At 39.8% G+C, this 72,089-nt stretch overlaps 1 protein-coding gene across 2 annotated transcripts; it reads left to right on the top strand.

Annotated features, from left to right (window-relative positions):
• Positions 1-7,877: 7,877 nt before the first annotated feature.
• Positions 7,878-28,241, top strand: GORAB (golgin, RAB6 interacting). Of its 2 annotated transcripts, XM_030302589.1 has the most exons (5): positions 7,878-8,016; positions 13,791-14,148; positions 16,539-16,640; positions 19,272-19,412; positions 26,451-28,241. In XM_030302589.1, the coding sequence occupies exons 1-5, from the start codon at positions 7,956-7,958 to the stop codon at positions 26,905-26,907; spliced, it is 1,119 nt and encodes a 372-aa protein (XP_030158449.1). In that variant the 5' UTR covers positions 7,878-7,955; the 3' UTR covers positions 26,908-28,241. The 2 variants fall into 2 exon arrangements, with proteins under 2 accessions (XP_030158449.1, XP_030158450.1); XM_030302590.1 differs by lacking the exon at positions 7,878-8,016 and having other exon boundaries at positions 14,059-14,152.
• Positions 28,242-72,089: the final 43,848 nt, after the last annotated feature.

A 72,089-nucleotide genomic window follows, 5' to 3' on the forward strand; every position in this document is an offset into this window, starting at 1 on the left:
AAATTCGCTTTGATATACAAGTGCTTTGGATTACAAGCATATTTCTGGAACGAATTATGCTAGCAAGCCAAGGTTTTACTGTACAGTTTTCTTATACTATATGTTAAGTGTTATATTACCTGAATATCAACTGTGATGAATTAAAAATGTACACTATGATGCCAAATGACCACTAAAATAACAAAACAAAGAGTTACAACTAATAAGTTACCATAGGAAATAGAATCTTATAAAAAAAAAATCAATACAAAGACAATAGGGAAAGGGAACAATGTCCTAGACAAAGACAGAGCAAAGACTTGAATGTTTTGGTTTAAGGTTCAGCTTAGAGGCGTAAGACCTAAACATAATAATCACATTAAATGTATCAACACACCAATTAAAAGGCAGAGATTGTTAGATTAGATAGAAAAGCAAGACCCACTAGATGCCACGTAAAATAAAGGTACAAGTAGGTTAATAGTATAAAAAAAATAAGGAAAAAGAGATAAACCAAGCTAATATTAATCAAAGAATGCTAGAGTGGTAAATTAATACCAGACTAAGATTTTAGACTAACATTATCAGACAAAAGAAGGGCAGATTTTATAATAAGTGGGTCAAATAATCAACAAGACATACAATCCTAAATGTTTATGCACCTAATAGCAAAGCTCCAAGGCACATAAAACAAAACTCACAGAAATGCAAAAAGGACAAATCCACAATTCTAGTAGATTTCAATTACCATCTCTCAATAAATAACTGAATAAATAGAAGACCAGTAACGATATAGGAGACATAAAAATTATAGTCAACCAAAATTGACTTGATTGGTGCTGACAACGCTCCATCCAACAAGAGTAAAATACATGTTCATTTCATATGCACACAAAACATTTCCCAAGAGAGACTACATTCTGGGCCATAAACAAGTCTCATTAAGTATAAAAGGATTCAAATTACACAAACTACTTCTCTGACCACAATAGAATTAAAAAAAAAAAAACTTCTACACAGCAAACAGTCACCAAAACTTAAAGGCAATCGATGGAATAGGAGAAGATATTTGCAAATGACGTATCAGATAAAGGATTAGTATCCAAAACCTATAAAGAACTTATCAAACTCAACACCCCCCCCTGCAAAATAATCCAGTGAAGAAATGGGCAAAAGACATGAACAGACACTTTTCCAAAAAAGACACCCAGATGGCTAACATACACACAAAAAGATGCTCAATATCATTCATCATCAAATCAAACCCACAATGAGATACCACCTTACACCTGTCATGATGGCTAAAATTAACAACTCAGACAACAATAGATGGTGGCAAGGATGCAGAGAAAAGGGAACACTTTTGCAATGCTAGTGGGAATGCAAACTGGTACAGCCACTGTGGAGAACAGTACGGAGTTTCCTCAAAAAATTAAAAATAGAGCTACCCTACAACCTAGCAATTTTACTACTAGGTATTTATCCAAAGGACACAAATATGCTGATTCGAAGGGGTAAATGCACACCAATGTTTATGGCAGCAATATCGACAATAGCCAAAATATGGAAAAAGCCCAAATGTCCATCGACTGATAAACAGATAAAGAAGATGTGGTATATATATACAATGGAATATTACTCAGTGATCAAAAAGAATGAAATCTTGCTATTTGCAACAATGTGGATGGAACTAAAATGTATTGTGCTAAATGAAATAAGTCAGAGAAAGATAAATATATGATTTCGCTCATATGCGGAATTTAAGAAACAAAACAGATGAACATAGGGGAAGGGAAGAAAAAATAAGATAAAAACAGAGACAGAGATAATCCATTAGAGACTCTTAAATACAGAGAACAAACTGAGGGTTGCTGGAGGGGTGTTGGGGGAGTGGATGGATTAAATGGGTGATGGGCATTAAGGAAGGTACTTGTTGGGATGAGCATTGGGTGTTATATATAAGTGATGAATCACTAAATCTACTCCTGAAACCATTATTACACTATATGTTAACTAACTTGGATTTAAATTAAAAAAAAACAACAACAGAATAAATAAGAGAGGTCTCTAAAAATCTCCAAATAGTTGAAACTAAACAAAAGAATTCCAAATAATAATAAAATAAATGAGTAACTAAAAGATGAAATCAAAAGAAAAACTAAAAAACATTTTGAATTGAATGAAAAGAAAAACATATCAAAATTCATGAGAATCTGCTAAAGCAATGTGTAGGAGAAAATTTATAGTACTGAACATTTATTTAGAAAAGAAGAAAGGTTTTAAATCAATGATCTCAATTTCTATTTCAGGAAAAGAAGAGCAAACGAAACCCAAAGTAAGCATAAAAAATAAAATAATAAAGATTAGAGAAGAAATCAAAAAAGTAGAAAACTAATAAAGAGAAATTCAAAACCAAAAGCTGGTTAAGAAAAATAGAACTGTGGGGCACCTGATGGGCTCAGTCACTTAAGCATCGACTTCAGCTCAGGTCATAATCTCGTGGTTCATGAGTTCGAGCCCCTCACTGGGCTCTGTGCTGACAGCTCAGAGCCTGGAGTCTGCTTTGATTCTGTGTCTCCCTCTCTCTCTGCCCCTCCCCTGCTTATTCTCTCTCTCTCTCTCTCTCAAAAATAAACATTTTAAAAAATTAAAAAAAATAGAATTGATAAGCCTCTAAGGAAAGTGATCAAAAAAAAAAAAAAAAAAGAGAGACAAGATACAAACTACCAATATTAGGAATTAGAGAAGTGATCACTACCTAGTCATGAAAAGGATAATAGGTATTGGGGGTCCCCACACCACACTTAGTTTTGATAATTAGCACTAGAAAAAGTCAAAGCACTCAGAAAAACTGTTATACTCACAATTACCGTTTATTACAGTGAACAAATACAGATTAACATCAGTAAAGGCAAAATGCACCTAGTGAAGAGTCCAGAAGAAATCAGGTATAAATTTCCAGTGTCCTCTCCCTGTGTAGTTGTAAGGACCGCACTTAACTCTCCCAGCAACTACCTATGACAACACATACAAAGTACTGCCAACTAGGGAACCTCATCTAAAACTTGTTGTCTAGGGTTCTTATTGCATCAGTCATGCAGGCATGGAACACCCACATGACTGACCTTAGCTACCCAGTCTCCAGTCGTTCCAGAGATCAAACTGATAAAGCATGGGCTAGGAATTCGGGTAAACAAAAACAGGCCATTCACCATAAATCATATTGTTAGCAAAAGCCACATGATGAGCACAAAGGCCCTAGGTATTTAAAGACAATTTTATCACACAGGATATTCCAAGGGTTTAGAGGTTTTCTCCAAGGAGCCAGTCAATGGCCAGTCCTCTGTTTGGAATGTGCAGGGTTTGAGCATCACAAACCCTCTAAATGAACTCTTTACTGCACAATAAGAAAATATTATGAACAATTTTATGCCAATACAGTCAATAACATAAAAGAAACAAATATCTTGAAAGAAAAACTATGAAAAGTCACTCAAGAATAAATAATCTGAACAGCCCCTACATCAATCAAAGAAATTCAATTTGTGCTTACCTCACACGTGGAAATTTCAGATGGCTTCACTGGTAAATTCTACAAAGTAGAATTTATATCAAAGTAATGTAAGTCTTCCAGAAAATTAAAAAGAAAAAGTATTTCTCATTTGGTAAGACCAGCATTAACCTGATCTCTAAACAAGGCAGATACCACACAAAACAATTATACACTAGTATCCTTCATGAACATATGCAAAACTTCTAAACAAAATTTTAGCCAATCAAGTCCAAAAATATACAAACAGCATAATATATTATGTCCAAGTAAAGTTTATCCCAGGATGCAACAGGCCTGTGTAACACAGGCCAATCAATGCAACTCACCATACTAACAATCTAAAAACGAAAAATCCTATTATCACTTCAACAGACCCAGAAAAAGCATGCAAGAAAAACCATTACTGAATTCTGATAAAAGGCTTCAGCAAACTAGGACTAGAAAGGAATTTCATCAGCATGATAAAAGGCATCTAGCAAAAAACCTAAAGGTAACACAATATTTAGTGAAAAACTTTATGCTTTTCCCCTAAGATCAGAAACAAAACAGGGTATCCGATCTCATTTCTTCTATCCAACATTATACTGATGGGTCTTGGCCAGTGCAATATGACAAGAAAATAAATAAATGGCATGCAGATTGGAAAGAAAGAAATAAAATTGTGATTTGCAGACATGACCATCCATGTAGAAAATCCAAAGAAATCTACCTTAAAAAATGCTGCTGTAACTAATAAGTGTGTTTCTCATGATTGATCAACAAACAAATCAACTTTATTTCTATATAGGAGACACACACGCACACAAAATTGAATATCGATTTAAAAGTGCTATTTACAAAGGAGCATGCTATTAGCTACTTGGGGATAAATTTGACAGAAGATGTGCAAGACCCATTTACTGAGAACTGCAGAATACTGTTGAAATACTATTTTAAGGCTTTATTAAAAAATAAAAGGGCATATTGATTCTTCTCAACCTAATTTTAGTTTTTTATTTACTAATCAATGAGTCCATGGGTGCAACTAAGCAATAAGTAATAAATGGGGTTAATGTTATTCACCATCACAGAAATTCATACTAGAAAGGAATCTCAGAATACAGGATATGTGGGGATGTTTAATCTCAATACTTAACTTGGAAAGGGTTAGTCTTTCAGCATTTATCTGAAGGCTCAGTAGGCATCAAACATTCTGTAACACACTTGGTGAATAGAAGATGCATCCTCTGATCTTATGGAGCTGTTACCTAACAGAGGGAAATAGAAAATAAACAAGTAAACAAACAAATGCAAATTACTTAAGTCGTAATTAGTGCTATTAAAGTAATAAAGACCACAGGAATAGGAAAGTCACTGAAAGTCTAAGTGGACATTCAAGTCAAAACCTGAAGCAGGAAGAATCAGCCAGACAAGGGAAAGATTATTATGGCCAAATAGAACAGCCTTTGGGAAGGCCCTGGGTAGGACAGTAGGGGTTTGGGGAGAGCCTGGCATACTCCAAACCTCTAAAGAAAGTCAATTTGGCGGGAGTATAGGGACTGTGGAGTAAAGGGAAAGATAAGCCTAATGGTCACTTAGGAGAGGTAGACAGGTGTCAGATTGTGCAGGTGTATGTAAGAACTGGTATTTTATTCAAAGCGCAACAAGAAGCCATTTTATAGTTTTAACCAGGCACACACAGTAGATTTTCATTTTTTAAAATATCATCTCTAGTTGCTCTGCTAGAGAATCAATTGGAGGGAATATAGTGGTCTAGGTTATCACAGATGGCTTCCTCTGGCCATAAACAGATAAAACCGGTGAGTAACATATAACATGTTTTTATTTAAAAATATATATATATGTGTGTGTGTGTATATACATGTACATATATGTATACATATATATACATACACATACACGTGTATGTATACATATATACACATATATACATATACATATACATATACGTATATGTATATATATCCTAGAACTTAAAAGAAAGAAAAAAAGATGTAGAAAGCAAACCCCAGAGGGACTACCCGAGTATAAGTGCTGGGTGTTGGGATTCCTATACACATTTGAAGGCAAGATCACTGAAATAAGGGTTCAGAGCCTGGAAAGGATGATCCATGTGAAAACAAAGGATTAAAAAAACTCAGCCTACTGCTCTACAAAAGCAGTAGGAAGCCTGCTGTTAACTATATATGTAGTTACTATACAGAAGAAATATATACATGTATATTTTAAGGGCACCTACAAAAAACTGATACCTGACCCCTGGATCATACACAGGGGAAAAGATCCAAATTTACATCACAAGTTGAAAAAATTACTTTAAATTTGACTTAAAGCAACTGAAAGTCCTAGCACCCAGCAAAATCAATCTGCAAAAACAGTCTCTCAATCCAAGATACAGAGGACTTTCATAAAACAAAAAACTTCTTTGAGGCTAAGCTCCCAATTTACATAACATTTGAAGAAAACAGTCACCATGAGGGAAAGCCAAGAGAAATAACAAACAAGAGTTAGAACCTTGTAAACTGGAAACTGTAATTTTACAGAGATGTTATTTTTTACTATAATCTCACTCTCATTTTGGTTCTTATTCAGGGCTGACACAAACCTCTTGAAGTGCCATAATTTCCATCTCTATTAACGTTATTGAGAATTCTGGAAATTCACCCTCAGCTAAAAAAAAAAAAAAAAAAAAAAAAAAAAAGTTTATATATAAAAGCTAACAGGGGCCTACAAGGTGCTTTGTTTTTATTAGATGAAACTACATGGCTGATGCTTGTAAATGGGAAACTGAATTAATAACCATTGCTACTGATCCCCACCTGCTAGAAAATCTGTACCTTTCGGGGCGCCTGGGTGGCGCAGTCGGTTAAGCGTCCGACTTCAGCCAGGTCACGATCTCGCGGTCCGGGAGTTCGAGCCCCGCGTCAGGCTCTGGGCTGATGGCTCGGAGCCTGGAGCCTGTTTCCGATTCTGTGTCTCCCTCTCTCTCTGCCCCTCCCCCGTTCATGCTCTGTCTCTCTCTGTCCCAAAAATAAATAAACGTTGAAAATCTGTACCTTTCAAGTATGTAGTCTATGTTCCAAAACTTGATGATCTTTCTCGCCAATCCTTTTGAATGACACTTTAATTTTTAAATGTGAAGAAAAATGAGTTCACATTTAAAATGAAGGGTTTGTGCACTCTTAAATTTCAGAAATCATTTTTAAGTTTAAAAGTTCAAAGGTTACGAGAGGAATTCCAAATATCCTTCACTTTCTAACTATACCTATCTAAACCTGAAATACCGACTCCAACTCTTTTCTTGGTACGGTATTTTATTTTGTCTACTTCATTTGAATTTGCTTAAAAATATTGGCACACTAAAACCAAAATCACACTCGGGATTTTGCAATATAAGCCAAAATAATGCTTTTTAAAAAAAAAAAAAAACGCATTTTTAGTGATGAGAAACATGAAAAATGTAATAACTGATCCCTTTTAAATCGTCCCATTTCTATGTATTCTGACAATGCTTGCATCTTGGCGTTTGAAATCTTGCTTAAAATGAGAAACCAGAAGCCCAGAGAAGTGCTCAGGATAGAACCAGAACACTGAAATCAGGACTCCAAGCGAAAAAGGCCTAGTATTTCTCCATACCCCAGCGCCGATACTGTTTTACCATGGTCTCCTCTGAACTTAAAACTGATAAGGAACCATTTTTAAGGGGAAAGACTTAAGCATTCCTTAGATAGGCTACAGGTCTTCGAGAACCATTCACAACACATGGAAACAGCCCACAATCAATAGTTAATTGGGAGACAGCTACGCAGAGAAACCCCGCTGAACATGTCTGCTCCCTCCCCATTGTTATGTCCCGGCCCTATAAATGTTTCTTCACAGTTAGAAGCCTAAATCCGAACATTCTCTGGGGTCAGTTCGCAGGACAATTCCGGCACAGTTTTGAAAAGACCCCCCGGAACCCCGACTCGTACCCGGCCAGACCTAGCGGGTAAGGGGTACCGCCCCCGTGACTTCCCCGAGAACCCCGGAGGCAGGTGCGTCCGCCCTTTTCCGCCGCCGACTTGTAGCCACTTCCTAACTGCCTGTTTATCTCCACCCTCATCCGCGTCGCCAGTCCCTCCCTTATCTCTTGAAGCGATTAACCCAGCGAGAGCAGGAGACAGGGAGAGAGAGCAGACTCGGCTCGGAAGACAGGAATGTCGGAGCGGCCGAGCTTTCCCTAGGCCGGCTGTCCGGCACCGCCGGAGGCAGCTCCAAGGGAGCAGGACCCCGCAGCAAGCGACGGGGGCCTTGTAGCCAGAGCTCGACGCGCTGATTGGTCGGCCGGCCGCGGCCGGGAAGAACCCGGATGTGACTGGGTCGTCGTGTTGGCAGTCGGGGCTCTGAGGTGTGGGCGTTCTGGGGGCGCTGGCAGCCGAGGCGGATGGCGCGGGGTTGGGCCGGCTTCTCTGAGGAGGAGCTGAGGCGACTGAAGCAAACTAAAGGTAACGGGACATGCCTGCAGAGGTTTCATCCTTGGGTCTCTAGAGGGGAAGGGGCGGGGCTGCAGCTTTTGAGGGGGTAAGGGGCGGGAAAGAGGGTAATGTGTTGGTGTTTGGGGAAGGAGCTCTAACGGGAGGAGGGGATTGAGGGGTTCCAGAGGTGGGAGCCACAGCGGGAGGGGCGGGTCCAGGGGACTGGGATCTTGCAGGTAAGAAAGTTCAGGAATCCGCTTCAGGAATTTGACTTTTCCCGTGAAAGGGACGGGACTTGGGAGAGGAAGTGAGCCTACAGCCTCGGCGTCTCTTGTGGGAAGATTGCTGCCTTAAGTCCACGGCTGGAGGGTTGGGGTTGGGGTGAGAGAAGGGGGAGGGGCACACACCAGATTCGAATTGTGATGAATGTATGTATGTAAGTTGACAATGGTTGGGAACAAGGGAGTACAGGGATCTGAATAAACGCAAAACGACGATGCTTTTCTTAATACATCTGGAGTCTTGCATTCACTTCTGGTTGCCAGATGACTTTTGAAATTGTAACTCTTGAGAGTCAGAAAACCAAGACTTTTTGAAAGGTTAGATGTGAAATTATACCTGTTGACTGTTGTAAGCTACAATGTGCCTCCCCCGCTGGCTTTGTAGGGTAGTTATTGGACGGACTTGTACTATTTTGTTTTCTCTTAATGAAGGAATTAAGTTTACTGTTATTTGGTGAGAAACCCTTGGTGATATAAACTATGAATGTAATGTCATGAAGTTCTATACGGTGATCCTGGTATTGCACACTCCTTCTGTGAGTTTACATCCCTCTTAGTACCATAATTTATATACTTTGGAAGAAAATTCAGTAAGCCCTGGCATGGTTTTTGTTAGAGTTTGTGATCAAATTGGATGTTGTTCAGGTAAGTCTGCATCTTTAGCATAGATGTAAAAATAAGGCTAACAAGTGGAAAAGGAAGTAAAGTAGGAATACAGGACCAATGTAGATTATACAGATGGAGGAAGTTTTGACTGGTCCAGAGGCCTTTAAAAACTATATCATAAAAGTTATACTGCGGTGTGTAATTAACTATCAAACTTAATCTCAGTTTTTTGCTCTATGTTTTGAACATCCATTCCTATATTCGTATGTACAGAGTACAAGTATTCCTGTTTCAGGTCTGACCCAAAGTTAGAGGTATCAGCTTCTGTATTTTACATACTAAAGCTACATACATGCTACATACATAGTACATACTATGTAAGTACATCTACATACTAAGATGAACAAGGCATCATCCTTGTATTCAGAGAACTGATAGTCTACTGAGGAGACAAGCTGTAATATAATGTGATAATAGATAGTTTACAAGAGCTTGTTAACAGAGCTAGCAGGAACTTGACTCTGCTGGGGGTTGGGCAGAACTTGAGAACATTTCACAGACATTATGTGTTAGTAGAGGTGAGTTTGCCAAGGGAAAGAAGACTTAATATAGACTAAATTGTAACAATAGATTCATTATGTGGAAGTACATTTCTAAATATCTTTACAATTTGGGAGAGAGAGGGGCTGGAAAGACCTTAGCTTCAAGGCCTATAATTTCGTAGTGAGATGTTGAAGCATAGACACCAACCCCTAGTCTATGACCACCATGAGTAAGAGAACACATGTTAGCATCTTTGTACTCTCATAACCAGACACAGTGATTGGCATATAGATCTCCTAGCTCTGCCTCTAAATCTTTTTTGCCTTGGATTTCTCATGTGTGAAAGTAGAGGAGTTGGATTTTTCATTTTTAAGACTCCTTCCAGCTGTTCTCCAACCTTAAAAATAGAATTAATCCATGAAGGTAGAGTTGGTTGCCAGCAAAAATAAGGATGACCGTACTCTAGAGAAACCCCATGTGCACATTGGGAAAAATCAAGAATGTTCTTTGCATTCTTATTTATAATACTGAAAAGCTGGGAACAAACCAAGTGTTCATTAATAAAAGTGGATAAATAGGGGTGCCTGGGTGGCCCAGTTGGTTAAGTGTCCAACTTTGGCTCAGGTCATGATCTCACGGTTTGTGAGTTCAAGCTCCTGTGGGGCTCTGTGCTGACAGCTCGGAGCCTGGAGACTACTTGTGATTCTGTGTCTCCCTCTCTCTCTGCTCCTCCCCTGTTCATGCTCTCTTTCTCTCAAAAATAAATACACGTTAAAAAAATTTTTTTTTAAGTGGATAAATTGTGATACAGCCATTCAGTGGGCCAGTATAGAGCTAGTGGGAATATATGAACTATACCCACATACATTAACATGTATAAATTTCATAAATATAATGTGTGAAAAGAACAAGTTACAAAAATACATACAATGTGATATCATTTGTAGAAGGTCAAAATCGTACAAAGCAGGTATATTCTTCTGGGAATATAGGAAATCAAAATACCCAGTACTAGAAAGGGGGAATATGATCAGAAAGGGGCAAATACGTAGGAAATTTTAAAAGTATTGGTAATAATGAAATCAAGTTGAGACAAGTTATGCTACAGTTAACAAATAGCCCTAAGATATCAATTATTTAAAATAATAAAGATTTATTTTTCTTTATAGCTTCATGTCTAACATAGACTGGCAGGTGACTCTTCCACATAGTCACTCGTCATTGTGTTTTCATGTTGTCATATGGGAGTGCACCATGGCATGAGGAGAAAAAAGTTGAGACTCGAGCATTGGCAATTAAATGCTTCCATCAGTCAATGATAGATGTCATTCATACTTACATTTCATTTAATAAAAGCAAGTAATATGATTTGGAGGGCAATAAATACAATTATCTTGAGTGTTCCAAAAGAGGATAACATGCCTATCTTTAAATAGCAGTTGTGTCTACTTTAGCCATGTTTTATTTTTTTTAATGTGACTGTTTTTTTTAATAATCCATACAGGTTGGATGTGTGTCTGTAGCAAATACATGCATTTGATGTGTGATTTATAATAAAAAATAAATTTATTTCATAATAAAAAAATTGGAAATAGAAAAACAGTGCAACTACAATGCTGTCAATGTCTAAAGAAAATATTCATGAGTTCTTTATTTATTCTTGATACTAGTTCTTTTCCAGGTATATTATGAATATGTTCTCCGATAAATATCTTCTCCCAGCTTGTAACTTGTCTTTTAACTTTAATCTTATGATGAACAAAGTATTTAATTTTAATATGGTCAAATTTGTACACATGTTCTGTGTCTTCACTTAGTACCCTACCATGAGGTAGTAGTACCCTTCCATAAGATGTTAGTCCTTATATTCAATTAAGCATTTTTAAGAATCATTTTTGTTATAAGCTATATAGATTCAAAACACTGTATAAATCAATGTGTTTCTAATAAGAGTTTTAAAATGTTGATTTGACATTTGAATCCTTAATCCATTTGGAGAATGTTTTGTTTGTTTTTATATGGTGTGAAGTATGGATCTGATTTTACCTTTTCCATATAGCTGGGTTTTTTTTTTTCAAGTCGATTTATTGAATGATTCCACCTTTTGCTGTTGATAGGCCATGCTATCTTAGTCATATACCAGTGCTTCATACACGTATGAACCTGTTTCTGGGTTCTTTTGTTCTATTCCATTGGTCAGTTTGTCTATTATGCACCAATACCACACTATTTTAAAGCTTTATAATATTCCTATGGTCTCTATTCTGTTCCATTGGTCTATTTGTCTATTCTTTCACTAATGCCCACGGTCTTGATTACTGTAGTTTTATAGCCAAGTAATGCCAGTTCTCCAGTTTTGTTCTTTAATATTGTGTTAGCTATTCTGAGTCTTTGGCCTCTCCATATAAACTTTAGGATCATTGTGTCAGTATTTGCAAAATAAGACAGGATTGAATCTTCTTTTCATGAATATAGAATATCTCCCCATTTATTTCTTTGATTTCATTATCAGAGTTTGTGGTTTTCTTCACAGATCTGGTACTTTCTTTTCTTAGATTCATTCCTAAGTATTACTTTTTTTTTTTTTTTTTTTTTTTTAGTGCTAATGCAAATAGTATCATGTTTTTAATTTTAAACTCCACTTGTTCTGGGGTGCCTGGGTGGCTCAGTCGGTTAAGCGGCCGACTTCGGCTCAGGTCATGATCTCACGGTCCGTGAGTTCGAGCCCCGCGTCGGGCTCGGGGCTGACAGCTCAGAGCCTGGAGCCTGTTTCAGATTCTGTGTCTCCCTCTCTCTCTGACCCTCCCCCGTTCATTCTCTGTCTCTGTCTCAAAAATAAATAAACGTTAAAAAAAAAAAATTACAAAAAAAATAAACTCCACTTGTTCATTACTGGTACATAGGAAAACAGTTGACTTTTGTATATTAATCTTGAATTCTGCAACCTTGCTATAATGGCTTATTAGTTCCAGGAGTTTTTCTATTTATTGTTTCAGGCCTGATTTGTTTACTGTTTTGTTTATTATTTTATTGTAGCATTTTTAATCTCCTGTGCAGTTTCTGTGAAAAGCAAAAGAATAATTCAACTAGTGAGTGTAACCAGGAAGTAAGCTCAATGGCATTTTCTTATGGTGTACATAAAGATCAGTAGTCAAGAATAAGTTCCTGTCTCAAGATAGAGGAGGTTACTTTGTGTTCCTGGCTAAAGTCAACAGTAATAACATTTTACTTGCGATGGCACATCTATGTTTTAAAATATTTTACCTGTCTCATTTAATCCTTACAGTAACTTCATGAGTTAAGTAGAGCAGGTGAATTTTCAACCCATTTGACAGTTGGAAAAACTGGGTTATGGAATAATTAATTGACTTGTCTACGATTATTGAGCTGAACAAAAGCTGTGCCAGAACTGTGACTCCAGAGCTTTTAATTCTCCTTTGGGAGATTTAAATAATAGGCTTGTGTTGCTTCATGGATCAATATGCAGAATTTTTAAAGCCCTATTTGAGTTAATTAATAAGAACTTACACAATTTCACTTCCCAGGCATTTTATAAACAATACCATTTACAGTTCTTATTAAATATAATATGAATGTGAGTCAAATTCTCCAGTACTCTGCCTTACAAGGTTAACACTGGTTGGACAAACCAAGAAGTATAATAGGGGTATTATTTATTTTATAGTGCTTTTGTAAAAAAAAAAATTCTCCCTGTTTTCTCTTCCTCTATTGGTTTGTTCAGGCTGCTGTTAAAATTAGCTTGCATACATTGACTCATGGCTAGCTAACTTTGGGGAAGACAACCTTGCACTGCTCTGGAAGATGAAAGCTAACATTTGAGGGTTAACTAGCATTCTTAGAAATAAGAGACTTCATTCAGTTATACTTTATGTATAATATCTACCTATGTATCAAACTGGTTAAGATCTGTTATTTAAGAAGAGTGCAGCCCATTTGTAACCGCAACCACCATTTTATTTCAGGAGAGCAAATAGAATCATAAGTCAAATTTAAGACCTATTAGAGAATTCATTTGTCTACTTTGCTTGGTCAGATTAGTTAATTGCTTAGTCAGTTATCAATTCAAGTTGAAAAAGAAACCTTGCTTTTTATTCTGAGGCTTAACTCAACAGACAAATGGACTTCTTTTAAGCTCAATTTTGAGTTGGGATAATTTTTGTTAAATATTAAGAGTATGATTATAGAAGAACTGTCAAAAATACTACAGGAAGATGGCTGTTTTTCCCTGGGTTTTTATGGTAGAGAAGGGGGAGAAACCCTGTGGAATTATTATTAATGTTAATGCTTTATTTTCTTAGAGAAATTCTAATTATTTGTTGCTCACACAAAGGAATTCTCCTCTTTTTCACATAGATCCATTTGAACCACAGCGGCGTCTCCCTGTGAAGAAAAGTCGACAACAACTTCAGCGAGAAAAAGCCCTTCAAGAGCAAAGCCAAAAACTTGGACTTCAAGATGGATCAAGCTCAGTACCTCCAGAGCAGCTGCTTTCTGCACCCAAACCAAGATTTAATACTCAAAAACCACACTCTTCTTCCCCTGTTCCTCCTAATCCTCTTACACTCACTTCTCCTGTTGGTGATGGAAAACCACAGGGGATTGAAGGTCAACCAAGGGAACTGGGACTTGAGAATTCCCATGATAGTCACAAAAACACTGAGGTCCTACCTCCAAAGCCAGATTGCAAAATGGAAAAAAAGAAAGTGGAATTGTTAGTAAGTCTATATATCCCTGAGATTTTTTTCCATTTTACCTTTTTTTTTTCCCCTCCACTGGGCTTTGAAGAAATACAGTTTTAACGTTTTCTCTTTCATATTCTAACCTAGAAACATCATGAATAAACTATTGAAGAATAGCTACCACCTAAATATGTTGTAAGCCAGTCAGTGTTGGGCATTTTATATGTTTTATGCCATGTAGTCTTCATAGCAGCCTTATAATACACGTTCATTATTTTCACTTGACAGATGAGATTTCTTGGACTCAGAAAAGATGCTTTATTCCCAAAGCAAATACATAGCTTAATAAATGGCGGAGTTGAGGTTCACATACAAATCTTTCTGGATCCAAAGTGTCTGCCCTTGACCCTCACTAGAAGCAGTTCTTACATGCATAGTGCTCCCCCTCATCCCAGATCGAACCCCTTCTTCAGCTTCACTCCATCTCCACTGGCCTGGAAAAGGTTGTTTATGAAAAGATAGGAAGGGATGGTCAAAGAAGAGTGTGTAGGAAATTGAGAGGACTGATAAAACAATTCAGCTACATCATTAGATTTCTTTTTATTCTTTATTTAATGTGTTTATATTAGAAACCACCTCCAGAATTTAGTTTAGAAACAGTTTTGTGGAAATTGCTGTTCTATGTATGACTTACGAATTCTTCTCAGAATTTTTATCCTATACCTTTTGTTTTGATATCCACTCGTATTTGTTTCCTCCTGATTTATCAGGTTGCCATTTGTTTCTGTTTTCCATTTTCTGAGTCTTTCTATTTCGATGTAACTTACGATTTCTCTGATCCAGGTTCTGTACTATAAGTTTAAAGTGTTTCCTGGCCCACCAGGGGTTTACAACCGAGAAATCATTTTTACAGGAGATCTAAAGCCATGTAAATTATGAGAGCAACATTGAACAAGTGCATTTTTTAAAAAAGTTTTTAATGTTTATTTATTTTTTGAGAGAGAGAGATAGTGTGAGCAGGGGAGAGGCAGAGACAGAGGGAGACACAGAATCCAAAGCAGGCTCAGGCTCTGAGCTGTCAGCACAGAGCCCGACTTGGGGCTCGAAACCACAAGCTGTGAGATCATGACCTGAGCCTAAGTCAGACGCTTAACTGACTGAGCCACCCAGGCGCCCCAAACAAGTGCATGTATTTAAATGTCTTTAAGTGTAGTTTACCAGCAAAGGCCTGAGATAAGTAGGGGAGGGTGGGTTTAAATTGAGTTGGATAATTTAGATTGAACGTTGTTGGGAAAATAATTTTTTTTTTAGATGCTTGGGAAAATTTTCATAGACATGTAATCTCAGGAACTGTCATTGAAAAGGAGAAATTGGAGGTTGCAAGAAGGGGAAAGGAAAGCTGTATCCTAGAGAATGCTCAGAGATGACATCTCCCTTCTCTGGAAGAGGCAAGAGCTAAGCCAGAGAGTAGTAGAGAATTAGGGAAATGAAGAAGGATGTGGAAGCTGAGAATTCCTACCTAGCGAGTTCCCCCATGCAGTAGAATATCACCCAGGCCTCTGGAGGGGAGTTGCCCTTACCAAAACAATGGTTAGAGAAAACGCACATGTCAGGATTGCAGCCCATTTGGGGGAGGGTGCTGGCTGGGCTGGACTACTGCAGTAGTCAAAATGAGAGAGGACCAGTGCCTGTACCAAGATGGAGACTCTAGGAAGGGAAAGAAAATGATAAATGTGGAAGTGGTTAGTAGGTCTGGAAATAGAGATTTTTGACACAGTGGCCATAAGAAATGACAATAATAGGAATAAATAGCTTTGTCGTTACTTTGAGTTGACATCAAGTTCTTAAATTTCTGGGAAATTTTAATATACTTCTTTCAGAATTGGACAGATTGGAGTCCAGTATTCAAGTCTTAGCTCATAGTGTTTCACTCTGTTTAAAAATGTCTCAGAATGGAAAGAAGTGAGCAAATTGAAAAAAAAAAAAATGAAATAAACATTGGTTATTGTCTTAAGGGTGTTAAATGGTAGAGACTTTCATTATAGAAAACTAATAAAAGATATGACATTAGCTACATGCCAATTAATTTTCTCCGTTTTGCATATAATACATAATTAACTTACACAACTTTCTTTGTACTCCTAATAAATGCCACAGTACTCTGGCTTCCAGTTTGTGGCTTCCTAGATTATATACATATAATGGATTTCAAAGGGCCAATTTATGTAAGACTTCTTGACTTCAAATGATAATCTTTGTTCCTATTAGAACAAAATAATGGGTTGCAGATGGGTTCCTTTTAAGAGGGCTTTTGAAGGAAAATATACATAATGTGGTTGATTAAATTTTATACATAGAGGCCTGAGACTGGTAAGGTGTGGCATGGGGTTTCAGAAACTCATTTTTATACTCTGCTCCCTAGGCAAGAAAAATCTCGTTGGGAAGTCCTCCAAGAAGAACAACGGCTTATGGAAGAGAAAAATAAACGTAAGAAAGCTCTTTTGGCTAAAGCTATTGCAGAAAGGTGAGGCATCTGAACTAGGAGAGGTTGTTTGTAACCTGCAGTCAGTTCTGTCATGTTTTATGTTTATTTTCCCTTGTCTGTTCTGATAAGTTGATATTTTCTCTACAACATTCTTTTAAAAAATTTTTTTTAAAGTGGGTTCTACGCCCAGTGTGGTACTTGAGCTCACAACCCGGAGGTCGGGAGTCACATGCTCTACCGACTGAGCCAGCCAGGTGCCCCTCTACAGCATTACTTTTAAGGCTCACTAAAATAATTCTCCTTTATAAATGATACAGAAATTCCAGTGTTAATTCATTAAGGAGGACTTTGTAAGCATAGATTATACCAAATTTATTTGGTATAAATAAATTACATTCTAAGGGAGCAGTGAATAGCCATCAGTGTAAGTGCATTAGCAACAAATGCAGGTTTTAATTTTGACGTAGTGAGGCCTTAATCCTGTGACATGTAGAAGAATAAGACTATTCCACATAAATGACTTCCACTCCAGAAGTTTTAATTGTGTTTTCTGTGGACATTTTTCTTAAAGAATTTACCCTGCCCCCACTGATACACGGTATAATTTAACCTTTCATCGATGACTCGGGGTCACCATTGTGAGTACTCTGCCATACCGTGTGCGATTTGATTTTTCTGTCCCTCCTGGCGTCAGTTTGTCAGCAGTTCCTTTTCCTTCACTGCATCATGATGGCCTCCAGCAGCAATGTTCCCGTTTGAGCCGCTTTCCACCCCTCACCCACTCTTTCTGCCCTTTTAGTTTGTGCTTTCCAGTGTGCTATCGCCTTAGGAACCCACCCAAACTTAGTCAGTGAAGCAATGATTGAGAATAGTGAGAATTAAATGCAAGCAAGTTTTCTTGGCATTTTCTTCTTAGATCTCCAGAAAAGCCTGGCAAAACTATTATGTATTGAAACTGCCGTGTGTATCGGGGAGGGGAAGGGACAAGGATAGAGAGAAAGGCAGGTAGGTAGAAGAGTAATGGAGAATTTTATCTGTCAAAAGGATATATGTATTTGAAAATGATTTCTCCCCCCTCCAGCTGGTCCCACTTGATTTGCATGAAACAGGAAATGTGCAACTTACTGAACTTAGGTTTCAAGAAAAAACCATGATTATTCAAAGTGAAAAGTGATTTTTGAAAATCACTTCAGTAGTCTTCAGTTTAGAAGTGGTTGGAGAGGCTGTTCACTAGGGATTTTACAAAAGGATTTATAGGCTCAGCACTTGTTCTTGATGTGCTTTTGGTTTAAGACGAAATAGTGATACAGGCTGAAATGTGAGAAAACACAACATGGTTAGATTAGTGATAAATGCACCAGTGAAGTCCTTGAAGTAAAAGAATCATACTGTTAATTCTGTGGGCAGAAAACAAGGGGAAATGCATAATGGAGTAAAAATCAGGAGAATATAAGTTGCAAGATAGTGGTTTTCTGTGGGAGTTTTATTCTCCTGTGAGAATGGGTGTGAAATTCTGAAGTGAGTGAAATCAGATTAAAGGCTTTTGTATCTGTGTATTCTGTTCTTCAGTGTGTACTGTGTTTGGGGTGCTGAGAGGACTGAGGTTAGATGTGCTTTTAAGCTGTAGTCTTGCCTAAAACACAGGAATCAAAGCAATAAAAGTTTGGGGGAATGAGTCCTAAGAAGGTTCAGACCGAATAGACATGAAGAAATGGTGTTTAACGTAAGGGTCCATTCTTTCTGTCCACTAAGTGTTGGACAAATGAAAGTGGCCTGAGCAAGAATTTAAGGCTAGAAATTTGGAAAGTTTTTTTAGATGTTCTGTGTAAAGAGAATATAGATAACGTTCTTTTAGTGCTTATTCTCATCCTCGTGGAATGAATATAGACCTATAAGTGAACTATTGGTATTTTGAAAAATCTTACTCTTTCCTTTGTGTATGAAAATGTATGATAATGTTATATGTTAATCCATTTGGAGAATGTTTTGTTTGTTTTTATATGGTGTGAAGTATGGATCTGATATATACCTGATTTTACCTTTTCCATATAGAACAGAGTTTGTGGTTTTCTTCACAGATCTTGTAGTTTCTTTCCTTAGATTCATTCCTAAGTATTACTTTTTTTTTTTTTTTTTAGTACTAATGCAAATAGTATCATGTTTTTTTTTTTTAAATTTTTTTTTTTTTTCAACGTTTATTCATTTTTGGGACAGAGAGAGACAGAGCACGAACGGGGGAGGGGCAGAGAGAGAGGGAGACACAGAATCGGAAACAGGCTCCAGGCTCCGAGCCATCAGCCCAGAGCCCGACGTGGGGCTCGAACTCACGGACCGCGAGATCGTGACCTGGCTGAAGTCGGACGCTTAACCGACTGCGCCACCCAGGCGCCCCAATAGTATCATGTTTTTAATTTTAAACTCCACTTGTTCATTACTGGTACATAGGAAAACAGAAAGCTTAGAATAAGGGAAAATAGCACAAATGCAGTCTTAGAGATATACCAAAATTTTACCAGTGTTTATTATATTTCGATTTGTGTTTTTTTTCTGATTTTTAAAAATTATACATTATAATCCTATCGTATATATAGTATCATATATATAGTTGGTTGCTTTTTTCACTTCTCTTGCGTATGGATATGTGATTTTAAAATGTTTTTATTTTTCTAGATCTAAAAGAACTCAAGCAGAGACCCTGAAACTAAAGCGGATCCAAAAGGAGTTACAGGCTTTAGATGACATGGTGTCAGCTGACATTGGGATCCTCAGGAACCGGATTGATCAAGCCAGCCTTGAGTATTCATACGCTCGGTGAGTTGAGAGAACTCTGAATCAGGAGTGAAATTTCAGAAGTATTTACTGCTGGCTGGGCCAAGGGCTTTCATGTGTGTCATCACTTAAGCCTCCTAACGGTCCCATCAGGCCATCAGGTGCTCTGTTTATTCCTGTTTTGTACTAAATCCAGTGCCTCTTCCTTCACTCTGGCCTACTCTTGTTCTTATTCCTGTTAGCTCATTTCTTGCATTATTTATTTACATTTTAGTCTTTTTTGCTAAACCATCAATCATCTGTATAATGCTTGGGACTCTAAGAGTCTTAATGACTTGCCCCCAAATTCTGCTATTTTAACACCAAGTCTGTACTCTTTCTGTTAAGAAATTTTGATGATCTGAGATGGTCCTTAGAGATGAGCCTAGTTCTCATGTCAATTTTCACCAAAGAAAGAAGATCCAGCTTTTTTTTTAAAAAAGGCTACAAGTATTTTAAAGAAAATACCACTCTGTCTTGAAAGCTTGAAGTTTTTCCTTTTTTTTTTTCTTTTCGATTGTATTCTGCCTATAATAGTTTGCTATCATGTGTTTCCTTGGTTTCAATCATTGGCATTTTAGAGAAAAAAAATCATCATGGAGTATTTTTAAAATGCATGAACACATGTAAAGAATTACATGAACCTTGCAAGCAGATAAAAGGGCAAAAAATTAAGTCCAATTTCAGGGTTTTCAGTCCTTCCCGCGTTGCTTTAATCATCCCGGTTTGTCTTTTCTCACAAGGGAATGCTGTGTTAATGACTCAGTTTTGCATCTTTCTCTGTAACACTAGAAATCCATCCGAATGCCTCATTAGTCCAGGGTAAACCACAGCAGCAGAATGTTTATAGAACAGTTTAATAAAGCGGAAATGCTTGATTGTGTTTTCATTTCACCGTTTATTAAGAAAGAGGTTTGTGGTGTCCTTGTGATTTTTGTAATTGTTGTTTGACCACATGCTATTAGACTTAATGGGCTGCCTTTATTAATTAACTGCTTAAATTAATGCCATCAGTAGCTGATAACTGGAGGTTCCTATTTCTATTAATAAGGACATTAAGGAGGTAACCGAGATTTTATTAAGATTAAACTCAGCCTAGTTTTTAGCATATGTTATTCTCTGTAACTTAAGTTTACCAGAGGAACATTCCTAGGCCTTTGTAGACCTTAATATGAATAATTCAGATTATTCTAGATACCTCAACCGAAAATCATTTGATTATGTTTTAATTCTGTCCTGAAGGAGACTGGAGAAGGATACATTTGTATATTGAACATTATATAAGAAATGTCATAGTTTTATTCTTCAGAGAACCACAAAGAAAGTGGGTTTACTGGTTAAAAAAGAAAACATCCAATCATATAAAATGTGCTTAATGAAACTTTAGTTTCTGTAGGAAAAAAATTTGACATAAATTTTTATATTTCTTAAACTAAAGATGGCAATTTCTCATGGTACTGATATTGGCATAGTTGTATGTGAATATCCATATTTGATGTGTGAGGCTATTTTTAAAATCCTAAACTCTTGAGGTAAGTCACAGAGAAGCCATAGACAGTTGTGACTGGGACCTGCATCGTACCTTGTTCGTGCATAAGATTAAGATGTTTTCTAAATTTACATCTGCGGTTATTGAGAGATTAGAGATTGGTGATAACAGTATTGTGATTTAGATTTCTACTGGTAGCCAGTCCCCACGACAGTCCATCTCTGTGGGAGATTTCCTTGACTTCTTTTTTTTTTTTTTAATAAAAATGATATTGTAGTTTTATAGTACCTGGTACAGTGCTGTGTCCACAAAAGGTTCTTGGATACAGGATAGGCCAGAATTTGCTTTAAAATCGGCTTCCAGAGAACAGCATTAGGGTAGACCCCTCCAAGGAAACCAGAGCTTCTGGGAGCCAAACTGAGAGTTATTGCCACTATTCATATCTGTGACTTCAAGGATGCTGTATGCTGCATAGACCAGCTTGTAAAACAAGAGTGGATGTGTGTAGAGCATCTCTTTGACCCCTAGTGTACCAGGAAGAACTAGGAGCACTGTTTGCCATCTGTGTTTAATAGACACTCCTGTTAACATAGACACATACACGCTCATACACATATGCACGCATATACATAAATGTGTGCAGTCATTTTATGTCTAATTTACAAAAGTAAAAATAATGATTGTGGAAAACAACTTTACTAAAAAGTTTAATAAGAATATAAGCATAGCAGTCCTCTTTTTTTCAAGTAATGTTTGGCCCCCAACATTAAAAGTTGAAAGAACAGTTACATCCTTTCACAACATAAGATGCTACAGGTACTTGTAAAATACTGTGTGATCAAGTTTGTTCTGTTGAAATTATTAACTCTATGAGAGTAACCTTGCCTTTTTGTCCTTAGATACATATTTTTCATTCATTGGTTCTGAGTTTGAGAAAATTCATGTAGGATGTGTTTTCTGAAGTCTCATACTCTTGAGATTTCACGCACATGATCAGTTTCACTATCTAGAACCTAGGTTGTCTGTTTCTGCCTTGTATTGTTTCCTAGGGTTGACATAACAAGTTACTACAAACTGTGTGGCTTAAAACAACAGAAATGCATTCTCTTACATTTCTGGAAGCTGGAGGTTTGAAATCCAGGGTGTTGGCAGCGTCAGTCTTCCTTCAGAGACTTGAGGGAAGAATCCATTCCTTGCCTCTTCCAGCTTCTGGTGGCTGTAGGCACTCCTTGGCTTGTGGCTGCACCACTACCTTCTGTGCCTCCGTAGTCACATTGCTTCCTCCCCTTCTCTCAAAACTTCCTCTGCCTCTTTTTGTTTTAATATTTATTCATTTTTGAGAGAGAGAGAGAGAGGGACAGAGCGTGAGTGGGGGAGGGGTAGAGGGGGGAGGACACCGAATCTGAAGCAGGCTCCAGGCTCTGAGCTGTCAGCACAGAGCCCAATGCAGGATTCGAACCCACAGACTGTGAGATCATGACTGGAGCTGAAGTTGGATGCTTCACCAGGTGCCCCCCTCTGCCTCTTTCTTACAAGGACACATGTGACTATATTTAGGGTCCCACTGGATAATTCAGAATAAACTCTTTTCAAAATCTTTAACTTAATCACACCTTTTGCCCTGTAAGATAATATTCACAGGTTCTGGGGATTAGGAGGTGAATATCTCTGGGTGGTAATTTTTTAGCCTACCACAACATTCGTCTTTTGCTTTGTCTAATAGCTGCAAAATATCTTCATCTGTCAACTTTATTTTGCCACTGTGGCTAGAAAAACTAATTCTGAACTGTGTTCAATGAAAGCTGAGAACAGATTACAAATATCGTGTTTCTAGTCCTTTTTTATACCTTTTTAAAAGGTGACATAGGGGCCACCAAGGTGGCTCAGCTAAGCATCTGACTTAAGCTCAGGTCATGATCTCACAGTTCTTGCATGGTTTGAGCCCTACGTCTGGCTTTGTGCTGACAGCTTGGAGCCTGGAACCTGCTTCGGATTCTGCCTGTGTCTCTGTCCTCTCTCTCTCAAAAACAAACATTAAAAAAAAAGTTAAAGATGATGTAATACTTTGGATAACACAGTAAGGCAGCTAAACAGTGATTTATTTTACTGTAAACAGTGATGATTTATTTCACTGTGGCATCATCTTTTAGGTTATTCCATCATTCTCTGTTTTCTTATTAATCTTTTTTCTGTAGAAATGAGAATAATTGATGAGTAATGAAGAAATAATGCCAGGGTGATAAAATGGCAAAATGTTTCAAGATACAGGAAAAATGCTATCTCAACAATCCCGTAATGTATCTCAGATTTATAAGAGGGTACAATGGGCACATACAGTAATTGCAAAATGTAGTTTTAGTCTGTCCTTTAAAATACTAGTAGTTTTTCTGTTTGTTCTCTGGAAGACTTCTAAGAAAGGATAAAAACCTTTATGTGTTGATACTTACAAAGAGGTAGAACTCAGAAAAGGAACCGAAAACTAAAAGTAGATTGGTGGAACCTAAGGGAATGCCGAGGGTTAATCATTGAATTCTTAAAAAATTTCAGGATCCCCAAACCAAGAGACAGTTTCTAGAATTCTTTAAATAACATTCATTAAATCACTCAGTGTCCGTTTAAAATAACAAAGTAATTCTGTGAATACATTTCCAGTTCAATTTGTCTTCCTGTGTTATGTATAATGCTCTTATTATTCTGTCCCAAAACATGTCATCACATTCTGATTTGGTATTATCCACCTGACCCTCAGGCTCATAGAGCAGTTTGTGAAATTAATCAATATTTTAAACATAAATCACTCTGTACAAAATATATATGCATGTTTCTGGCCAGAAGAACTTTAAATAAATAAACAAAATGCAAAATCTTCAGTGATTTATCCGGGGTGGAAGATCAATGGAAACCTAGGGACCTATTTGCGAATTTTAATTTCAATTCAGCATTCATGAGCCCGGTCAGTAAATCTTTACTAACTGACTTTGGCTGGCTGAGGGAGACCACAGGCCACAGAAAGGAGGTTTGAGTCGGGGTAGGGGACAAGGTATTCATATACCTGTAGAGAATGTTGTCAGAGCTCTTAAGCTTGATGGAAGAACATTCTTAAATAGGATATGTTATAAAGTATGGAAAGCAGGGATTCACATGTCCAGCAGAGCTCCTTTAGAATAATTCTTTTAACATAGAGGGTAATTGAAAAACAGCTAGTTTTGTCATTCTTATATTTACTAGATGATAGTAAAAAAAATGAAATATGATAAATGACCATGATGTAAATAAGAGTTTTCAAGTATAAACACGAGGTCCTTGAACTTTGCCTAATTTTAATTTTAGATACAGTACATGTTTCTAATGATACACGAACAATGCATTTCAATTCTGGTGCTCTGAAGACGTTCTGTTTCTTGAGTGCCTACCAGGCACTGGCCCTTGTTTATACTGTTTAATCCTTAATACTCCTATGAAGTGTCCTATACTGTACTCCTATTAGTATCACCATTGTACAAATAAGCCAAAATTCAGTTGAATATACTGTCAAGGGTCACCATACTGGAATTTTCAGACATTGCGCACATACTCTCCAGCCTCTTCCTTCGGAACCTATCTGTGTTTTGTATTCTGGAAGCTGACCCTGGGGCATACCTGATTAGAACAAAGATGGGCTGCCAACTCCAGAACATTTAATCCATAGACTAAATAGGGTTTCGTGGCATGGCTGGACACTAAGAGCTCTGTTTAAACTGATAACTAGCCAAGGTAAGCCAAGCCAAGTCCTCCTCCTGGAAGTGGAGCTCTGAGAAATTGGAGTGAATTTGATGTGGAGCCACAGCTGGTGGCCATATTGGGCTGTGTGATTAGAAAGCCAAAATGAGAGAATTAAAGAGAATAGCTTTTGATTCTGATGACATGCCTGGGAGATTGCCTCGTGTATCCTACAATAAAACCCACTTTTCACCTGAGCTAGCTTGACTGGGTGTCTGTCCTTTACATCCAAAAAAGGCCTTGACCAGAACAGGTACATACATAGTAAATGGCAAAGGCAGGTTTTGAACCCTGGGTTTTCTCAAATCAAAGCCTTTCAGTTTTTTCATCACATTTCAAGACAGAATCTTGCGTCAGGAGCTATACCTGTTTTTGTGTTGCTGTAAGTGTAGTACCAGAAGTTACTTCTCTCTTTGAGTTGATGTGGGCGATCATAACAGCAAGGCAGCAAGGCTTTGACAACTGTTAGTGGCTTTTATAATTCATTGATAAATGTGGGCCAATCTCTTTTCCTGATGAAACAAAACAAACAATTTGTGTGGAAAAGGCCAAAGACCGTGAACCAATGTATGATAATTTTTCTTTTTGTGTCAAGCTAATACAAAATAAGAGAGATCACAGAGAGAGAGTGAACAGGGGAGGGCCAGAGAGAGAGGGAGGGAGAGAGAACCCCAAGCAGGTTCCACACTGTCAGCGCAGAGCCCAACGTGGAGCTCAAACTCACAAACCCTGAGACTGTGACCTGAGCTGAAATCAAGAGTCGGCCACTAACTGACTGAGCCACCCACACGCCCCAGAATTACCTTACTTCTAAGACAGGCATTGCGTATCTGCAGAGTTTTTATGTAAATAGATAAAATACCCTAATCAAAGTCTAACAGTCTGTTGTTGCAAAGTGGAGACAGAACAACTTAACGCAGGGATTCTCAACTGGGAGCAGTTTTGCCCCTTGGGAGACATTTGGTAACATCTGGAGACATTCTTGGCTATTACAAGTAGTGGGTGCTACCAGCAGCTTGTGGGAGAAAGCCAGCGATGCTGCTCTGCATCCTACAATGTACAGGACAGCTCCCCCGCGACAGAGAGTGATATGGTCCAAGGGGTCAGTGCCAGGACTGACAAACCTTTCCTAAACCCGGCCTGAAGTTTTTCTGTTCTTACTCGATGCTTGCTTCTTGCCTCACCTAGTATCATTTACATTCGCCTTGGACCCACTGTCCATATCCTTCTCCACCAAAATATTTCTTCCTTTTCTAACCCATTAATCAAGAGGTACAGATTTTCTGCTTTTCACTTCTATTACTGCTTTACGTCTCCTACATTTTAACCAGCTGTGTGCTGGAGACAGGCTGCACCGGTTCACCAGGGCCAATGTCATGTGTCTCTTCCCAGTTCTGCATTCAGCTGCGCCACATGGGCAGCCTGAAATTGGCCCTGGTGGTGGTGGTGTTTGTGCGACAGAAATCGACAAACACTGTCCCATCAGGGCTCTCACTGGAGCCCCACTGGAGCTAGTTTGCACTGAGTTAACCTTCAAGCACAGCTTCGGAAAGAGGACATGAGTGCAGAAGAACGTGCTTACGTAGGGAGGGTCCAAGTGTGGATGTTGTGGAAGTTTCAGCAGCGACAGCCTGGCTTGTCTAACGTGTAGGACAAGTGTTCACAAAGTATCACTATCCATATCTTCATTACGTCTTTCCAATTCTGGAGCTTAATTATTGTTTCTAGAACCTCCTTTGAATATCTTCTTTAGTGGAAAACCAATGGACCAATCTGTGTACCTGTCCCCACAGGAAGCGCTTTGACAGGGCAGAAGCAGAGTACGTGACGGCAAAGCTGGAGCTACAGCGCAAGACTGAGATCAAAGAGCAACTCACTGAACACCTCTGTACCATCATACAGCAAAATGAGCTCCGCAAGGCCAAGAAGTTGGAGGAGTTGATGCAACAACTGGACGTACAAGCTGATGAGGAGACCCTGGAGCTTGAGGTGGAGGTGGAGAGATTGCTGCACGAACAAGAAGCCGAAGCAGGGAGACAGATGGTTCATCTGGAGAGGCCACCTCAGCCTTCTGGGGAGAGTGTGACTTTAGGATTTGCCAAAGAGAACAGAAATCATCGAGACCCAGCCGCTTCTCAAAAGGTAGATGAACGGTGTGAAAATTCCAGTAGCAATCCCCTTCTGAATGCAGACCAAAGTCAAGAAGTTAAAATTACTGTAAAGGACATTTCAGCCGCTCTGACCACATGAAGTGCCAGAGTTTATACCTTGCGGCTGGTAAACGTCTGTTGTGGATTATGCCGTGAACTCTGATAAAACGGTGTTACCGTGGTTAGTTTCAGTAGAACATGTTTGACATTCTGAACCCCCTCGCATTATGATTATTTGATACATAGGCACACGTTCACCTTGATCCAGGGCCAGGTCCTCCTGGTGCACTCTTAATACCAGGTGGAAACAAACCACCTAAACAGATGGAAGAGGCACTACAACGATTGAGAGTGTGTTGCACCAGGTAAATCTGGAAGAGTAAGATGGAAAGTGATACTCGACACCTAATCAGACTCCTGTGACTTTTCCTAGGAGAGGTATTGATGATGAGATACCTGTTTTATGTAGTCCATAAAGACATAAAAATTAGCATGTGAAAGAGACAGAAGGGGAAAAAACTAACAGAAGTAGCATATTGAATTGTCTATTGAATCGTAGTCGAGCTGCAAAACCCAACTCGGAAGCTGCAATTTAACAAAAGGAACCAGACAGCTTCAGTAACATTTTCGTCTTCAGTTCGCCTGTTAAATGGCTTTAACTTACAACCTGAGTTTTGATTAGTTGATGCACACACACACACACACACACACACACACACATACAAATATACCATTAGCATGCGTAATTTTACTGTTAATGTATTGTCTTTTCTTTAATCAGCACATTGATTAAATTTAGACAATGAAAACATTAGTGAGGCTAAAATAATACAGAAAATCTATTACTACTTTTGATTATCAAAAAAAATTGATATATTTTCTTTCTAAAGTTGTCTGTAAATATGTGTTATATACATTGGATATTAATTATCCTGTCATATAGCATTTAAATTGTCCAAATGGTGATTTTAATAGTCCGTTAATTACTATCACTTCACTAATACTTGACCCCCACATTGTGCTATATGTGAATATATAAATACTGTTGTTTTGTCACAAAATCTGTGAATTTCACAGTAAATTATGATCTATTTATCAGAAATTCCAAAAGTGCAAATACTAAAGTCTTGAAAAAAAAACCTATTATAAAAGAGAATAAAGACAAATGTAATATTGTATTTATAATACTGTCGAAAAAGTTGGGGACATCCTATTTTTAAATGAATTTGAGGTTATTCATGTGGATGAGCTGTGTATTTTTATGTTCTGTAATTTGGGTTGAAATTATAGCCTTCCAGTGCTGACTTCTCCGAACAGAAGCATTTACATAGATAGTTGTGTTTTTATTTATGAATGACATTCATAAAAACTAAAAACATCATTGTCCAATACTCTTATTTTTCTAAGGAATAAACAAGTCTGATACACCCATAACATGGTCTTCTGTTTACTCTTCAAAATGTTCAAGGCTGCCTGGGTGGCTCAGTCAGTTAAGCGTCTGGCTTTAGCTCAAGTCATGATCTCGCAGTCCATGAGTTCAAGACCCACATCTGACTCTGTGCTGACAGCTCGGAGCCCGGAGCCTGCTTCAGATTCTGTGTCTCCCTGTCTCTCTGCCCCTACCCCACTCATGCTCTCTCTCTCAAAAATGAATAAACGTTAAAAAAAATTTTTTTTTTAATGTTTCCAACAATTTAGTATGTATACTGAAGTGTTACATGGCGGTCATGTATTCCATATCTCCATGTGGTAGATACAGCCATCTACTTTTATATAAGCCTCTGTTAAGGACAGTTCATCATTAATGAGGTTCTGTAACATTCGCTTCATACAGGTAGCCGCAATCTAATTCTCTGTCAAAGTATTTATAAGGTATACAGAAAAAGGAGAACCATGAAATAAATGAATTCGAAGGGACCTCACAGGTCATCTGATTTAATTCTCTCGCTTTACGGAAGAGGAATTTGAGAGCCTGAGATTTCACTTACGGCATGTTGGCCAACTGGCTTCTCTTAACTCAAGTGCTAGTAACGTTGCCATTCTAAAACTCTTGGTGTATCTCTTATATGCATCAGGCCATAAAGTTCACTGCATCCCTCCACTTGAAAATTTTCCTTAATAACCCATTCAGGGATTGTGTTCGTGCTTGCGAAATGCTTTCAAATGTGTCTGTAAAAGGTCCGCTGATACCATTATTTTAAAAAAGTTGCCTTGCTCGGCTTTCCCAGGGTGGTATCCGAGTGCTCAGGTGATGATATAAGTGACAAAGTTATATTGCATCAGTTTTGTACGAGACAGCTGTATCCCATGTGTGAGAGGAGTTTGAGCAAGAGAAGTGGGGGCTCACTGGTATGAGGACCATATGCACCGGCTTTAGTAGGATAGCCCTGATATCTTTTAAAATCATAAAACACATTCAAAAGACTTTTGATATATGGATTCACAAATCCACAAATAATTGTTACTTTCTGCGAAGGAAATTATTGGTTCAAAATTACAGCCCTGAGTTTATTGGAGCGCTCTGTCTAGCTGTCCCTCCCTGGTCAAACTCTTCTTCTCTTGCTCCTACTTCTCAAACAGTTCAAGCATAAGCTTACCGGGGCTCTTGATGTGATATGCAATTTAGGAGTTAACTACTTGTGGTTCTGTCGCTTGTTCTGTTTAAAAGATAGCCAACCAATGGTGGTACTTTTTACTCATCATCTGTAAAAATTACGCTCAAAAGGGTAAACTTGAATTCCCAAATTTAAGTGTTCGTACACCTTGATGCCCCACTGCTTTCTTTTAAATTTTTATAGGCTTCAGAGAAGCAGAATTTCTTAAAGCACAGTTCTCCTTGCATTTAAAATATAGCGAGAGTTTTTCTCGCTTTTCAAACCTCTGCATAATTCTACTGAATTACAGCAATTGCAGGTGGTAAATCTTTATAGTCACTGAGAGCACAGCTGGTTTCCAAGTCAGATGATAGAAATCTCTGATTGGAATTTCTAGAACGTATTTTATTGCTGGATTGGCATTTGAATTATAGAGTAAAAACTCAGCTATAAACCTTGCTCATTCTTTGTTTGGATTTAGCAACATAGTACTCTCAAAGAGCTTTATCTAAGTATTCAGCAACTTCCTCTTCGAAGACACTGGCACAAAGCGGACTCAAGTTATTCTGACCCAGGCCATTCCCAGTGACCTTTATAAATGATGTTTTGGGTTTTGTATTTCTAAGAAGCCAAGTCAGCATTTTAAAAGACCCTGATAGATATAACTCAGTCTGCCAGACAAGACCTGGGGCCACTCTGGACCCAGGGTAATTATACCCTCTCTCAACATAGATCTACCCCAGGCCTGACTTGAACTGCTCTCTGGAGGAATGAAGCAGGACACTATTCTCCAGTCTGCCTTTACCTTCATGTCAGGCTACTTTTGCAAGCTCCTAATCCCAAACAGCTGTCTTGAAAATGCAACATTATCTCTTCATGCAGTTGATCAAACAACTGCATGTAGCTACATGTATGGACAGAGCTGTGTGAGAGGTGTGTGATCTGTGCCTTTTGTCCTTAAGCTCGTGTAGTCTACTTGAAGGACCCGGATTTACATTCGAAGGCTGATAACAAAACATCATGTCTTCTTGAAGGGGGACAAAATGAGTGATTGGAACACAACAGGGATGCATGCTCCAGAAGTCCACAATTTTTAGAACATTCCTCATTTTAAATATTCCATCCAGTTGTTTTGCAATCTGTGAATGTATCTAGGACCTGCCGTATCTTTCAGCTTGCCTTTAGCAGTGAGGAGTGAGGCACAACTAAGACAACAAAAAGCCTGTGTTAAACAACATGTACAGATTCTGAGTTAAAAAAAATTGTCACCACCACAACAAGAGTATTAGAAAAAGAGGTTTTTGCATGTTATTGATTTCAAAGAGGGGGCTGCTAGGACTTACCAGTACAAAAAAATCCCAGGTGTTAGAAAAAGTAACTTTACACGCCTTTCTGACAAAGGGTTGATAGCGTCTTGGGACAGTAGCGTGAATGTAAACACTCATGACAGTAACTCAAGGGTTTGCTGAATCAAGGGGCAATAATCACTACCCAAGCCAGAATAAGGTGGCGATGGAACAGCCTCGTGTGGGCTCAAGGGTAACAACATGGATGCGTGTTCCGAGATCACATATAAGAGGGGTCTTTCCAAGCCAAATGACTCTAGGAGCCTAAAATAGAGCCATAATTAAGCAATAAGACGTGACAGGGAGCACATTTCTCAGTGATTATAGCATGCCTCAAGGGATAAGTCACTAGGCCCAAGGTTCATACGATGAGTGAAATAATAACCCTGCAATGTATAGCATCCCACTGGGAGGGTCGAGGGAGAAGAAGGAAATGAATAATAAGAGTTAGAAGAGTCATCTCATGAGCTGTTATTTCAGTCGTTGGGTTAGACTTCCACGTGCATAGTACACGTGGCCGTTAGTTGTGTCCAGCATCCGTCTTGAAGTTCTGCATGTGCACCAGAGCCCTCACTTACTTGAAGACCCCACAGAATTATCCACTTTCTCATTTTCTTAGCCAAACACAAACCAGGCAATTAAGTCACAAACTTGAAAGCCCACAGGCATATCCATGGAACTGCAGTCTGGTATAATTATAATGGCAGTTGCCTAGACCTGGCCTTCATAACTGACAAATGGCCGAAGCAGTCACACTGAGTAATTATCAATATCTTGGCTTATTTACCTCATGTGCATTTCCCTCAGAAACTACCAATAGACGCGGCCCCAGTGTCACACAGATCCAGAAACATCTCTGGTCTTCTAGCCTGGGCTTTCCCTTCCCTTACTGCCGTGCTGCTGGTGGAAGACAGCGAGAATTCTGGAGCTAGTGGCCAACTGCACCCTATACTGTGGCAGAGGCCGGCCTCTACCCAGGAGAATCCAGATACCCACTAGCCGTAGTGGGGTGAAAATTTTCCAAGCTGACAGATGCCCTGAAGAGCAAATCGAGGCAGTTGTCTTACTGCCAGATCCCTCTCCATGTTTCTATGATTCTTATTCATCACTTCAGAAGATGGTTAAAAAATCTTCTGACCCAACCTCTGAGAACGAGATTTTTTTGTGGTTCTTCATGTCTCCCGTGGCACAGGCCCTGGACAGAATTCTGGCCAAACAGTGGTTTATCTTAGATAGCCCAGGTGACCAGTTCTCTCTCTCTCTCTCTCTCTCCCTCAAAATCTGCTCTTAAGAAAAGATCTGAAGATAGTGCTACAGACTGAATGTTTGCATCCCTCCAAAATTTGTGTTGAAACAACCCCCATGTGATAGTTGGGACTTTGGGGTGGTAACTAGGTCATGACGGTTGAGCCCTCACGAATGAGGTCGGTGCCCGTATCAAAGAGACCCCAGAATGTTCCCACGCTCCTTCCACTACGCGAGGACCCAGCAAGAGGGCAGTCGTCTATGAACCAGGAAGCAGGTTCTCACCAGACATCCAATCTGCCAGCACCCTGATCGTGGACTATCCAGCCCCAGATTGTGAGAAGTAAACCGTTCCTTGTAAATCGCGCAATCCGCACTATTTCGTTACAGCAGCCCAAGCGCACTAAGACAACAGTTGTGTCTTGCGGGGGCTAAGTCGGTAGGTCACCTTTCCCTTTTTCACTCTCTTTCCCAAAAAGAGAGTGTCCCTTTTTAATATAATGAAATATTTTAAAGCAATGCATTTTAACTTGTGCAATGGAAGCCTTAGCCCCCAGCTGAAGGAATTCCAGGCATCAGAGAGCAGGTGTGAGAATGGGGGTGTATGCCGCTGCCTGGAGAGGGTTGGAGGAGATCCTGCCATCATACTCCACTGCGTGCGCGGAGAAATGAGTCCCTGGAGCCTTTATTGCCCGAGGCGTAATAATCTCCCTTCGAGGGAAATTACCCCAAGCCGTCCTCCCCTGACTTCCTATTGCTAGTGCAACATGCCCTTTAAGACGTGAAACCAAGTCTGCCATTCTGGGCACACAGATCAGTTACTTATGGCCGCATAGTAAACCATCCCATAATTGAGTGTCCTCAAACAGCAACCACTTTTTTGCGTAAGATTCTGTGGGTTAATAATTTGATCTAGGCTAAGCAACTCGCTAATATCACTGGAGATCTCTCATGCGGCTGAAGTAATTTGGTGGCTTCCCTGGGGCTACAGGGTCTAAGAGAGCCCCGCTCACGTTCTGGCAGTTGGTGATGCCCGTCCCCTGGGCCTTTTCTCCAGTTAGTTTCTTATTTGCAAGAGGACTAGCTTGAATTTCTGTTCATGGAGGTGCCAGGGTTTCAAGATGGCAAGAGCAGGGGAGGCTTCTTGGGACCCAGATTCTGCAGTCACATACCTCCCTTCTGCTGCATTCCGCTGATCAAAGCGAGTCACAAGACAAGCCCAGATTCAGGTGGGGGGGGGGGGGAGTTGACTCTACCTCTTGATGAGAGGAGCAGGAGAGTCACGTCGCGAAGGCTCAGGCATCTAGGAACAGGGGGAATCGTGGCGGCCGTCTTCACAGACCGTTGACCACAATTTGCCCCCGCTTGTGATCGTAGTTCACATTTGTTCCACACGCAACTTGCACACACCACCTCCCTCAAAAGTCTCATCCCATAATGGTTTCAGGCATCAGTCCAGGATCTCCTCACCCGATCAAGTGTAAATGAGTCTCCTCAGGTAGAGAATCCTAAGATTCTTTCTCAGTGCTGCCAGCGCGGAGCCTGATGTGGGGCCTGAACCCATGAACAGTGAGATCATGACCAGAGCTGAAATCAAGAGTCAGATGCCTAACAACTTGAGCCTGCCCCCCCACCCCTTGCGCCGCCAGCATTGTTCCTCTTAATCTCAAGACCCGTGAGCTAAAATGGAAAGTTCCCCATTCTCACCGCACCTCCACATGCAAATGGGACAGCGTAGCTTCTGTGGACCTTCCCTTTTAAAAAGAAGAAGAGCGGAGACCAAAGGCATTCTGAAATCCAGCCCGGGGCACATTGCCAGGTCTGTTCTTTCTGGGCCTGAGTTCTGATCTCAGGGGATGGCTCCCTAGTTCAGGGTTCTCCACAGTTCTGGGCTCTGTACTCGGAGATAGCTTTCCCTTTCCCTAAGAAATGACCCACGTTTGCCACTGAACGGCTTTACCAGCCTGCTTCCCATCCGTATTAACTAGAGGGTCCAGAGACCTCTTTTAATTTTTGGAAAGTCTCAGTCTCTTTTAGTTCAAACTGATGGTGATTTTTGCCCATTTAACTCTCTTAAAACTGTGTTGGTTCTCTTTGACTCTTAGTGGGGTTCACTCATAACTCCAAAGCCACATTTATAATTATTTTTTATGAAAACCTCTATTGACTTTATATCTGTCTTTATATTCTCTTTGTATCTTTGTATCTGACTGAATTTGTCCCCCCCTCCCCCACCACCCTGACAACTTACTTATGTTGAAACCTTAACCTTCAGTGGAACTGTATTTGGAGATAAGGCTTACTTGTAAGGAGGTAACTAAGGATAATTGAGGTCACAAGGGTGGGACCCTGATCCCACAGGATTAGTGTCATAAGAGGCAACAGAGAGCTTGCGACATGCTCCAAATGAAGACACAGCAAGAAGGGAGCCATCTGCAAGCCAGGAAGAGAACTCGGGGGCCCCGGGGGCTCAGTCGGTAGAGCATCTAACTCTTGATTTCAGCTCAGGTCATGATCTCACGGTTCATGGGATCAAGCCCCACATTGGACTGTGCACAGACAGTGTGGAGCCTGCTTGGAATTCTCTCTCTCCCCTCCCTCTCTGCCTCTCTCCCGTTCACACGCACACATGTGCACACACGTGCTCCCTCTCTCTCAAAATGAATAAGCATTTAAAAATAAATAAATATATATCATCTAAATCAGGTATGGCTTACAAAAAACTATGCATCTCAAAGGGGTAACTCTCATTTTACATAAATCATGCCTCAGAAAACAAGACTTTGCGGAAAAATAGTGACTTAAAACAATTATTTTATTTTCTCACCATTCTGCATCAGCAATTTGGACTAGAATCACATGGGCAGTTCTTTTGCCGTTTTATCCACAGAATAGGAAACAAATAAAATGATTGTTGTTTTAGGAGAAGAATTTGGGGGGTAGTTTTTAATGCAGCAATAGATAATTGATATGGCACAGGAAATTGAATCAGGAGCTCTTGTATTTGTATGAGGCAATGAAATACAAGCTGGCCATAAAGGAGGCCATCCCCCTTAGGGTGATTAGCAGAAACTCTGTCCCATCTAGGGAGGTGTATGCCATATCTAAAAGATGCTTAAACCATCTGACCAGAGCATCCATTTGGGGAAATATTTAGTGCAGAGCGCAGAGAATTGTGGGTCCAGCTCAAATTGCTACCTGAAGGGAGGCTAAGCTACTTTCTCAGAATTGCCCCTACATGTCTCAGGATCTGGTCCTTGGTTGATATCTGTCTAGGTTGGCATTCTCTAAGTTCTATATGGTACCACTCGTCCATCATGCTCAATTCTTATAGATTATATCTTCAACATCCCTGAGACCAGATGGTGGGAGTCCTCCAGGGCTGACCTTCTTTTGGCTACTTCTACACGTCGCTAGGGGCCACAGAAAATACTAGGCTCACCTCTTTTACGACTCTGGGACCATGGAAAACTCTCTGAAGCAACCCACCCCCTTTTGCTCCAGATGTGCCAGAAAGCTTCTCTGGCAATGTGCTGGGTAGAGGGGATCTCTCTGAGGTTTGCCATCTTTTGGATTCTAACTTGGAAATAAGGCACAGGTCTCCTTGTTCTCAGAAGCTGAAAACCCCACATTCATGCCAGGGTTCAGCCTGCTGAGGGGGGCAAGAGTAGAGAGCAAGAACCGCTTTCGGGGAGTCACCAGCATCTAACCCTTTTGCTCTCCTTAGAAGAGCCTCTTGTCTTCCAGCCAGGGGAATTTTTATTTTACGTGGGCAGGAAAAAATTGGCTCAAATTGATCAAATATTCTTCCAAATCTTTTTTGTCTGAAGCCTGAAGCTCAGCCTTTTAAACTCAAAAGCCAAGAATTTGTCTCTTTTGTTCTCTGGTTCTGCTGTGACAACCCTCCCTTGAGGCAAGGAATGACTCATGGTCTAGCTGCCTGGATGGGGGAGGGTCAAGGGTAACAGGAAATCACAAGGAAAAACACATTTGTTAATACATCAAAATATGATCCTGCAACACTAGGATTTCTATTCTCTTATTCTCTGTTAAGTGGAGACAAACCCATCCTTCTCCTTTCTTACAAAGCCTTCTGCATTAGATAGGGTTCTTTGGGATGTAAGTAATAGAAGTCAACTCATTCTTGACCACCCTCTCTTTGAAAATGAGATGCAGGTGTTGGGAGAGGGGGTGGGGAGGAATGGAGGCAGAGACAGAAATGTAATCACGACTTACAAAGGCACCGAAGTCCTGAATCCCCACCAAAACCATGCCTTCTCTGATTTCTGCTCTTCTTAGCATGTTGGTTTCATTCACTCTACACTTTCTGGCCCCACTCTAGGTAGGGTCTAAATTTCAGCTCCTTCTACTATGCAGAGACAGAAGTCTCTCGCTCTACTACCTAAATTCCAGTGGAAGGGCTACCGATCAGATCATTGTGGCCAATGGTCAAGTACCTGAGGGAGGGCTAGTAGGGAAGGGCAGAATCCCATTTCACAAAAAGGCTGTTGACTACCCACCACCAACGGAGGAGAGGAAAAGTCTTGAAAAAGTGGAAGCTGACCAACAATTCCTTGGATGTCCAGTCTACCGTTTCTTGCTTGGAGATGATTTCATCCTTATTAGCCTATCTGGGCAGCTTACCTGTACCTATCATGTAGCACTTACCGTAAGTCCTGTTTATTTTATAGCTATTATGGATATATAGCTATTTGATAATGGATCACCAGCAACTTGTGGGCAAGAACTGAATTTCCCCTCCCACAAGAGTGCCCTGCACATAACAGGCATTCAAAAGTATCCATTGAAGGGTCAAATGAATCAATGAATGGGAATGAAGGAAAGTTCATTGAATCAATAAGCCCCTCGAGTCAATGGATACTATAAAGGGAGAATAACAGGGCATTTATATGGTAGGTATAATTTTGAAAAAATATCCAGATAACTTCTGTTATGTACTATAATTTTGTTTAGGCAGGGAAAGAGTTAAGCAGTTTTGCACCATGTTCATGGACTTCTGACATGATATAAAACACTACAATTTTGGCTTTTCCATTTTAGCTGACATAGTTTAAGTTGATGAATATTTTGATTTGTGCCAGTCTCAGGCAGTTTTAAATGCTATCCCTGCAGGAGTCAAGAAGTCCAGTCATAATCATAACAATATGCTTGTCAGTCAAAAGCACCGGAAGATTGTTTAGGTGCAAAGAAAGCATTTTCCCCTGAAAGGAAACAGGGCAATTGAAATCACCTACTTTTCAAGGCATTGAAGTCAAAACTGTTACCAGCTTCATGGTGTGAAAATCCAGGTCTCGGCACCCCCTTGGTCAGACTCCAGTATGTCCTGGGGCTCTCCAGCCAAAAAACAAGTTACAGTCCAAAGTTCAGCAGAAATTAGACTAAAGAGAAAGCACAGCGATCAAGCTTGATTTCCCCATCATCATTTGCAGGTCACGATCTCAGCAGGGAATGTATAATGAGTTCCCTTCCATCCCCTCAGTCAACGCACCTTGGAATAGATTTGCAGAGCCAACGAAATCAGAGAATTCATGCAATTACACAAGGTCTAGGCAGAAGAAAGTGATTTTTCCCCCCTGAACAGACTGAGCAAATAATACTTGATAGAATTGACCTAAAGGTTATACCATAGGAGCTATTTGCATTATAGCAGGCAAAATTAAAACGTTCACATAAAATTGGGTTCATTAGGAAAAGGGAAAAAGCCAGAAACCCGTGTGGGAGAAAGAAAAGAAGAAACGAACAGCCTGGAGAAACGGATTTCAAAATTGGAGGCAGCCCAGAATTATTCAGATCTTTGGGTATGTTGATGTCAGGACCTTCTCTTTTCAGTGTTAGTGTGACCTTAGCAATTGCAGCTGCTCAACAAATTTGCTCAGCAACACTGCCCCCCCCCCCAGGAAAATTAAAAAACAAGTCTGGTACGCCCCTTCTAATTTTGTTGCATTAATAGCAGCTTTTATGTGGAAATGAACTGGTTAAATAAAAAGTTACTGTAATAGAAAGAACACCTTTCACCCCCAAAGAATTCCATATACCCCATGCTGATATCAAAAGACTCTCCCCATGGGAAAGAGCAATGTGGAAAGCAGAGGGAACAAAAATCTGGTGTTCAGAGTCCGCTGGGAGCTTCAGACAAATATGAAACAATGACTTCATGTAGTAGATAAATTTCTCACATTCTTCAACCAGTTTTATTGGCTACATACTCATGTATCCAGTTGTACGCACACCAAGCCAGCCCAAAGAAGAATCTGAGTGGCTATTAAAAAAATACATCCAGAGTGGAAAGCTAATCATACACTAGCTTTTCTATCCAGTAATTTACCAATGTTTCTATTAGTTGGTCATTCTTGAAGTCACCTAAAAGCATGCTTGTCCCTTTCACTGACACGGGAATGATACCTTTGCAAAGGTAGACAGCTTTCAGTGGTCATAGAGCAGGAGGGCACATACGGTCATCGCATCCGAGTCTAACCTTCCACATTGTCCACCGTCCTAAGACGCAGCACCGACTCTGGCACACCGCAGTGTGGCCCAGCCCTGCCTCCGGCTCTGTCTCCCAGTTGGCGCCTAGAAGAATCTTGCTTTTCAGTGAACCGTTAGCACTCATTGTCCCTACCTGGGCTGTGCACACCCACCCATGTGCCTCTGCACCTTCAGGTGCAGTTTCCCTCCCTTCCTTCCATGTCTAAGCTCTGTCTTGTAGCCTTCAGACTGGGTGCCTCCGTGCGACCCTCCTGCGCGGCTCCAGCCTTTGCCGGGTTTCTCTCCTCTGGGTTCCTGTCAATTGGTACTTCGCTTGGTCTACCTTACCCTGTTGTATCTCATGATTTCGTTAGTCTCTGAAGGCCATGTAGGATACTAGAAAGTATATAAGCTTTGGACTCAGATAGACTTGGTTGGAGATTGAAGCTCTTTCCCTAACAAACCGTAGTGATTTAACCTCTCTGAAGTTTCATTTTCTCACGGGTAAACTGGAAGTAATAGTATCCAGCTGACAGAGTTCTTGGTAACATCGAATAAAGTCGTCTGCACAAAACACTTGGTCGCTTACTCTACAAAGTATATCACAGCTCTCTCTTGTTCCCTGTTTTATCTCTGACACCTAGGAAAGTTCCCAGCACAGAGTAGGTGCTCAGTTAATGCTTATCAACTGAGTTAATGAACATGTGTAGTAAACATTGACCTTCTTCTATTTTGTTTTCTCCACTAGTCTGTAATTCTTGGAGGACAGGGATTATGCGTATCTTTTCATATACTCACTGCTGAGGAGCTTTGATGAGTGTTTTCTCCTAAGTGCTTGGCCTCTCTATTAACTAGATTAACTCTCAATGGCACATAAAGATCCATTTATCATGGTAATGAGCCCATTTGTCTATGAACTTCAGTGCTACTCCCCACTAATGGAAATAATAATAATAATAATAATAATAATAATCTTAGGAAAAAACAAGGAAGCTAGAAGAAGGCATTTGACAAATATGTACATTTATTAACCTCTTCCACCTGCCCAGGATGCTGAGCTATACCAGGAGACTAAAAACTAAAAGTTAAACTACCAATAATAAAGGTATTGAAGAAGGAAAGGAGGATGTAAGGGAAAGAGAGAGGGAGGGAGGGAGGAGTGGGGGAAGAGAGAAGAAAGGAAAAAAAGAAGAAAAACAGAAGAAGGGGGAAAAAAAAGCCGTGAACACATTGTTGTTGCCTCAAGGCTGCATGTTTTATGTTTGTTCCCAGGCCTCTCGTGATCATTCTGGCTCAGGCTGGAAACAACCTCAGAAGAGTTCTAAAATCCCAAAAGGATAGTGGTATTTAAAGTCCAGAAATCTCATAACAGAGTCTCTTCTTCAGAGATCATGCCAAACCACCAAACACCAGCCTCTTCTATCGGAATGAGAAACTAGGTCTGAGATCCTAGAAGATCCCTTCTTGATTGTAACCCAGGGACTTCTCTGTAATTTTTATAATCAACTTGGGCTGTGATGTCATACACAGGAGAGACAGTTTGGAGTAGTTAGGACAGGCTTTCCCTTGGCATAATGGAAACCACATGCATCATTATGGATTTCTAATGCTCCATTGAGGTTGGTACACGTTGCTTTGAAGAAAAGGAAGCCATTTCCAACCACATTTCTCCTGATTTATGCACGAGCCTCAGAAGGTCCAGACAGGTTGGAAATGATTTGGTAACTGGAGAAGTGACGGGGTAAGAAAGTATACTTTGTAAAAGACTGCGAACTTGACTCTCACTTGAAATCCTTGCCTTAGGCGGTGTGTGCACTCGAGAGCTTACATCATGTTAGTAGTTCACATCAGATTGAGAGTGAAAGACTACATAGCTCTGTGAATTAGGGCTGGATCGCTTTGGTAAAAAACATTCTCTAAGTTGGCCAAACATAAATCAGTCCTACAAGGCACCTGTGGTTACAAGCAAGTCTAAAGCCCTTCACCACCATTCCCCCATTCTTATTTCTCTTCTATTCATATTTTTTTCCTAACCAGAAAAGTAGAAAGCAATGAAGATTTTACAAAAACGTGTTTGCAATCAGCCCCCAAAGAGAATAGAAGAGTCCAGAATGACATGCATCCAGAGCACAGGACACAGGGTCAGCCCAGAGCAGACAGAATCCGATTGTGGGTTCTAGAGAGATTTTCAACAGTCAGCAAGGAATGAAGTCCAAGGTTTCAGCATCATGTCTAAGAGCTGGCATCTGCTGTCACCTGGCAGATGGTGTGCCACTCTCGTGCCCAGGGATGACGTATTTCCATGACCACACACATGTGCCTCCCCTTTCTCCTCCTCTCACTCTTTGACCTATAAACCTTCCGGTTCCAGAGAGTCTCATCACCCATCTTTTCAGGTAACTCTTGTTGATCTGTGGAAAATCTTTACACAGATTTTCTTGTTAAACCTTGGGTTTTGCCCTCAGTACATTTCTTCATGATCGTGTTATTCTTTATTGCTACCTTATGAAAAGTTATCTTAGCAAATGCCTTTCTTCGAGTCCCAACAGAGACCATAATAACACAGAAAAAGACACCAGGGTAATTTTGCCCTTTTGCAAATCTTGTAAACTCGTCAAGTAGCCTTGAAACTTTTTGCCCACCAAATCCAGCAGTCTTGGAGAAAGATTGTGTATGCCACTGTTTCTAGTCTTTTATCTGTTGTTAAAAGTTGATTTAAATTGTTGGCTCTGGGGCACCTGGGTGTCTCAGTCTGACAGTTAGGCGTCTGACTTTGGCTCAGGTCATGATCTCGTAGGTTTGTGAGTTCGAGCCCCGCTTGGAGCTCTGCACTGACGGTGTAAAGCCTGCTTGGGATTGATTCTCTGTCTCTCCTTCCCTCTCTGTCAACCCCTCCCCCACTTGTGCTGGCTCTCTCTCTCTCTCTCTCTCAAAACAAATAAGTAAAGCTAAAAAAATAAATAAATTGTTGGCTCTTACCATGTCCTCTGCCATTTGTAAACATTTTTATGAGTAAACCTTATTTTTATTGTAGGTCATTCATCACAGGTGATTCATTTTTTCACTTGACATATGCTCTTTTAATATTCCATGTCAGCTATTTCTCTAATTAGTTACTGAGTGCTGGGATCTGATGGAAAACAATTATTCTGTTTGTAAGCATCATGTGACCAAGGTACTGCTAAGTGCTTCAAATTTCTTGGGTTCCCTTGGGTCTCACCACCAGTCAGAAAACAGATTATGCCTTCATCTTCAGGGACTTAATTTAGTTTGCATGACATATTTTACAAAGTTTTGCCATCTACTTTAGTAAATAAGTGAGAAGTTTCAATTTGTCAGACTCTTGAATTGAAATATTCCACAAATGTCCGTTTGTTTAAAATGATCGCATTTTAAACCAAACTTACAAGAACGAGGCATTCAAGTGCTACGTCTAGCAACACGATGGCCTTTTGTTGTCACGTCCACTCTAGTACGTATGATTAGACACATTTTAAAATGAAGAACAGAGGCTCAGAAAAATTAAATAACCCAGCCAAGATCGTAGAGTTCTATTTCAGGGACTTGGGATTTAAACTCATGTCTGTCTGTCTGATTCTAATGCCCCATTACCTCCTCGGTAGATTGTCATGTGAACCAAATAGCGTTTTATAGCTATACAGAACTTCAGAGTTCTACCAGTTAAGATTGACAAAGCAATTACTATTGCCTCTGTTTTATAGCTGAAGACGTAGAGGACCGAGAAGTTCAGTAAGTTATCAAAGACCCCATCCCCTGATTCCTAATACAGTGCTTGTTTCCAAGCACATCCTACTGTCTCCAGAGACTTCCTTCCTGTCTCCACCTTTGCCTCCTCCACCGTCCTCTGTGGTGTTTGTTCGCTCACAGAGGATGAGGAGGATGGGGATCATCACATACCAGAGGAGGAAGATAATGCCCTATTACACACACAAAACCCATGTGTTTTTTTCTATGAAAAATTATATAATTGCTCCCATCGTACGGTTCTACCTGTGGTCTCTTATTTGCCTGATTAACTGGAATATACTCTTCCGGGTAAAAGAACAAAAAGGAATAAATGTTAGGTCCCAAAATGATATGCTTCAAATAGCTTAGTGCGTAGCCTGAGACCGTCTAGATTTTTCAGGCTAGGAGATAGTTTCAAGAGATTTAATCCACTGCAGTGATCTCCTTTCATAAATTTCATTCTTTGAACATGCCTTTCTTGAATATCTACCATATGTCAGGGGCTGTGATACTAGAAACACCTCAATGAAACTCAACCGAAGTTTGATCCCTGGGTTGAATGAAAGAAGGTATAGTGACAGGTGGGGAGGGGATGTGTGAGAGGAGAGGCAGTAATGAACAGCGATGAACAGTATCCATTTGTTACTTTTGTGTATACATAATAACATATGTGCGAACATATCACAGTTGAATATCTACTAGAATAAAGCAGTAGTAATAGATCTATTGACCATAAGATATTGAACTTTAAATCTCATGTCATGTGTGATAATTTTGACATTTTGTTGCTTTTATTCAGTATTTTTATTTTAAGATTAAAATAATGGTGACCCTTCTAACTACTCAAAGAAAGGGTTAGGAGGAAAAGAAAATCATACAATTCCAAAATAGGAATTTCATGAGCATAGCTGGTATGGACTTTTGAGCTACTTTGGCGGGGTTGTAGGGAATATGTAGGGAAACATTTGTTTCATATCGATCTCCTTGCTGTACAGACACTTAATGCTGTGTGACCGGGTAGGCCCCTCAATTATTCCTGGACTTGGAAATTGTGGAGTGCCTGGGTGGCTCAGTTGGCTAAGCGTCCGGCTTTTGACTTCGGCTCAGGTCATGATCTCACGGTTCATGAGATGGAGCCTTGCATCAGGCTCCGTGCTGACAGCATGGAGCCTGCTTGGGATTTCTCCCTCTCCCTCTCCCTCTCCCTCTCCCTCTCCCTCTCCCTCTCCCTCTCCCTCTCCCTCTCCCTCTCCCTCCCCCTCCCCCTCCCCCCCCTCTCAAAAATAAACATCTAAAAAAAGAAATGACATAGATAATTTAAGATTTAATGGAAGAAGTCGTTTGTTCTGCCTTCATTCTTAATATCAGCTCTCAAGTACAAGTTCATAGCCGTTGTTTTGTTTTTCCCCATAGTCACTTTTTTTTAGCTTAATAATCACTAATAATTTCTCAAACATAGTTTGAGAGTATCTGGAAGTTGCCTTTTGTTATAAGTAGAGAGCTTATAATGTGTTCTGGGAACCCTACCCCAGAACACATTATTTTTTCAAGTGTCTAGTTCTCAATCCCATTTTCCCCAGAGCTATCATTTGAGAAGCATTTAGCTCTGAGTATGTAACATGAAAGTCTTATTTAAGAAGACTTAAATGATGTCGGTGTTCATTTCTAACAGAAAGGGAACATCTCATGGGTTGATAACTGGGCTTTGGATGCAGGAAACACATAGTAAGGTCAAGCGAATCATGATACATCCCATTAGCAAATGGCCCTCACCAACTGTCACACTGTGCCCTACAGAAATATGGCAAGGGTACGTAGCAAATAGTTATCACAGGGTGGCTAGCTCATGGAGAATGCCGTTAGTCAGTTTTACCCAACAACTGCATTATAAAAGTTGGCTTTGGTCCAGCTTGTATTGCAGAATCTTTCACCCTTCCGTCAATCATCGCCTTTCCCAAATTTCCAAATAGTTCTAAAACTTCTAAGAGGGGCTTCGCAGGTTCTTCTGAACGAGTTCTCAAACCCCCCGTGTACCACCCATCATACTCTCCCCTTCTGTATTCCTCTTTGGTGATCTTCCTATGAAGATTCGTCATCACAGCCACGAGGGCTGGGCTGTCTCCTACCCCAGTGGTCCCTTACTCCCCAGTGGTGCCCAGAGTGTCCTGCTGAATTGCTGCTCTGGGGAAGTAGAGAGACTTCTCTTCCCCTTCTGCCCTCAGAGGCGTGTATCTGTGCCACCCTCTGCTACCCGGATCTTAAAGGGGGACTGTCTAGAACTCCCAGTTCCTCGGAGAGATCTCCTAACTTGTGTACCCCTTTCCTAAGATTCAAACAGTGGTCTGTGAGGGTGGTTGAAAAGCCTAGATTTTCCGAAGACTTCATGCCACGCCCTTGTTTTAGCTCTGGCTCCTTATTGGATCCTGAGGCCAGTGGTAACGAACTGACAAGGCTTGGCTCGGGGAAGTCAGATGGAGAGAGGAAGAAACAAGGGAGGATAGGAAAGAATAGGAAACCACACGGCACTGGCCAGTGCTTTGGGTACCCAGTCCACAGTGGTACAGAGACGCAGCGGTGGACAGGAGGCAGGCGCAGCAGGAACTTTGGCAGATGGGCTTTAAGAAAGCCATATGTGGAGGGCGCCTGTGGTTATAGGGCTCTATCCAAGTCGGGAGGTCGCGGGCGGAGACGGACTCTCTGGCCTCCTGGGAGGCAGCTGAGGGGGAGGCCTGGGCGTTTGCAAAGCGGCAGACTGCCCACCCCAGCAGGTGAGCCGGCAAGGCCCGGCTGTGGCAAAGCAAGGCAAGTCAGAGGTGAGGGACTGGGAAGTGAGAGGCTCCTGGGTAGTCTTGAGAGGTGCTTAGAATGTGCCAGTCCCCCTCCAAGTCCCTCCCCCGACACCTCCATCCTGTTCTTTCCCTAGGGTCCTGCGGGCATCCCAAGCCCCCCAACCCCGGAACTCCGTCATTCAGTACAAGATTCGGTTGGCTCGGAGGTTTGTGCTACAGAAACACAGTCCATTGAATTTTGACAAAAGTGCCAGGTAGGAATCAGTTATGAAGCCATTGAACATCTCTTTTTAGCAAAGCTAAAGGTGTCAAATGAATTGAGTTTTTAACTGTGTCTCAGGGACCTGTTATATACTTATTTTCAAGGTTGGAAAAAAAAGGTCTGTCTGACGTGTTACCTAATCATCAAGATGGCACAATGAAGACTGCGAATATAAATAACCTAGAAAAACGCATTTCCATCCCTAAGACACCTCAGATTCCTTTAAAGAGAAGCAAAGTGGATGGCTAAATGTAAATCAACTCAAATAAAAACCAATACACCCCGAGGGATGGGATTGTTTAGCTCGCACAGTGGAATGAAAAGTGGGTTTCGTTTGTTTGGGTCTTTTTCATTTGTTTTATTGATATGGTTTTAACTGCTCCACAGTTAGGGCTCAAGTGACTTTCTTCTATTATAAATTGCTGGCGGGCTGGGAAAGATTCAGTTTCATTCCGATGTTTGGAGAAATTGATCTTCCTGTTCCATATTCAAAGATAAAAATATCTCCCAGCTAAAGAGACTGTCAATGCCAGGGCCAGGGCCCTTTCCAGGAATTTCCTTCCGGGACTTGGCCATCCAACTTCCGAAATAACAATTGTTTTTCAGCTTTTCTGAAGTCAAAATATTTACCAACAGGGTTTGGTTTTATGACACCGCCTCTCCCTCTTTGGCCTGCTCTGATAGTTACATCAGACTAGCTGACGCTGAGCAGGGGAGAAGCCCCAAGGAAACCACAGTCAGTGGGCAAAGAGTGGAGGGAAGGAGAGAACGAGCAGGAGTGAGGAGGGAGCCCTGACTATTTGACATGCGTATCGGAATTTCAAAACAGGCCATAAGGCCCAGGATCCGAGCAGAGAGGAAATGTGTATCAGATGCAACACCCACACTTTGATCTCTCTTAGAATGTAATTCCTTCTGGCAAAAACTCTTTCTCCTCCATACCCATTACAGAAACTAACTTGTCGTTGCCAATCAATAAGGATAAAACAATAACGGTAATGTTAACACCTTCCAATGGGCAAACAGCGTTGGGAACGGTGTGCTATCTGGTTTTGGCTGGGTTTCACATTTAAAATGGAATTTGGCAAAATAACTATGGGCCTCTGTCTACCTCCCCGCTCTCCCTTCCAAACACGGTGCATCTTAATAAACTGATGTCTGAGGAATTTGGCGGGGTGCTTAGTGATAGCCTCTCAAGTTAATGTATACGTGGGGCAGAAAAGGCCTTTCTGGAGGATACATCCTGTGTCATTCCCTGATGTATTAACAATTAAACGCCCAGTAATGCTTAGAGCTGGGGTCAAGATGGGATGAGGTGGTGGGGCGGAGATTACATCATTCCAATACGTTTTTTTCTGACAAGAGTGACATCCTTCAAAAGGCAGAAAGTACAACCTAGATCCAAAATGTCAGCACCCCTCAAAAAAGAAAGCGGTTTACAACAGGAAAATATTTTCATCTGTGGACTAACCTCAAGACAATCTAATATCTGTTGGCTCTCCCTTTTGTGGAACTATCCCTGGACACAAAGAAGGATTATCCTTTCGTGAGAGCAGACGGCAAAGCATACATTATGTGTCAGGCACTCCCCTAGGGGCTTCACAAATATTATTTCTTTTAGCCTTCATTATAACTGTACCCGGTTCTGTTATTATTCCCAATTTGGGAACGAGCAAAGTATGGGTTAAGAAGACAAAAATTAAGTATCTTGTCTAGGATCATGCATCCTGTAAGAGACAACTCCAATAACAGCCATGAGAACAGACCCCACCTTTGTCTTCGTGGTGGATACTGCCAGATGACCCTTCCAGGGCCAAGGCCTCTAGTCCCTGGTCCCTCTCCAGGGGGAGTGTTGGCCACTAATGGCTCACTGTAATACCCTCTCCAGGAGTTGCCCTAGGCTAATGAGAATGGCCTTGCCAAAGGAGTGCTCCCTTCCTGGGAGGCAGCCTGCAATCAAGGACTAATAGTTAAGGGGACACAAAGGACTGGCCCCCTTGCCTCAGTTGAGAAGAACTGGGGCCAGAACTCCTCCACCGTCTGAGGCCTATGTTGTAACGCGTCACAACACAACCTCTCTCTGGCAAGTGCTATTTCCTTGACCCCCTTCACCATTGTTGTCCTCAAACATACCCTGCAATCAACTTTTGCTTCTCCATCTCAGAGTCTATTTTCTGGAAAGTCTGACCTATGATGCCCTTCTGGAATGCATATTAAAATGAGACAACAACAACAAGAAGTTTAATACCAGGACACAAGAGGAACAAAAAGAAAACAAACAAACCTGCCTCGTCATTTCAATATAGTGATTCTAGTATTCAACATAGGGATATCTAGAAGTGATCCTCTCATTCCAGGTAGAGTTTCATAAATCATAGGATTTTACTCTTTTCAGAATCAACATGAATGTTAAGGAGTCTTTCTCGCCCATCCCACCCCCTTCCAGCTGCATATCACAATTCAAAAAATAAATGAGGCTTAAGTAACAGACTTGGCCATGATCACCCAGCTATTTGGTAGATTAGGACCCCATGCTGAATCCAAGACCTCACTGTATACAACACAGCCAAGATCGTACTTAACTTCTAATTTGAGTTTTTTTTAATGCTTTTATAGTACATATTATGTGCAAGAAAGTACTTAATTCAGAGATGCTTGGTTCTCTCATCCCGATTTTATTTATTTTTTATTTTTTTTATTATATGAAATTTATTGTCAAATTAGTTTCCATACAACACCCAGTGCTCATCTCAAAAGATCTCATCCCAATTTTACAGTTAATGGTCTATAACTATTATCTTAAAGTAATAAAGCAACTGTTAATATCGTGAAAGCAAACATTATTTATTCTTGCTTCAACTGGATCATAATCGATTCTATTTACTTTATATTTTAACCACAAAGTGACTTTTGTGTAATTCACACAGTTTTAAGGAACGCATTTTCCCTCTCTCTCTCTCTCTCTCTGCCATCCTTTGCTAATTTGAATTTGAATTTCACTATATTACGTGATGAATTGTTTATTTTCCTTAAAAAGAACAACTTCAAGTGTGCCTTCTAGGGCTCTGAGAGTTCTTTTTTCCTTCAGTTAGCTTAGTTTTCAAATGAGGGTCTTGGAAACGGAAAGAAGTTTCTGTTGCAGAATGGAAACGTTGCCCCTCCATGCTTCTGACCCACTCCCCCCTCCACACGCGCATGTGAGCACACGCACACACACAACCCGCCTCCTCCATCAAGAGTTAAAGGACCGTGGCCTTTAGTTTCATGGGATGGATTAGCATCGCTGGGTTTCGAGCAGGGAGAAAGGACTTTCCAAGCTGTTACACGCTGGACGTGTTGAGAGTGCATGGTTATGTAACACCATATTTTTTAATACAACTGACAGTCTGTCTTGAGATTTAAGTGTTTTTTGACAGTTTTTATGCACCTGTTAATTCAAAGCTCTTAACATATGCCAGTTAAAAAGAGCCAGGCACTAAAACATCTAGCTTTAGAGGCTAAATATGGCTCAGCTGCAATCGCAGGCAGGCAGGCAGGCGGCAGGCAGGCAGGAAGGCTGACGGGAACCATTCCTTCCTCCAAGATGGAAATCAGCTGTAGCCTCCTCTCTGTGACCTGCACAGACTATTTCTAGGTGGGGTGGTTGGAAACGCCATTTGGATTCTCGGGGAGCAGTTATCAGAGCCGACTCAGGTCTTCAACACGATTGGTTACCCTGGATAACGTTCTGTTGTGTTTAGTTGGACACCTCATTATACATGTTCAAGTGAGCATCCTTACACCTGGAGTCTGTTTAGTATAGCCCCCCACTCGTCTTCTCCACATCACCCCTCAGTATCCATCTGCCCACGCCCAGCAAAACTGGGGACAAATGCCTGAATTTTTCCGTGGCTAACTTCATGGGTCTGAAGGGCAAAGGCCATGCATTCCCCTGTAACACAAAGAGCAGTATTTCTGGTGTAAATAAAGATTCTGTCAACCTTAAACGGGTGGATAAGGGATAGTCACTCTACCAATAGCCATGCCCCAGTCCCTCAGTGCATACAAAATAACTTTTATACTCAAAGCGCTAAAGCAGCATAGATTGGAAGAAAAATAAGCTTTTGCTTTTATTGTTCTCTGAGACTATATGGGGCAAGGTGTGGATTTGATACATTTCAAACATCTGGTACATTCCAGGCTTGAGGGTACAGAACAACGTTGTGCAATAGAAATATAATGTCTGCTGCAAATGTAAATCTATACATATGGAATTTAACATTTTCTAGTAGACATGCTTTAAAAAGTAAAAAAAAAAGTGAAAATAATTTTAATAAAGTATTCATATCCAAAATATTATCATTTCAACATATAATCAATTAATAAATAATTCTGTTATTTTTCAAAAGTATTATTATTGCTGTTTTTAGGCATGAGGTCTTTGAAATACAGTGCATATTTTGTATGTACAGTTTACATCTCAGTTTGGATTAGCCACATTTCAGATTATTTTTAATTTTTTTAACATTTATTCATTTTTGAGAGTGAGAGAGACAGAGTGTGAACAAGGGAGGGAGAGAGAGAGAGAGGGAGACACAGAATCTGAAGCAGGCTCCAGGCTCTGAGCTGTCAGCACAGAGCCCAACGTGGGGCTCGAACTCACGTTTATGAGATCATGACCTGAGCCGAAGTTGGACCTCAACTGACTGAGCCACCCAAAAGTCCCTCAGATTCTTAATAGCCAGATGCAGCAAGCACAGTCCTAAAATGCTGGTCACGAAAATGTTCCAACAAATGAGGACATAACACTTGGTGACCTTGGGGAATATTTCTAAAAACTGGATAATGGCCAGGGGACCTGTAGAGAATTCAACAGCTTCTTCTCTTGTCTACTCCCTCTTACGGCACATTTCTTTGCATACAATTGTTTAAGTGTCCCTCTCGGCTTCACAGTGACAACCATCAGATTCCAATTAAAGATTCATAGAAAAACACAACCTTCAAAAAATGGAATGAGTTGCCTAGATGGCAAAGTGAATTTCATGTCATCAGAGTATTTGAGTAGAGTCTAAAAGATGATGTGCGCCGATGCATGTTGAAGTTCCGTACTGTGTTGTCCGGTAGCATGAGGCAGCATAGATAGCAGTTGAGAGCTTAGGATTCAGAGCCAGATAGAACCGGGTTCGCATCTCATCTCACACTATTTGTGTGGTGGCAAACATCTTTACCCGTCTTGAGCTTCCACTCTCCCATTTGCAAATTATGAAAAACGACTTTGTAAACTTGTTATGTGAAATAAATGAAAACATATATCTATAGCTCTCAGCACAACATTCAAAAATAGGATTATGATTATTACAGCGTGAGAAAACTGTCTATAGATACTTGGCTCAAAGGCAGATTATAGAGCAGGTTCAGCATTTGGTCATCGTGTCTTCTTTAACTTCTCCAACCGTGGTGGTCTATGATGGCATAACAAGGGCATCAGTTATTAAGGAGAGATGAGTACTGGACCTTAGAATGATTTGCGACAAAATGGCTCCCCTTGAAATTGCTGTTCTGTTTTATTTTTAGGGGAGAAGAAAGAACTAACTAACTTCCATTGAGTGTTGAGGTTATTTCCTCTGTTTTGTTTGTCTATTTTAACATACCAAGCACTTTCTGTATCTTATCTTAAAAATCCCATGCAGTGGTGTTCACTTTAGGGATGAGGTGTTGAGGATCAGAGAAGTCAGGGGTCACACAGTTAATATTGCATAGTTAATGTGTGAATCCAGACCCGTCTGACTTTAAAACTCAAGCTATTTCCAAGACATAGGAGTGGCCAGATTTGAGTTTCAATTGTTTGAAACTTTCAATCAATAGTAGAAAGTGATAGAAACAATATTTCAATTAATATTAACATACCAACATTCTGGCTTCTTCTTTGACTGTGGTTAAAATGATTAAAATACATGTGCCTTAGCTACCACTATCTACCCCAGAAAGGGAGTTAGTGCTGTACCTGGGAATCGTTACCATTATCCACATCAGTCTGCTTGGATTTCATCTTTTTCTGTACTACTGAAAGGTTTACCCCTTGGAAGAGCTCACCTCTGATGTAAAAAATGCTAGAAATTGGGACACATAAGGTAGAATAGATATTCCAAGAGATTCTTCTAAAAGGCACAGGGAACTTGCATGTTATCATACAAATGGTCTCAGGGCAACCTGAGGTCACCTACACACTTCTCTAGAGTGACTTCTCCAGAGTGTCTATCCTGACACAACTTAGTGAAGTTTGGTTGGGGAGGGGGGTGGGGGGTGAGGGGAAATAAAGTGGCAAGGGAGAAGGACAGAACAAGGCTGATTGAATGCTACTCTTTTGGACAAAATCATTTATAATAAGTCACTGGCAGTGCCTTTTGACGATGTCAGTCACAGAAGAAAAGAAAAGTCCCTGGCAGGTGTTTGGAGGGTGTTTGCTTCACCAACTCTAGTCTTCGTAGCCTTGCAGAGAGGGGCCACGTAGGAATGTCCACGCTGTTTCCTGGCTTTCAGAACTGTCACAACCCCCCCCCCCCCACCATGCTTTGATCATGGGACAGAGGGGAATAATCCAGTTCAAACTGCATTTGTATTTCTTATCTAAAAGGTATTCAATTAGGTTTAAACAAACTTCCATGTTTCCCTTAGGTTTTCTCATTGCAGAACGACTGTTTCTACAAATTATATATGTAATTACCCCTTCTGGTCAAAGGTGAGAGGGAAATTAGCATCACAATGGCAAGTTTTCTCTCTGGGTGTAGCCAGCTCCCACAGTTCCACCGGTGATTTGAGTGTGTTAAGCCTCCGTTTACAAGCAGGAGAGCGCAGCAGAGCCCATGAGGACAGCATTAAAAATTTCTAATCATAGACAAGCATTTCAGACATTCGTTACCACACGAGCCATCAGTGGATTAGATCTAATAAGCCAAATATGTGCAGACCACAGCCCTGGGGCTGCTTAGACTATTCAAAGTAATACAGAATCAAAATTGGCCCACGTTGCAACCTGCCTCCTTTTGAAACAAACCAGGGGTCCTCTATTTCCTCAGAAGGGGGTGTTAGGAAATTAGTTGAAAGACAGTGAGCCCAGACATTTGGGGTTTAGTACTCTGTTTGCTCAGAGACCATAGGAAGCCATCTAGTGATTCAGCACAAGAAAACGTGCCTAAACACTATATGAAGTCGGAGGAGGTGGACTTTTTGAGGGGAGATAGGGGTGCCCTCTGTACTATTCTGAACGAAGGAAAATAGCTCATCTTTTTCAGTAAAAAGAAATTACAAACTATTCTTCCAGAAACAAAAATGAAAAACCACACATACACATACACAAACACGAAATTCTGAGATAGATGCCAAGTACTGCTCCAAAACCATGTGAATTTTTTTCTCGTGCATTTGTCAGCCTGACTCCAAACCATTTTATTCTTTCCTCATTTCCCCTCTCTGTTCAGTCTGTTTTTAGTTAGTTGCTTCTTGGCATAGCTTCCGTTGGAGCTGAGAGGGCCTGCTCTTTCTTCTCCCCCACCCTTTCTTTTTCTTTTCTTTCCTTTTAAAACTTTTTTTTTTTTTTTTACTGTTTTCAGTGTTCTTCTTTGGCGTTCTTTCTTCTGGGCTCTGCAGTGACTCTGCAAAAATTGCCAAGACCAGAGCAAACCTGAGGCGTGCCTCTGGAGCCCACCCCGTCTGCTCCCATCAGGCCTTCATGCCACATGTAAAGAGCAGACTCGAGGAGTGGCCTGGGAACATGTTCACGAATGCAATTTCGTGTTGCCTGTGATCCACTTCTCTGGGAGGGTTTGTACCTCTCCCTACACTTTCCCCTGTGAGCAGACTTGCCCAATGCTGCCATTTTGTGCGGAGAACCTCCTTCAGAGGAATCTTCCCAGCTGCTGCTAAGAGCTAGTTTTTTGAGACCCAGAGAGTAGAGGTTACTATATTCATTTGTTTACAGATTGCTTGGGGAGCTGGAGTGGATTTAGCTCGTGTGATTGTTTCCATCAATGTGCGATCAGACTGGAAAGGACATTTAACATCAAAATACGCTCCTAAGTGTGCTTCAGATCGGGCATGTTAATCAAAAATAAAATAAAAGGCCAATCAATTCCTTTAACAAATTGAGTTAACTTGAACTTGCTTTGTGGTTTAATATGACAGTAGAATCAGACTCTTTGTTCCTGTTAGACCCTGCCCAAGTTCATGGACATTCTGTGTCTTTGAAAGACTTACCTGTGAAAAATGAAGCCCACTCTGTTTTCAGGTAAAATTTGAAATAAGATTCTTTTTCTTTTACTCTATCAGGAGCACTTCTCAAAAAGACATAGAAACACAGAAGCATTTATCGATGATGTGCCTAGGGTTTATGAGCAAAATTTAAATATCCATTGTGTAGAGGACTTTTAAAAATAGTCGTGCTGGGGCGCCTGGGTGGCGCAGTCGGTTAAGCGTCCGACTTCAGCCAGGTCACGATCTCGCGGTCCGTGAGTTCGAGCCCCGCGTCGGGCTCTGGGCTGATGGCTCAGAGCCTGGAGCCTGTTTCGGATTCTGTGTCTCCCTCTCTCTCTGCCCCTCCCCCGTTCATGCCCTGTCTCTCTCTGTCCCAAAAATAAATAAACGTTGAAAAAAAAAATTTAAAAAAAAAAAAAATAAAAAAATAAAAATAGTCGTGTTAATTTCAGGAAACAAAACTGAAGGCATTAATCTACACACAAGTGCAAAGACCAATGTGGGAGAAAATCACCTGAGGTGTAAGAAGAGAGATGTGAACGGGAATGATTTGGCTTGGCTAACTGCAAGGAAAGGTGGTCAGACCTTCCCCTCTTTAAGTATGTAGCCTGGGGGTTGTCATTTCAACCACTCCTGCAACTGCTCTGCTGAGTTCTTTTGAAATATGCCGTATCTACAGATGATAAGAACCCACAACCAACAGGGAACAGAGCCTGTGGCCATGTCTACATGATGCCAAACACTTGGGTAAAAACTGAAACCATTAGTTCAGTGCCTTGATGATTTTCAGACACTCAGTGCTGTAGCCTTATAAAAGGAAACAATTCAGATTTTTTTAGTTTTCATTCTGATACAGTCAATGGCTACAATCAATGGCTAGATAAGTATATGTTTTCTCCACCAAAAAAAAATAGTTTAAAAAATATATATATATTTGTGTATATATATGTACACACACACACATACACAGCATAGGTAATACAAAAAAAATAAATAATAGAGACACACACACACGCACAAAAACAGTTCAGTCACGATGCCATGGTCACCTATGTGTCTCTTTTATACACAAACACATAAACACACACAAGTACATACACACTCAAGCACCAATTTAAAAAAATCCAGTTAGGCCAGATTTCCCTCTCTGTCTTTGGTTATTTGATATGATATTATCTTAATCTTACTCGTCCGTAAGCCTGACAACTCCTACGAGAGTAAAACTTTGCAGAAGTATATGATTTCTCTTTGTAAATCTGCAAACCATTTTTCCTTCTATTACTTGAAATATTGTCACTGTGGTTTCAGTTATGTGCAGAGTATATTTTAAAAGCACTGCTCAAGCCCAGAGTGCTCTGGACTTGTCTGTTATTTTAGTGATCGTATGGTTGCTGAAAATATAAGATAATTTATGTGCAAAAAATTTCCAGCTTCAGTTTCTAAAATTTACTTAACATTTTTTTCAACAGAAATGAAAACTGTATTGAAGAGCACAATTAATAACCTTAGATTAAGGGATCTCAGATCAAGATGATGAGAATAAATGTTTCGTGTTTTAGTAGCATAAAATATTTGCCAACAAACTTACCTGAATGTATATTGATTAGGAGATGGAGAGATGAGGGCGTGCATTCAAGGTGAAGAACTACTTTACAGTCGACTTACTTAAAATGGATTTTTAATGATTTCTAAAATATTTTCTTAAAAAAATGGGAAGAAAATGTTTCAACTATTTGATAAAAGCTGCTTTCAAGAGCCACACAGTATACTACTGACATTTTCCCTGAGCCTGGATTTCTCCAGAAATTCTCCTGGCTATAAGGCATATTCATAAACACCAGACCCATAGAGACATACTTGTCACACCCAATCTTGCTGTCTTCCTAGTTGTTCACTTTACAGAAATATTTCCTCTTCCTAGTTCCTCAATTTTTAAATGCAACTGCCTCTAGGTAATAAGCACATGAAATGATATTCATTTCCAAGATATTAAATGTCATAGTGGAGGTCATTTTAAGATTAGAAAGAATCAGTGTTTTCAAAACAATGCACTTGAATTATCTGTGCAAAGACATACATGCGTTTAAATAAGGTTGTAAATTTGCAGGATTATCTATAAAGTTATAAATTACAGTGTTTGTGAAAACTCTTGACATGGGCACTGAGAAACCATATAATTAAATAAAAATTGAAAGCCTTTGAACATGTCCAGATTAGTATAAATGGCTTCACAGACACAGATTTCATGTTTTCATTTTCATGGCAATAAAGTATTTTGTTTATGTACATGCACTTTAAAACCCTACTTAGAAAGCATGGCATATATGGCATTTATGCACATGTTTACCATATATTTAAAGACGGATTTTAATGAGCCATGGCTGGAAATCCATAAAGGTTTTCATGTCAACACTGGATCCATTGTAGAAAATACTTTCCTTTCTCTATTTCATTTCTAAAAATATGAAATGTTTGGAGAGGTTGGAGGATAAGAGGGAAGAAGTGCTCTGAATAAACACATACAGATTCTGAAAGTGGGCTTTCTTTTTTTTCTTTCTTGCTTTCTCGCTTTCTTGCTTTCTCTCTCTTTCTCTCCTTTCTTTCTTCCTTCTTGTTTCTTCCTATTGAGAACAAGAATCGATCAATCCGTGCGGAGGTGAAATTACACAGAAATTGAGGAATAGGATGTGGCGTCACGGCAGTGATAATATAGAGATGCTGTTAGCTCTGTGCTCCTCAAATGCTTCTGGGCCTTTAGAACGCCCTCAGCGTATTTGCTGGGACAGATAAACTTTTGAAAGTCCCTGTTTGTCAGAATATCAAAATTTAGAGCTTTGTGATTTTTTTGAACAAGGAAATGTCAAGTAGTTGCAAACCAAATACTATCACAGAAAACGGACACATAAAAAACAAAAATCAGAAAGGAAGAAAGAAAGGAGTTATAAAATGAGAACAATAATATGGAAATAAAGGGAGAAATAACTTTGGGGAAGGGCAAAGACGATGAAGTTAAAAACAGAATTGAAAGGCTCTGGTAAAAGAGTCCAACATAAGCGTAAAAACAGGGGAGCACAGTGAACATGCAAATATGCCCTTTGCAAACCCCAGTTATGCAGGCTTTTCTACTGCCATACAAAAGTGTGTTTTTCGGGAAAATTGGTTACAGCAGTGACCATGCCTTCTAATAGCTGCAAGTAGAAATAAGGCAGTAAGTGTGGAGGGGCCTCCGCAGAGCTGCGTTCTCTACCTTTCCAATCCACTGCCCGTCCTGCGCCTGACCATATGGAATCCATCTCATCCAAGGACATAGACGAGAAGAGGGGTTTGAGGAAACCAGGGCTGCTGCTGGCTGTTTTAACGGCATGCCACAGGAAAGTTTTATTTCCAATTGATTGGTTACAAATCAGATAAATATCGCTTCTAATGAAAGCAGCTTTGAACTGCTGGAAATGTTATCTATAGGAGTCTGGGGTTTATCAGAAGTCAAATGTAGCTTTAATCACATCAACATGCTAATTACAGGCAAACAATAAAAGCTTTAAGAAATGATTGTGCAGGTTTTATTACTATTGACAGTCACCAAGGTATATTTATTTCGGGAGGTAATTGTCAGAAGACTTTCTCCAGAAAGACTTGTTTGTATAATTAAGCCCGTGTTATGCAAGCTTATCTGCTGATCGGCTCCTGCTAGTTATGGAGCTCCCCCAATGCCTCAGAACACAGAAGCGATTAAAACAGAAAGGCTCAGGGAGAGGGTTTTTCAGTAGTTCATTTGTAAGGGATAAAAAAAAATAAAGGCCTAATGTGCTCTGAAAAAAACAGAATGTACTAGAGTGAGAAATGTGATCAGTCACTAAAAACTAAAGGAATAAAAACAATAAGGGTAATTGAAAACTTTTCATGACCAGTGATGTAAGAACAGGAAAAAATTAGAATGGAGGGTGTATGTTTCCATTTGGAGTAGAAGCTGGGGGGCAGAAATTTTCTCTTTATATACAAAATATTCCATGAAATGGGGCCTTCCAACCTAAAAACTATATGGGATGCGAATGAGACAGAATAGAAAAGAGCAATAAATGGCTACATAGACCCCAGCACCACTGGATTTATTATTTTACTGTGGAGTTTTTACATAATTCCCCAAAGTGCCTAATTGAAAAATAAGAGCCTGAAAGTTTGATAACATCATTTCAAATCTACACAAACACACATGCTTTTCCATCCAAATAAACAACAAAGGCGCACTTACAGTTGCTGCCCTGAGCATTTTTTTTTTTTTAGGCTAGGACACCTGAAATGTATTTTTTAAAAAAATATTTCCATCTTATTTTTAATGACAAACTGCATTGTGACTGGACTAGAGGAAAAAAATAAACCTTTCAAACTATAAACTATTTTTTGTGCCATAAAGAATCATTCAACTCTAAAAAGGAAAAACCCTAATTTAAAAAATATCATTATTATATTGAAAGGTGTTGGACTGGATTTAATTCTTTCCATTCCCAAATTTTGGCCTCAGTTCAGTTTCCATTTCATTCAAAGCAATTAAAAATGTGGCAAATCCTTGATCAATTTTCTTACCCTTAAACAGGGTCAGTTCTGAAGTTGTTGTCACATTTTAATGGGTTCAGAGTCAGTTTATGCAAGAGACAATCAAATGTTTGCTTTTAAAAGCCCTATAAAAAGTAAGAGCTTTTAACCTTTTGAATGCATTAATAAAATGCTAATGACATCATGGCCAAGACCACATTTGGAGGTTCCCCAAAACTCCAAATGACCGTTGTGAAAACAGAATTTTAATCAAATGATCTGTTATTTTAATGGCCACTTACAAAACAGAAGATTTATTGAGAAGCATAAAGTTTGTTTGAAGGCAAAGCTTTTAAGAATTACCTTCTTCTGGGTTTCCCCCCCCCAGTTCCTTGCAACATAATACTACCAAATATTTGTGAATTGTGACTCAAGTCTGCAGAATTATTTCTAGCAGAAAATAAAAAAGAGGCTGGAAAGCAAAAAAGTGGTGCCAATTTGTCTGCCCAGGCTCTGATTATTGGATGCAGAATTTTTTTTTTTCTTTCAGGGGAGAAGGATTTGGTGGGAATGTTTCTCCCTTCAGGGTGAGATATCTGATATCCATCCTGAGACCAATCATAAGGCTAAACTTTCATGCAAAACTGCACAAGGGGAAAAAATTAAGTCTTTGGGTAAAATTCTCATCTAAATTTGCAGCAGATCTCTCATTTCCGCTGGGCAATTATGGCGCTTTTTGCCATTTCTGATTGCAAGACACGTTGATTTTTTTTTTTTAAGTTATTTCTGATAACTGGAGAACCTTAGGTCCCTAACCCCCTCCCCCAACTCTTCTTCCTCTCTTTTGAATCTCTGTTCCTCATTTCTGTCTCTCCTGTCTAGAAGTGCTATCCAGTGACCCCTGGTGCTGATTAAAGTTTCTCGGGTGACCCCTGAATGCATTTTATTACACTGGCTGGTCATAAAACCTGCCTAAACTGCTGGCTTATCCAAACTCCTGCCTCTTCTGTGGAAAGCCCCACAGTCAGCCCAACCTCAGGCAGGGAAAATCCAAACAAGCACACCAAGGAAGGGCAGAGAGAGCTTGACACAGACTTTGTCAATACCAGGGAGCCGCCCAGCAGAGGGGAAGGAACAGCTTAGAAAGAAGACAGACACTCGCAAGGCCTCTGGAGGAAATCCACTCGATTCCAGTGTAGGTGGGCCACAGGGAATGGCAAAGGAAAGAGGGAAACATTAAAACCCTTTGGTGTTTTGTTCTTTTTCTAAAATGATATACAGCACTGAAAGGGCTTACAAGGTGAAAGCAAGACACAAATAGCATAGGTTAGCATAAGGCATCTCTGAAAACATCGTCCTCCTAAAATGAATCCCAGGAAGACATTTATTCAACTTTTGGAAAGGAACATGAATTGGTTAGAAAGCTTTTTTTTTTTTATTTAAAAAAAAATTTTTTTTAATGTTTTATTTTATTTTTGAGACAGAGAAAGACAGAGTATGAACAGGGGAGGGGCAGAGAGAGAGGGAGACACAGAATCCAAAACGGGCTCCAGGCTCTGAGCTGTCAGCACAGAGCCCGACGCAGGGCTCGAACCCACGGACCATGAGATCATGGCCCGAGCCGAAGTCAGACACTCAACCGACTGAGCCACCCAGGCACCTCAGCTAGAAAGCTTTTAATATGTATATACCTACTCTAGGTAAAAATAGGTATTATATTTACATGGCTTAGGAAGAACTAACTTACACTTAGGCTCAGTTTAGTTGGTGTGTGTGTGTGTGTGTGTGTGTGTGTGTGTGTGTGTGTGTGTTTTCTGGGCTGCCTGGAGGTGAAGGAAGACAATCTGTAATATCCACAGTCCTGCGTGGTTGGCATTTCTGTGGCAGAGACAAGGCATGGCAATTACTGGTAGGAGAGGCCAGAGTTCTCTCGTGCTAAACCTGAATGTGCACGTGTGTGTGTGTGTGTGTGAAATCCAATTTAGCATTTGGAAATAAAAAATGTTTTCAATTCCGTTCCCATTTGCAAAGTCTGAAAATAAATCAGCAAGGTTTGTTCTGATCCTCGAGCCAGAGAAGACAGTCTGGAAATGAGCTGAGAGACGTCCATCTTCAGTTTGTCGAGGAGGAAAGTGAGGTGCCTCACGGGCAACAGGATGAAGCCCTGGCCCCTGGCAGTTGTCCAGCTAGCCACAGAGGAGAGCCACAGAGGCAGGAGAAGCACACAGTTTTCCCACTGGTCAGGCCCCCATTTCAGCAACACTCAAGCTGGATTAGGGTCAGAGTCTGTTCGGAGCCCTTGGTGCTCCTAACATCCAAATGACAGACTCCCAAATTGCTGAGCAGTTTTTCCAGTACTGCAGTGGTCCACAGCTTTGGTCATTGTCATACCGGCCAAATCCTTAAGAAGGCAAAATCAGGGGCCTGAAGTGAATCATTGATGACTATTTAATGGTATCTGGTGGTTAAAAAGCAATTGGTGACAGTTACTCCTGAAATTACTTCTTTTGCGCCTGTGTTTTTTTTTTTAACCCTTAGAAAACTTGCTGCATTCTTCTCCCTCTTGCTAAAATAAAATAATACAAAACAACCATGAGTTCAACTCCACTATGGATCACAAGTGGCCCCTTTTACCTGTGTATTCTTTTAACGTAAGCCACTAAGCAAGTCAAGCATTCCCTCCAAAACTGTCAGTGGAAGCTGGTGACTTTGTTGATTATCTTTAACAAACTGGTGAGTTATGCTCCGTTTATTTCAGCCTTGACCTGATTTAATTCATTCAGAGATTCTTCATAACGGACGATAAATCTGGTAACCAATGACAGCATTTTTTTTCATACGCAGCCTGCATTGCACAGGGAGCAGGACTTTGATGTGCTGCTGTCCCTGCTGTTGACTGTGCATCCACGGCACATGGTGATTTACAGATGTCAACACTTTACTTCTTACTATAACCATATGAAGTACATTTAGCTATTTCTGGTTTGTAGATGAGGAAACTAGGGCTTAGAGAAGTTAGGTAATGGCCCAAGTTCCCAAGCTAGTAAGTGACAGAGTCAGGAATGCCTCTCGGTTCCAATTCAGTCCTTAACCAGCATCTCTTAACTTTGCCAAGTCCCAAACATAATACCTAGAAAGAAGAGATCTCAAGTACAGCTGGTTGCTTATCCTATCGGTTGAGCATCCGACTTCGGCTCAGGTCATGATCTCGCGGTTCGTGAGTTCAAAGCCCCACATCGGGCTCTCTGCTGTCAGTGCAGAGCCCGCTTCAGAGGTGGGGACAGAGGTGTCCCCCTCTCTCTGCTCATTCCCTGCTTGTGCTCTCTTAAAATAAATAAAATATTTTAAAAAAAGACTTCCTGGGTAAACTAGCTTATTCTCCAGTTGATAAATCTATTTCTTACCCTCCTTTTCTTGGTGGAATATAAATTTCTTTTAAATTCTATATATTTTAGTTGATTACATGCAGTATGTCTTCTTAAAGCAAATGATATGTTTTTCTTTAAACAGTGGAGAGTTTGGTAGTTTAAAAAAAGAAAAAGTTTGTTCCATGCCTTTAGACAGAGGCTTTAAGATAGGAAAGTAGGTTCCAGAAGTGCCAAGTACTAGATAGGTTTTGGGGTTGAAGCTGAAGCAGGGAAACAAAGGGTAGGTAAGTCAAAAGCAGTTGTCAGCCTTCTAATTTTTATTATTTCTGATTAAAACTTTGCTATCATTCTTATCTTTTTTCTCTTTTTGTAATGTGTTTTCTTTGACTACTTGCAAGAATTTTCTCTTTATTGATTTTAAGAAATTTTATTCTGATGTTCTTTGGTGTCATGATCCTCATACTTTTGTTCTTGTTTTGGATTCTTTCCATTCCTGGATCTATGGATTTATAGTTTTTATCATATTTGAAATTGTTTTGACCATTATTTCAGCATTATTCAAAATATTTTTTCCATCTCTCCTCTCCTCTCCTTTGGGTACTAGGATCATGTGTATATTAGGTTGCTTAAAGTTACACCACAACTTACTAAAGCTTTGTTCTTTCCTCAGTATGCTTTTTTCCTCTCTGTTATTAATTGTGGATAGTTTCTATTTCTATGTCTTCAAATTCACTAATCTTTTCCTAGGCAATGTCTAATCTGCACTTAATCCTGCCCAATGTCTTTTTCATTTTTGACATTGTAGTTTTTATTTTCATAAGTTCAGTTTGGTTCTCTTTTATATCTCCCATGTCTCTACTTAAAATATTCAAACTTTCCCTTAACTACTTGAACATACATAATGCAGTTATAATTGTTTCAGTGCCCTTGCCTATTAATTCTATCACGTCTCATTTATGATTTGGTTTTTTTAATGTTTTCCATATTATCAATCAAAGTAGTTGCATGCTTGATAACTTTTTTAAGGTTTATTTTTATTTTTATTTTGAGAGAGAGAAAGAGAGAGAGCATGAGTGAGGGAGGGGCAGAGAGCGAGGGAGAGAGGGAGAATCCCAAGCAGGCTCCACATGGTCAGTGCACAGAGCCCAATGTGGGGCTTGAACTCATGAAACCATGAGATCGTGACATGAGCTGAAATCAACAGTTGGATACTTAACTGACTGAGACACCCAGGTGCCCCTGCATGCTTGATAATTTTTGATTGGATGACAGACATTGTGCATTTTACATTGGTGGCTAAGGAGGTTTTTGTTTGTTTCATTTGATTGTTTTTATTTCTATAAATACTCTTTTTTTAATGTTCATTATTTTGAGAGAGAGAGAGAGAGCATGAACAGGGGAGGAGTAGAGAGAGCAGGAGAGAGAGAATCCCAAGCAGGCTTCCTGCTGTCAGCACAGAGCCTGATGGCAGGGTTCAATCCCAGGAACCTTGAGATCATGACCTGAGCTGAAATCAAGAGTTGGATGCTTAACCAACTGAGCCACCCAGGCACCCCATTTCTATAAATATTCTTCAGCTTTATTCTGGGACATTGTTAAATTATTTGGAAATGGTTTGATCTTTTGGATCTTGCTTTTAAGTTTTGTTTGACTAGAACATGACAACATTGATTCAGGGACTGATTTTTCCATACCTTGAGACAAAATCCTTCTGAATACTCTAATCAAAGCTCCATGCATTATGAGTCTTTCCTTTCTGACTGGTGGGATTGTTATCTCTGATCTCTTCAGGTGATTTTTCCCCATCTTGGGTATTCCATTAAAGGCATGTGCTCATCAGTATTTAGCTACATACTTGAGAAGAATCCTTTGCAGATGTCTAGAATTTTCTTTGTGGAGCTCTCTCTTCTCTGGCAAAATCTAGCCATGTTGTACTCCCCAGTCCCCCAGCTGTGCTTCTTCAAATTCCTCCAATGCCACTATCCACCTGAATTTCCCTATCTGTGCCCTGGTTGGAAACTTTCTCTGCGCTGTAAGCTGGATACTTGTAGAGCTCCCCTTGTCTCCCATCTTTCAAGAATGATTTTCCTTTGGGGCGCCTGGGTGGCTCAGTTGTTTAAGCGGCTGACTTCAGCTCCCATCATGATCTCGTGGTCTGTGGGTTCAAGCCCCGCATCGGGCTCTGTGCTGACAGCTCAGAGCCTGGAGCCTGCTTCGGATTCTGTCTCCCTCTCTCTCTGTCCCTCCCCCGCTTGCACTCTGTCTGTCTCTGTCTCTCAAAAATGAATAAATATTAAAAAAAATTTTTTTAATAAAAAAAAAAGAATGATTTTCCTTCATTGCCTCATCCCTGATGACTTGAAAAGTAATTTTTCACATATTTTCTTTGGTTACTTAGTTGTTTTATGTGGGATGATCCATTTTGATGGGAAATAGAAATCTCCATATCCATGGGCTAAAGCTACGGGTTTCTTTGGCAATGTCGTTCCTTAAAATCTTGATAAGCTTAACATTTAAATGTAGTAGGTTTCTCATCCACTCACACGGTGCTATGTGCCAATAACCATACTCTAAATTTTTTTAGGCGTAGTTTTCAGATCTGCTTTAGGTCTTTGCTTTCTTATCTCTGCACTTGTCTTTTTCAGCTTAACAGTAGCCAAGTGGAGGCTTTCAGGCTTGAAGGTGAGAAATCAGAATGTGATCACTTTTGCCAACAGGGAGGTTTTATGGAACATTTACCCTTACACTTTTTGTCATTACTATCTCATACTCTTTGAGGTTGATTAAAAAAAAAAAATCAGTTTTTCCAACCCTGTATGATCTAAAATTTCTCTTCTCTCTGTAATTTTTTTCATTTCTACTCACAAATTGGCCCGTTTTTTTCTGAGTTCATCACTTATAATATTTTGACAAAAGCAATTAGCAATACCAATATTCATTTCTAATTGTTATGTTTTCTAATCTCTTCTGCTGTGCATGTGGTCTGGCCTAATGCCCAAGTTATCATAAGTGATGGTTTTACGTTTTCTTTTCTTTCTTTTTTTCCCTTTTCTTCCTTTCTATCTTTGCCACTGAATAACATCCATTTTTCTTTCTTTCCCCTGATGTCAGTTTCCTCACTGCCTGCTTCACACTAATGCAAGGCATATATTTTAGATTTTTTTTTATTTCCGCAATCCCTCGTTTCTCAAAATATTAATCTCTGGATTAGGATAATTAATATAGCTGCCATAAGGGGAAAATGTCAAAATCTGAACGGCTTAGCGAAATGAGTTTAATTTTCTCATACAAAGTTTAATGTGGATTGGCAATCTTCCTCAAACTTGTAGCTACGCCATCTGGAACATGTGGCCTCCAAGTTTTCTAAGGCAAGGGAAGAGAGAGATGCGGGAGGCACATCATTTAACTGCCTCATTTTTACTCACAATCCATTGGCCAGGACTTGTCACGTGGCCCCAACCTAACTGCAAAGGTGGTTGGGCAATGTTGGGAGGCACAAGGAAGAAATTGGGAGAAACAGAAAAAACACAATTATTAACTAACTCTGCCATACCACGCTAATAACTTAGCACCGTATCATTCACGTGTCCTCTGGTCACATCCTTCTATGTATAAATGTACATATTCATAGATACCCATACATATAGCATCTTGTCATTGTTTTATAAAAACGGCATCATTTATACTTTTCTTTATCTTTCCTTGTATTCAAAAACACCTACTCAATCTCTCCAAATTAACTTCTAGACCTCTAATTCATTCTTTTTAATGACTCCTTCCATTATATTCCATGGTGTAGTTAAACCATAATTTACTGTTTATATGCTCAGGTATATTTACTTTACTATTTTATTTTTGTTTGTATCAACTGTGCTTCAATAGATATCCAATCATATAAAATCCATTTTTAAAAGTTGATGGTTTTTTTCCCTCTGTGGGATAGATTTCCAGGAATGGGATTTACTGGGTTAAAGTGTACATGTCTTGTTAATTTTAACATTTTGCCAGAGTGAGGTCCATAAAGGCTGAAACTATTCACATTTTTACCAGCAATATAGGAGAACCTATGTCTCCATGAACCTGATATCAATAAATGTTTCAACACTTTTTAATTCTGTCAGTTTAGTGAGGAATAAAGAGAATTAGGGAAATATAAATTAATGTAAGAATATCTTCATATGTTGGTAGGCCATTTGGTTGACTATTCAAATCCTTTGCTATTAGGATTCTTATCTCATTTTTGTCAATAAGTAAGAGATTTTGGGGGCATCTGAATGGCTTAGTTTAACTCTTGATTTCGGGTCAGGTCATGATCACAGGGTCATGGGATTGAGCCCCAGGTCCGGCTCTGCGCTGAGCATGAAGCCTGCTTGGCATTCTCTCTCTTTCTCCTCTGGCCCTATCCCCCACCCACACTCTCTCTCTGAGATAAAAAAAAATAATAAGTAAGAGCCTTTTAATTATCATAGTTGGTAAACTTCTGGTGATCTTCTGAATTGCAAGTATTTTTCCCAAATAAGTTCTATGAATGTTTTGGGATATATTATGTGTAAATATTTAATATTTTAATATATAATAGATGATAGATAATATTTTGACATTCAAAAAATTTAATTTTTGTATCATCAAAATAATTTTTATGCTGCTGAGTCTCTCCTGTCCCTGGATTATACTTGTTGTATACTAAATTTTCTTGCTCTATTTTATTATTTTTATATACTTAAAAGTTTTAATCCATATGGAATTAATATTTGTATAAAGTTCAGTTTCATTTTTTTCAGATGGGTAACTTTTTGTGCCAGCACTATTTATGAAATACTCCATTATTTTCCCTCTTTTCATATATCAAATCATGTATTTTCCGGGATCCTGTATTCTGTTCTGCTGGTTTCTTTGTTTCTTCCTATGCCTATAACCATATTAATTCAACGTCAACTGTTTTAACAGTATGTTCTGATTGTTAGGCAAGTCTCTATTCACTATTCATCTTTGTCAAAACTTGTTTGGCTATTCACTTAAATGTTTTCTTCATTGTAAACTTAGAAGTTTTTCTATCTGCTTCCCCTAAACTTCTGTAATGTTAAAACTGATATTACATCAAATTTAAGCAATAATTTTTGGCAAATTGACATTCTTATTATATTTTAATCAAAGAATATGGAAAGATTTCATTTGTGAAAATATATCTTTCAATTGATTCTATGTTTTTTTCATGTATGTTCTATTTCTTTAAAAACATATCTACACCTGTTAATAGTTTCTTCTGATTTACTTGCTTGTGGTTACCTCTACAATAATGTTCCATAATAACAGGGTTTGTACCCACACCTATCTTGTTCTTGATTTTATTGAAATGTCTTTAGTGTTTTGTCACTTAGGATAACCTTAGCTGCTGGTAAAGTTTTTCAAAATTGGGAAATACTGCCAAAGTGATGAAATGACTTTTTAACATCTAATAATATAAATAAATTAATATAATTTTACCTTCAGATTTCATATTATGGAGTATCTTGATAATTATTGAAATATCCCTTCATCCTTGCAATGAACTGTCCCTGTAAAAATAATTGTTTGTTCTTTTCATATAGCACAAGATTCTGTTTGCTTATATTTTGAATGGGTTTTTTTGCATCATTGTCTGTAGGTGAGATTGGTCTTTACTATTACTCTTTTGTATTTCTAATTATTAGATTTTAATATGAAAGCCATGTATAGGCTTTGAAAAATAATTTGGAAAATGGAATAGTAAAACCAACATTGGAATTATCTTTTTAAATGGTTAGCTAAAATAGTTATTAATCCAGCTGTTCCTGGTACTGTTTTAATGGTAAATCTTTAATCATTTGATGATCTCTTCTGTGGTAATTGATTGCAGTTTTCCTGGATCATGTTCAGTAATTTTACTTTGCTAAGGAATTATTCTTTTTGACATCTCCAAATTTATTGTTAAAAGTTGTATGAAATACTCATTTATAATTCTTTTTATCTTTTATGAATATATGATATGTCTTTTTAAATTCCTGATCATTATTTATTTATACTTTATCTCTTAAAGTTTTAGCAGTTTTGTGAGAAAATTTTAATCATATTACTACTATTTTTCTTTTTAAAATATCTACTGGGTTTATGTCTTCTCTCATCAGTCTTTTTAATTTGCAGATTAGACCTCTATTTGAACTTGAGGGAAATCTTCTATTTTTTTTTTTATTGCTTCTCCACTTTTTGTGCCTCCTTCTTCCAGAACTTCTAGCATTCACACGTAGGGCTCCTGCTGTATCCTTCAATTTCCTGTGTGTGTGTGTGTGTGTGTGTGTGTGTGCGCGCGCGCGCGCCCGTTTTCCATATTTTTGAGATACGATTTTGTGCTTTGAGCTATTACCTTTACTTGATATTCCAGGCCACTAATTTGAGTCTCAGTGGTAACCAACCATTCCATCATTCTTTTACTGACTTGCCTAGTTCAGAAATTAGGATTTTACATACAGGAAGTATTCGAGCGCTGCCTGAATCTTTACGAATTGTCATCTGTCCTTCAACACTTGTGTGAAATGTACACTGTATTATGACCTACCGTGTTCTTGTGAACCATTGGACTCTCCTCAACTGATTATTTTTCACGATGAACTCATTGTCTGGTTATTGGAATACAAGTGATTACAGCTCTTGAACTGTAGAAGCAGCCTTCACAAACAAGAGGCTGACTGCTCTTGAGAGACTGTGAAAACCATCCTGCTTCTAGCTATCCTCCTCTCTTCCAGTCCTAGGGATAATGAGAGTTTAAACAATCTGCTTTGCTCCTCCTTGGCTCTTTTTTTTTTTTTTAATGAGAGCGAGAGAGAGAGAGAGAGAGAGAGAGAATCTTAAGCAGCAGGCTTCACAATGAGCATGGAGCCTGATGCAGGACTTCATCTCACAACCCTGGGATCATGACCTTAACCGAAATCAAGAGTCAGATGCACAATCGACTGAGCCACCCAGGAGCCCCTCTCCTTGGCTCTTACAGGCCAGAAGACCAGACACCTTCAAAGGAATAATAACACACTTCTTCCAAGGATCCATGCAGGCTTAGAACTAGGTGCTTTCCAGGATCCATAGTTTCTCAGTCTTTACCTCGGGGATCTCCAGGTTCTCCCAGACACAGAAAAAAAAGCCCTGTGTGAGATTTCTCCTCTAGGTGTCCCCTGGAGCTTGGGTTTATTAGCACATGAGAGTATATCCATCAGCTTTAGGGGTCTGGAGGCTGAAAGCAGAATACACTGATGCCAAACTAAAAGGGAAAACAGAATACTTTCCGGTTGCTACCTTCCTAGAAACTTTCCACTCTTTTCTGTAGAAATCATTGAAATTCGGAGAACAAAGTAACAGATAGGGACTGTGAAAAATGGAGCACACCATCCAGTTATTGCCAAGTGACAAGGAAGGCCCTGTTGTGACATCTTCTCGTTTTTCTTTGTAAAAAAGTTTTTTTTAATTCTTATTTATTTTTGAAAGAGAGAGAGAGAGTGCAACTGGGGACGGGAGAGAGGCAGAGAGAGGGGGAGACACAGAATCTGAAGCAGGCAGGCTCCAGGCTCTGAGCTGTCAGCACAGAGCCCAATGTGGGGCTCAAACTCTCGAACCATGAGATCATGACCTGAGCCGAAGTCGGACGCTTGACTGACTGAGCCACCCAGGTGCCCCAACATCTTCTCATTTGTAAAAGAGAAATCATAAATCCAGAATTTTGTGTATTATCTTCCCATTTCAAAATATTGATGACTTCTGTGTGTGTGTGTGTGTGTGTGTGTTGTAAATACTTTGTGAAACAAGCCAAATATGTCTTTAGGTTGAATTTAGCCTGTGGGCTCCCAGGTTAGGATTTCTGGAGCAGATGATAGATCTCTGGATGCTAGATGGCCATATGTAACTCTGCAGTTCTGCATCACGAAGGATAACTATCATGCCTTCTTTTTAGGCAAGCTTCTTGCAGGCAGAACCATATCCTCTGCTTTGTATTCCAAGGTTCCAAGTATAGCAGAAGGTAGGCACAGAACACTGAATGTATATTTACGGAACAAAGAAGGACAGTTGTTGGTTCCACCATCAGGAACTAATGGACCATTGGTCTGGCTTTTGTGAATATAAACAGTCCTGCAGTAAAGAAGCAGCTAATGTGGCGATCGAAAATGAAAGAGGGATGAGGCCTGTGTTGTGGAAAACAAACTCCCTGAAATTGCTTTTAGTGGAGGTGAGTGGAACGTATACTTGGGAGTTGTGCAGAACACCGAATGTTTGCAAAATCTCAGCTGTCCAACTTTTCTGTAGCAAAGAGCTAGCTGAGCAGTGAATACTGATTAAGGAGAAGGACAGGAAGTCTTGTCCCAGCCATGTGGATTTGAAGATTTTAGAGTCTAACAACCACCTAAATGCAAGCTCTTGTCCAGTAAGGTAGGGTCTGAGGATGAACTCAGAACTGTAGTTTTGGTTTTTTTTTTTTTTTTTTTCCTATTTGCCATGCTTCTCTCAAGAGATTTCTGTAGGGAAAGAAAAATAATGGAATCATTGTCAGGAATCTATTATAATGCTGCAAAATTGATTGTCTGAGATGAGGGCTCAAACAGGATTTCAAAATTTGAGGGAGAAAGGCCAAAACTCCAGGGTTTGAATTGCAAACCTACTTAACCCCTGATTGGGCTCTGATGGTCTATTCACCATAGTTCTGCCTGTGTTAACCTGAGCCCCAGTCCTAATTACAACCTGCCTTTGGTGTTCCTAGACAACATCAAGATGTATGGGATTAATAGAGAGTACCAGGCGCACTGAGTAACATTTGTGACAAAACACCATTTTCCCCCAAGAGCATGGAGAGAGGTCAAAATATTAATGTCTAGACTTTCGAGGCTGCTGATATTATTCTGAAAAAAAGAAGTGTCATTCTGTTGAGTTAGTAGACTTGTCCTGGGCTTACTATTGAACCCATCTCATTTTACTCTCTAATTTTAAATTTCTTTGTTAATTTTCTCTCTCCGAGAGTTTGAAACATGAGTTTCAAAACAGACTTATTAACCTCAGAGACTATTGAATCCACTTATCCATGAGAAGGAATATGGAGTGTATAATAACACTACACACTTATAATCTGCCTACTTTCAAAGAAAGGATTTGAGGCATGCTATTCAGAATAAATGAAAGAGATTCAATCAGCCCTTTCTGTGTGGGAATTTGAGAATCTGAGTGTACTCAAAGAATGCCCAACATGGCAGTTTTCTCCAGGACTGTCACATTGCCCTACTTCCAAAGTCTATGACACCCAAGGAGTTCACAGCTGTGCTGTCATCACAGTTTCAGATTTGATACTGGTGATATCGTAAGCACGGAAAATAATTTTTTAGAAATGTCATAGGTGAGTGTTTACGTTACGCAAATTGTCCCTAAGAACTGAGCTCCATGGAGTTTGATAGAGTCTACCAACACTGAAGGGATACACAGGAAGGGAATTTACTTTATTAAAGAATCTGCCGTGTCAAATTATGTTAGCCCCGATCTCATTTAGCTTCCTGAGAACCCCATTAACTAAATGCATTATTATCTTTATTCTATACATGAGCAACTGGCGGTTTGAAGAGGTTAAATACCTTCCCCAGATTCGCACAGCTGGTAAGTGACAAAACAAGGAAGCCGACCTAAGTGTACCTGATTCCGAAGCATGTGCTCTTTCCATTACAATTGGAATGTTTGGAATTCAGACTGAACTCTGTTTGGGCCTGAATTAAAGACCTACCCTGTGGCACCTCTCAGGAATCGAATGAAATAGAAGCTAATGAAAAGAGCTGATTCACCTCCTAACAAAGCATAACACACCACAGTAGCAAGGGAGAGGGTCTCACTACTGGCCATAAAAATTAAGGCAGGAGTGAAAACTCTCTCAGCCATCCCTATCATAGATGCCATGAGTTCTAAAAGTCCACTGCGAGTGTCCCATCCTTATGCCCTTTTTAAAAAAAAAGAAAAGAAACCACAATTATTTCTCTGAAGAACAGGAAAGGCTTGTACATGAAATAAATTCACACTCAGGTATTTGGTACATTCTCGGGTGTAAATATGTCATCTTATGAGAAGAGAAGAAAAGGTGGTCGAACACATTTTGGTGTATAGAAGGCGGTGGGGCAGAAAAGAAGGATGGAAATCTGGAAATGAGAGAATGTCGTTTTATCTCCTGCTTAGGTCAAATCTTAGACTCAGTACTTGGGGAAAAAAAGGCGAAAATAAGATTCTGGTGTATTTTTCTGTGGGTAATCTAAAAACTTGCAATGGGTCTGAAATTTATAGCCATGTCCTTAATTTGAAGGAAGCCTGCCTGAAGATAATCATAATTTTTTATTCTATTCTGGTATTCACTGATGATTTGTATCGTTTTAAAAGTCAAGCACTAGCATCAGGTTTTTCTCTGAATTATTTGCCTTTATAACTTTTATAATCCTTTACACGAAAGGTACACTGTGAAAACCTAGGAGGTGATTTCTTCCCCGCAGCCTTGTGAATTTGACCTTTGAACTATCATTAAGTTTGACCAAGACAGGTACTACACGGCAAGTTATGTAAAACCACAGGGGAAAAGAACCCAGTGAGTCGTTCTGTCTCACTGACTTTCCTACTCAACTGAACTTTGGGTGTAACGGAACTAAAAATAGACGGTACCACAGACCG

Source organism: Lynx canadensis, chromosome F1 (genome assembly GCF_007474595.2).
Source record: "Lynx canadensis isolate LIC74 chromosome F1, mLynCan4.pri.v2, whole genome shotgun sequence".
Classification (NCBI taxonomy): Eukaryota; Metazoa; Chordata; class Mammalia; order Carnivora; family Felidae; genus Lynx; species Lynx canadensis.

Bases quoted from the DNA above. Each gene is read 5' to 3' on its own strand.
- GORAB (XM_030302589.1), top strand. From the start codon at position 7,956: ATGGCGCGGGGTTGGGCCGGCTTCTCTGAGGAGGAGCTGAGGCGACTG. The intron at 8,017-13,790 runs GTAACGGGACAT...TTTTTCACATAG, and splicing joins GCGACTGAAGCAAACTAAAG to ATCCATTTGAACCACAGCGG. The intron at 19,413-26,450 runs GTGAGTTGAGAG...CTGTCCCCACAG, and splicing joins CTTGAGTATTCATACGCTCG to GAAGCGCTTTGACAGGGCAG.